Source organism: Syngnathus leptorhynchus, chromosome 3, assembly GCF_054491065.1.
Source record: "Syngnathus leptorhynchus isolate UIUO chromosome 3, UIUO_Slep, whole genome shotgun sequence".
NCBI lineage: Eukaryota > Metazoa > Chordata > Actinopteri > Syngnathiformes > Syngnathidae > Syngnathus > Syngnathus leptorhynchus.
The window spans coordinates 15,839,726-15,891,517 of record NC_141197.1 but is presented as its reverse complement, the minus strand read 5'-3'; the positions used below and the strand labels follow the sequence as shown (position 1 = coordinate 15,891,517).

The following is a 51,792-nucleotide window of genomic DNA, read 5'->3' as shown; positions in this document are numbered from 1 at the left end:
CAAAGAATGGTGAGGGAAAAATACTTTTTTAAATTTTGTTTGATTTGAATAACAAAAAAAAGGTTCTCTCCTTGCTAAGCAAAACAAACCAGCAAGTAGCCAATTTGTTAATAGTATAAGGACGTAATTATTAAACTAAATAGGTGTGATGTCATATTAAAGATTGAAAGTAAAAGTCAGTCTATTGTAACAATATCGTCAGGACTGAAACAGACCTATACTGCCATCTAGTAGTCAAATCAGAAAACAGGAAGTTGGGCCACTTGATTAGGTACATAACATCTGACCCTTACAAGCAGGCTGAAGGGCATAATATTAAAGAAATTGTTTACGATTCCTCTCAGTTGTCCAAAAATGATTTCGACTATGCTAGAAATGTTTCTTTTTTCATTCACAAAGTGCATTTTGTGTGCCTTTAATAGTGTTGAGATGATGACAAGATCCTCAGCAGTCCACATTGCAATGCACATTTTCTTTTTCTCATTTTCCATGTTTTTCATGACTAGAAAATTGGTCATTTTCCAGAAGGCTTGGGAACCCAGATTTATTTTTGTATTACAAGTACACTGACAAATAAAGTATGATGATATTATGATACAACACAATGAATGTCATAACGTGCCAACAAAAATCCTTGTGTTGTTCATTCGAGTTGAATTTAATGAGCAGGTCTGCATTCAGAGTCCCGGTCCCCCAGCAAAGATGAGTTCCAGGGCGGCCTGGATGTCTCCGTCAGTGGCCTGCAGTGCTCTGAGCATCAGTTCCTCATCCTGGATGCCCATGTCCCTGAGCTGTTGCATTTGCGACTGCCATCGGCCCTGAATGCATCGCATCGCCCGCAAGTCGCTTTACTTTCTCTTTTACGTGTCTCAGCATGCGCTTTAACTGAGATATTTGTTACCTGCAGGGCAGACATGTTGGTGGCTTGGAGGGCTTGTTGCAGTGCCTGACTGAACAGGTCGTTACTGACGGGGGTCCCTGCCGGCATAGGGGGGCCGCCGCTCGACGACGACGACTCGGCCTACAACCGAGTTTGAATAATGTGACATATGATAGAAATCTTTGGCTAAAGTCTAACTGTAGTTTGAAAGAATCATACAAAAAAGAAAGTGTGAATGCTTGGCTGTTAAGTTTTGACCTGGTTGGCTGTGGTCGGAGTCACTGCGCTGCTTTCGGGCGTGCTAGCGAGAGCTAGCGCCGTAGCTAGCTCGCTCTGCGTAATGGGTCGTGGGCCCGTGGCGCCGCTGTGGTTGAGCGAGAGCGGCCGAATGCCCGCCGAGACCCCCGCTCTGCTTGAAGGGCCTGCCGGGCTGCCCTGCTCCATCCAAAACAACACTCGTGAGAATTATGACTTGTCTGACGCTCAGAGGCAAGCAAAGACTCACAGGCTGGAAGTCTTCATCATCATCAGACATGCCCTCAAACATGAAGCCTCCTGCCCACAGAACAGTTTGGGTTAGTATGGCGAGGTGGATGATGTTTAATCTAAAAAAAAAAAAAAAAAAGATGAAATAAATGTACCCACCGGGCATATCACTGTAGGAGCTAGCTGAAGTGTTGCGGGTAGAAGATGTGGCAGCGGCACCGGTGGACTGCGTGGGTGCGCTTCCTGCCACAGAGTGCAACACCAGAATGATGGCGTTGACCAGGGCCGGGTGTGAGCTGATCAGTCTGTAAGGTACCAAAAAGAACTTTATGATCTGCACGTCTGACACGGAAAAAAAACAAGCACTCACGTGTCTAACATGTTGGGGTCTGTGAACTGCACAAAGAGATCTTTGTCTTGAAGCACGCCTGTGATGACAAATGTCAGCATTTCCATGTTGGTACCAATGAAGAAAAAGCATCGGGTCATACCTAGAGCCACAGGGTCGGACCTGAGTCCCGGTGTAGCCACAATGATCTGATCCAGGGACTCTTTGTTGGTCAACATTTTGTACACCTGGGTAAAGAAGAGAGATGCAGGATTAAGTAGTGTGTGCATTTTGCTTTTTCTTTGGATATTTTGTGTATCTCACCAGAGCTCTGTTTGGAAATTTACACATAGTGTGTTGTTATTTTTTTAGATGAATACTTGACTATATTTATACACTCAAGATTGAGATTGTGCGGTTGTACCTAATAGTCATTAAATATATGCATAGCGTCATTCTCACAGAGTCTCTGTAGGTGGAGTGTAGCGAGTGGAGGGCGGCGTGGAGCATTCGGAACTCCCTGGCCGCAGTTGCTCTGTTCACAGGTTCTGAAATAATAATATCGATAAAAAAAAAAAGACATTTAAAGTTTTGGCATGTATTTCAAATTCAAAATATATTCTTAAAATTTGTTAAAAGACACACCTGCAATGCTTTCAGGCTCTGGCCAAGTCTTTTTCAGGACATGCAAGGTGGATCCCGGTAGAATCCCGCAGGCATCAAGCGTGAAGTCATCCTTCAGCTTACGCCCACAATGGACCAGCTCTGGAACCACATAAAGCACACATGGCATCTATCAAGCTAGTGTTAAAGGTGGAGCCTAAGTATCATTGTGCATATGTGGAGAAAAATGATACAACTCAAATACATCAAATTGTACTGGTGCAGCTGAATGCACCCCGATCAATAAATCTCGACCCTCTCTAATGAACTACTAACACCTCTCCAAGTGGACTTACCTATGAGATCAGGGTCGGGTATAGAGTCGGGAAGCTGCGCGGCCACAAGCTGCTTTAGGGTGGCAACTCTGTAGCCTCCAGGAGCGACGTCCCCTGGCATCATCTCGGGGAAGTGGAAGGTGGATTTAGGCTGATCCAACAGCTTCAAGGACAAGTGCCAGTCTGAGGATCCCATCTAGAGGAGGATGAGTAGGAGGAGGGTAATCAAATAAATATACCACCCAGGGTTAAACATACAATAAAGACCTTGTGCTTAATTTGCTAGTTAACCCTAACTCTATGCAACGTTAGCAAATATGCAATCACGCTTAGCCGGCTTTCCCAAAACGCACTTACTGGATCGCAAATGTGTATTAAGCTATTCCAATGTATGACATAACATACAATATTGAATGGATAAAAGCAAGACTACAAATGGAAATGTTCAGTAAAAGCGCACGAAAGAGAAGCGCACACTCACCGTTTCAATGTTGACACTCGACTCGCTTCCTGGGTTTTAGTCACGTGGTACACGGTGCGTTTAAAGTCAGTGTCCACGTTAGGGAACTTTCACGCTCCATCCATTTTCTTAATCAAAACAAAGAAATATTTCTCTCAGACGTTGAATGCACAAGCTAAACCTTTCATGTGTTTTATTTCGTTTGTTATGATGGTTTTATCACATGCACTTAATAGATTTTTCCGCTGTCTTGTTCAGACGGGGCTGCGTCATGTCTCGGGGGAAAATGTGATTCCAGAAAGATGAATCATGATGGGGTTGTTTTCATTTCGGTTAAGAGGCGCTATCCAAACTCGACAAACTAACTAACCTTAGTCACATTATAAAACATAAATAAATATTCGGTCTAATTGATCAGTTCCACATCACTAGAGATTGTGTGAAAATCACATACTGTAGTGCTGTATTTAATGACGCTCCGTCAAAAAGAGCTTTTGCATGAATAAAATACTAATGAGGTTCTCAGAACCTGCATTTTTTTTTTACGCTGTCAAACTGGGAGTGGGTCGGGATTCGTCCCCCTCGAGATGACATCACCACCGGGCAGAGCAGCAAGGAGTGGTTTAGTGAATGCAACCAGATCCAAATCAATGGAACACACTCGCGTACTTTGATAAACCCCGATAGAGCCATTTCAAGACAGCAAAACACACCGTTATCTTCACGCTCAGCGGGACGAGAGGAATAAAACCAAAACACACGTCGTGTTCCTGAAGGCAACATCGACTGGACTGAAAAGACAACGCCGCTGTCACTTTAGTAGTTTTTTCTCGTCTTTGTCCATACCATGGTAAGAAACTATCCACCCACTACTTTGATTGCATGCATTTTGCTAAAAGTTACGACTCCAGCGTGTTATTTAAAGCATCAGGCATCTAAGTCGAAATCAGGGCTGACGTTTGTATACTTTTTCTCAGGATTAATGTCGTAATTTCTTATTTTAGCCGTCGGGAAAGTCGTGGCAAATAACGTTTGTGTGCCCCCGGTCGGCGACGTGGAGGAATTGCGTTCAATGACGCACTAGAAATGGGAATCCCCTGCATAGTACTTGAACTTTTTTTTTAATTAACAGAGGTGATGTGTCAAAAGTAATCTTCTAGAGGGTGTTTCCTGACTTAAGTTGTTCTTTATCACATGCTTGTTCAGCAGGCAGGTACAACATCCGGTGGGATGTAGAGGATGTTGTAGTCCCCATCCGGATAACTTGAGTGGGAAGTGATGTCATCCTGTTGTGACTGCGTCCATCCATTCATTTTCTCCACCATCTATCCTCATTTGGGTCGACAATTAATTTAGTCAACACAGAATATTATGTTCTGTAATCATTTTTACATCACATATACTAAATGAAATCTTTCACCAGAAAAAAAAAAATCTAAAAATGAAAACTAAATCACGCCTGACAAAATGTCTACTGTAAATAAAGTTCTCCAAATTTTCAACACCCATGACACATTTTAGTGTTAACATGATCATTTCTCGAAACTCCCTCTGTGGTGTTGTCATAATGGGGCGCTACAAATGTGATTTTTTTTCCTGTTAAAAATAACAATCTATAAATCAACGGCCCCCAAGTGTGCTCCAGATCTTTTCCCAATTGGAAAAGTGATAAAAACCTTTAACAAATGAGAGTTAAAAGGATTTTTACACTACCAGCATGGGGTAGCACAAGTCAGTTAGTCACTTCCTGGTGTCTGGACACCACCAGGCGGAGTCAGCCTGTGGTTTGGTTTAGGGAGTTGGTCCAATTTCACATTGTGCTCTCCAAAGAACAACTCAAGGGAAATCGGGGTGGATGTTTTTTATTTCCTTGTTGCTATGTCAAGTTTACTTGAACAGTCTGGAGAAAGTGGCGAGCTGCTCAGTTATGGAAACTTTGGTCATGATGAGACTGCAAGACTGACCCACATCCGTTCCGCTCAAGTCAAACATTAAGGCTGATGGAAAAACATGAAACTTCTCATGTACAGTAGTTTTTGGCTTATTTTATTCGAAATATATTGGCTCAACTTGTGAACGTCACATGACTGAACCCAGAAAACTGGTGAGCCATGATTGGTCGTTACCTGAGCCCTTAAGCACTGTGATGTCACAATGGCCGCCCCCTGGATTGGATAAAAGCAGGGGCATTTGGTCAATTTATATACTACAAACACAATATTAGTTTGAATGCCGTGTTTAGACAAGTTAAAAATATATCATTGTAAAGAAAATCTTTGACTTTGAGTGGGTAGTCCTTTGGGGTTTAAAACTACCAGGCAAGGATAAGAAAAGATGACTAGTAGATGTTCTTTAATTGCTTTGTTTTGATCCCTGCAGCGTCACGCCTGACGAAGTTTTGCCGCTGTCCAAATCCACCCTGGGATCACCACCATGACCCTGCCGCTGCTGTTATCTGCCATGCTGGCCGTCCAAGCTGTTGGTGGGTGTCAGCTGTGGTAACAATACACCCCCTTGAGGTCCATTAGTCTTCCCTCTTCAGAGCTTTGTAGGGCAACAAGAAGGATTGAAAGGATTCTCAAAGTTGCTGTAGTTTTAGACGAGGGGTCACATATGGGCCCTTGAAGGACTTTTGAAAACTGAAATGGGCCAAACTAGGAAAAGGTTTGCGAAATAACCTATAGACATACATGCATATGGAATATAAGATACGTTTTGTCGTATATTTCGAATGGAATGTTTTGGTAATGCGCTCGTAGGGAATTTTTCGACGCCCTCCATGCAAACTGCTTTTAGAGCAGATTTTTTCATCGTTCTGAAAAGGGTGGTTGGGTGATGTCGCAACGAAGGAATCATAACTTCAAAGTTTCACTTCTGTACAAGCAAAGAAGTTGGGTCATCATAAAAAAGTAACAAATAGGCTCAGGCTGGCTTGATAACGTCTGTGCGCACCGTAAATAAAAGAAAAGAGTCTAGCATGTCAAAAATTGCGATCTGCACTGTGGAAGGTTTATAACCTTTTTTTTCTTTGCTGTTGGTGTAGACTTGGACACATCATGTAAATTAAAATCTCATACCGGCTGATACAGCATGTCAAAATGCGGCCTCAACATCCTCAGGCAAACCTGTAAAATTGACTAACTTCTTTTGGGGGTGAAAAAAAAAAACACCCCATAAAATTCAACCCTTTTCTTCCACACAGCAAATTTCCCTGAGGACTATACTAACTTGATGAAATAATATGACAAATTGGGATTTGAGTGAGAATGCAAGCTTGGGAGTTTACATGACAAAATGTGGTGACCTGATTCAACTTGCGGCTCAGTGGAGCTCAGTACAACCAGTTGTTCATTAGGCATCTCTTCTCCGCCGACACAAATTGGACCACGGGCCGGCTCATTAGCGGCGGCGTGGCATCCGCACGGAGGAGGAGTAGATGTCGGTTGGCTCGTGCAATGATTCAGTTTCTCTCCACTGAGTGGAGCACTAAACGAATTAGTTGGCTGCTGCACATGGAACTCGATACAAAAACACTGCTGTTGTTGTGCCGATTATGCATAATCAAAGGGTAACGTTAGTCCTAGCACAATATGACATCCTGTCTCCGAACAACAATAACAAAATGGCTGCCAAGAGATTTTATTTTGTAGCTTGTCTTATGCAGGTTTCTTCATTTGGGCCGCATTTGATTTCTTCTTTTATAAACCTCATTTACATGTTTTAAATGTCTTAATTTACACCGCCAGTAAGGGGAAAATATTGCGTTTCAATTTGCACATTTGACATAAATTGTTTAAAATGTGTCATGTGACAACATGTGTAAATTTGTCTGCACGTTTATTTATGCAATTTAACTTGGAGAATTATTGTAATGGTTGTCAAGTTGATGTCTAATTTGCTTTCTCTGGTTGCCGGTTAGTTGCAGAGCACGTACTGCCTGGACAAAAGTACATTAGTGACTTTCCTTGAGTAGTGCCAGCCAGTGAAGGAGGCGGAGCTAATGGCAGGCCATTAGTCTAGCAATTGTATTTAATACAACATAGAAAGTTGACCAGATTTCACTCTGGGAGAGGAGCCTCGGGCTAATTAAAATTAATTAGTGTAATTGGATCGATTCCCCTGGGCGAGAAAATGGTCTGCTCTCGACTGTCTTTACAAGTGCGATAGCTGTGAATGCTCCTCCCCCGTGTCTTTCCTTCCCCCAACACTGTGATTGATTCTGCAGAGAAGGCTCACTTTAGCTTGCACATAAATTCAATTTTAGGCTATTACCCCGTATCTGTGATGCTCTTGCTAATTTGATTGCGTCCGCTGAAGGGTCCCATCGAGGAGCCGTCTTGACTGAGACCGGTTTCAGCACGGCCCATACGAGTCATCGGTTTTGTTGGCCCTCCGTCCTCCTTCCGTTCTCCCCCGTGCATTCATTGAGACAGAGTGCATTACCCAACAAGCGCCTCATGATTATTTCAACATGTCGTCAAATTGCAGGCCTGTGGGACTGTTTAAAAATTGATTCAGGTAATATGCAGCAATTCGTACTTCAGCAGGGGGTGGAGCAGGACATGGAGCCATGTGTGGTTGACTTTGAGTTGTTTGGATGGATGCGGGAGCCGTGCTTGGAAACTGTTACAGGCTCAGCTACTTTGCTGAGGAGAGTCCCAAAAAAACAAAAAAACAAAACAAATACGATGACAGGCACTTTTAAAGGAATCCCAATGTAACGAATTTTCTTAAAATTGCATGAAATCAATGGCAATTTTCTGTTCCTCTCATTTCTAAATTCTAGTTGCTGTTTGTAAAACGACCACGAGAGGGCGCTCAATATTGGTATTGGCTCTGACAGGTACCTTGAAATAAGGCTGGTGTTAGCGACGACAACAAGCAAATTAGACAGTGTTCTGTTTTGATTGGCATTTTCTGAGAGGTACTCACTATCGCGTTCTGATTTTTACTTGTTTTTTAATGAATACCTTTCAGGATGGTCCAGTTCCAAAACATGCTGTTAAATTGTAAGAAAAAGATGGACAACATCCTGTGAAGGCAAATCAAGGAAGCCTTCACTGCCATGCTGTTTCTCTTCATCTTTTAAGACTTCTGTCCTCAAGTGAGATCTGACCCTTTGACCGTACGTCTACCTTGTCAGCTAGCCACTTTCCTTTTTTTCCTTTTTTTTTTTTTTCATTTGTGAAACCGCAGCTCATCAAAAGGCACTCGGTGTCTGCGGACTTGTAAGCCAGAGGCTCAGTCTTATCTGACTGCCCGGGCCCATTAGCGGGTTATTGACAGGATATGAGATGGCTCGTATCAAGGAAGGAGGCAAGAGAAGGGTGATGTTGGGCAGCTGAGAGAGAGAGAGAGAGAGAGAGAGAGAGAGAGAGAGAGAGAGAGAGAGAGTGCGAGAAAGGAAGGCTAGTGTGTGAGAGAGAAAGAGATCGAGGGGCAGAGAGATTTACGGAAAAAAACAGCACAAAAGAACCTGATTTATGACTCTGCGGGAAATAAGCAAGTCTGAGTCCTTATCTAGCTGATCACCTGGATGTCTCCCTGGCGAAGACACTACTTTGTGATTTCCTGGAGAAATACATAAGAAAAGAGCAGATTATATTCAGAGCTTGATGTTGAAAGTGACCCTTTTCATGCGCATAGGCTGCATATGAGGATTGGATGGGAAACATCTGCAAATGAAGTCTCCCTTGATGATCATGTAAAGACCTCATTGCCGGGATCCATCTCTCCTCAGATTGGGTGCGCCGATTAGCATTCATTTAGTCACTCTTTTCACGTCCATTTTCGGTTTGCCATTTTCAGACAAAAATCAAGATTACAGTGCACGCTCCCATCAATCTAATGACACCCATTGCCCCCCCCAGTGTAAGATAATGGACATCCACATGTGCGGAAATCAAAAGCTCACTTTTCCTTTCAGAATTCCTGCAGGTCTTGGTTGTGTCGATAAAGTAATTAGTATGAAAGGGCTCACACATCCGTTGAGCTCAGTCATTTGATGTTCTGGTCCGTACAAAACGCTCAGAATGGAAATTTGTTGGGCTGCTATATCACAAGTTGACTAAGGGGGGCAGTATTATACAAGCATAGTTAGAAACAACCGCTCTACTTAACCTCGACCAAGTTTTGCCCATGTTCACCACATGTGCATGTTTGTGTGTGTATGTGTGTGTATGTGTGTGTATATATATTGACACACTGTTCTCCAATCACTCGTCTAAAACCTTCAATTGTTACCCATTTAGCTCGCTATGTCAATAATATCTCCTTTTCATTTGCCTTTGTACTGATCGTTCACAAACTCCTACTAATGCATTGGCCTCCGTGAGAATTACCCTTTAAATGTGTGCACACCATGATTAGCAGATGGCCAGACCCCAATCATTGTGTAAATATCTCTGTCCAGGTATTGAACGGTAGTTATTACCTTGACAAAAGGAAGACTGAGGCATTAATTATGTGGCAGAAAAAGTCTCTTGCAGCAGCATCACCGGAGAAAATGAATTGACAATAGGAAATAATTTATGACATAACCATAAATTGCACCATTTTTGCAGTGGTCAACTTTGTACCATTATATTATATTTACTTCCCACGCCATTTGACTTTGCACGCACAACCCGGCACTGAGAACATTTGTTATTTGCCGCGTGTGTTTGTCAACGTGACCGATGTCAGTCACGCTGACAGAAAGCTCTTTGCTCCACTGCAGCTTCCTTACAGCTTCTCCATTGTAGTGTCAGGAGTTCCTTGTGTCCAACTCCTCACACTGCATTGCTACGGACCTGCCAGTAGTCAAGCAGGTGTGGAATATCAATGTGGTCTCTGGCCTTTGGGGCCGGAGAGGAAAACGTGTTTTGTGTGTGTATGCGTGCGAGGCTAACTGCTGTTGGATTATATTGAAACAGATACTACACAACATGTGTCTCTTTCTTCATAGAGATCATGGAAACTAGACTCATAAGAGCCTTTGTGGAACATCTGACATTTTCTGCTTTTTACACCACACCCCACAAAGCGGGATAGTGGTCTGCAAGTCTCTGGGCCAACAAACCACATACCCTGCTCAGACACACTTGACCACTGCGGTCAGATTGTTTGGCAAACGTGAGCACTGTGCTCAAGCCCAGCATAGTAGGCAAAGATCACGACCATATCAGGCTTTGGTTTAAAAAGAACCAAACCCTGACCCTTCTCTGTCCAACGTTGGTCCACACTCACATGACACAGTTTCATTCGGTTGCCATCACGTTATATTACAACACTATATGACTGCATTTTTTTTTTCCTTTTACTTTGTTCCTCATTTCAAGTCAGTTGATTTATATTTTGTTGCTTACGGACGAGCATAGGCACAGAACATAGACATGATTGTTTACCCGTGGTTGTCATGAGGTACGATTATTAACTCCATTGTAAGGCTGCACGGATAAGTAAGGTTGATTGAAGTGCAGCAGGTTGTTGAAGCACAAACATTGGGGAAATATGAGGCACAAACATTGGGTAAATATACCACACGGACAAAAAGGTACAAGGATACCTGGTCGTTATGCCGGCAGAAAATGAAAACATAAGGGGTCGGTCGTATAAGCCTTTTTTCATCCGCTCTTCTAGGAAAAAAGAATCTATGAGAGTTTTGATGTGTGCCTGGAGCTCATTCATGGCCATTGATTCAGAGAAACATGATGTTGAAACTATTTTTTATTTTTATTTATTTCCTTTAACAAGTTCCATCATTACCATCAAAGTTGTTTTTCGAAGCAAACATTTGCCTACAATTTCTTGGATAAGTGATAAACATTTTATGACAACGAAGGAGTGCAACTCAAAGTTTAAAAATATGACATTTGCGAAAGGCTTAATTCAACGCTAACGAACATGCTGAATGACCACTTTGACTAACTAATCGTCTCACACAAAGTTTATGACAGCAGTCCTTGGGACAACCACACTAAAAACATCTTCCCCCTTTTTATTTTACGAGATAACTCATCAGAAACGTCTCCGGCGACAATGTGCATAAAACATCCCAGTTGGTGCACCCTCGTGCCGATGAGCACGCCGCGGTTAAACGCTCCGCTCGTATCCACGCTTGCCGCGAGCCTCCTTTCCCATCATCACGAGCCTCAATAGTAATACCGGCTTGCCAACACCTGACAAAAACTGTTATTGTTGGTAGGTGTTTGAAAATGCCACGGTGACGCTTAGGCTTGAAATTAGAGTGGAGAGCGGTGTGAAGATCATTTAAAGACTTTTTTTTCTTTTCTTCCTTTCCTAGTCAGCGCTCGCCTCTAAGCAGGTGCCAGCAGCCGCCAAAGGCTTAAATGAGTTTATTTCATGTCGGCTGTGAAAGTGCCCGTCTCTGTCACGTAGGCACTCAAACAGAGCTGAGGCCCATAAACACAAAGTGCAGCGTGTAAATCGCGGCAGCCTGACGTCTCCCAGCCTGCCCTCGATGGCTGCTCAGCATGTCTTTATAGAGAGGGCAGGAGAGGAGAATCCTTACTCCCCCCTCAGGGAAGACCCCACTGGGAAGACCGCTACATCTACCACCTACCCTCCTCTCCTCTAAACTTTGTCGACTGTAGAGGAATTCAAGAGTGTTCTTAACCTTATTGACAGATATCATCTTTAGCTTGGTCGTATTTTGTACTACAACCGTCCTGCCCCCACCTTTCTGAATGCACATGGTGGTGTGACTCATCCATGGCTGCTTTCAGAGTGATTTAATTGATCCCTGTGTCCCGTCACCTCCTTCTTCCAACATGCATATCATGGAGGACTATCACTGGCCCGTTTCTTGGAATAATGAAACACTCATCATGAGTGCAAGGAATGTGATCTAGAAACAAACCAAAGTGTGGCATTTGCTTTTTCGCTCTATCTGCGTTTTGGCGGTCAGAAAAAAGTCAACCCAATGTCACATTAGTCTCCAATTTCTCAATGGACGTCAGAATGTTTTTGTGGAAGCGGGCAACCTTGAGAAGTTGAACACGGCTGGTCCAGATTTTACAGGGCAAGATTTGAATTCAAACCCAATCACCACTGCGGAAACAAAACATGCTTTATATCATGAACTTCTTCAGTTATCAAGATGACACTCTTATCCCCCATAAAACATGATCACACTTTCCAAAACGATAAACAGAAAGGGATTATTGTGACACGGGAGCCCTTTTTCTCCCTTTATCTTGCTGTAGTTTTACCGTTAGCCGATAGATGACACTGTTCAGGCATCAGTGGCAAGAGATACCTCGTTGGGATGTGTTAAACGTACACGGCATGAAAAATAGGCCTGCCTTGACTCAGCGTTCGTACATGAAGGCGCTCAAAGTCTTGTTTGTTGTTAATTGGATAGTTGATTAAAGCACCCCTGAATTGGTCAAATCTACCCCATACCAAAGTGAGTCAACGTTAACAATACCCCGTGTTGGAGTTCAAAAGCGAGTGAAGAGACAAAAAATGCTACCTTGATTTGAACAATTACAGGGACAAAACACTTTGTTGCTCCTGGGGCCCAAGTAAATTTTTTTTCCCTCCTCTCCTGTGATGTAGATGAGTGTCTTGGTGTTGTATATAAGCAGGCAGGGATAAATGAGAAGCGCTGACTCGCAAGGATGCCACGAACGTCTGCCTGAAATGGCCGCTAATCCGGAATAATTACGCTTTCACCCTCGTCTAGACAAACAATGAAGCATGTGCCACTCAATCACCGACTTTTTCAGTCAAAGAGGCGGCGGCATTGTCTTAAAAAAAAAAAAACACACTCTAGAATTTTTGCGTTAATCCCCTTTTACATACTTCCTGCTGCCATATTTGTTTCTGAAAAAAATCTAGCGTACGATTCAAACTGCTTGACTTTGAAGGATATCAGTCAATTCCATTTAAACCTTTTGTACGATGTCACTCACAAGATGCTCCACCTCTCTTGTAGCCCAGATGGAGGTGCTCGTCCCCGACCAGCCCATGGTGGCGTTGCACGATACGGACGTCATCCTAAACTGCTCCTTCAGCCCCGCTGGCCCCTTCAACGCATCTGACGTGACAATCTTCTGGCAACTGACCGACACCAAGCGCAGCGTGTACGGATACAGCGAAGGTCGCGATCAGCTGGCTGACCAGGCCGAACGCTTCGTCAACCGCACCGGCCTGTTCCCTCACGAGCTGGGTCGGGGCAACGCCTCGCTGTTGCTGAGGAAGGTGGTGGTGGCTGACGAAGGCAGCTACACTTGCTTTGTCAGAGTGCGAGAATACGGCAGCGCTGCTTTGTTTCTACAGGTGGCCGGTGAGTTTCCCTTTGTACCACACACAACCCCATTTAGCGGTAAAAAATATTGCCTACAATCAAATAAGAGTTTAACATCCAAAGATTCTTTTTTTTTTTTTAAACACACACTAATAATACAGCATGTGTTACACTTAAGTGCATGTGGTAAGTAAACATGATAAACAGATTCCCCAGGGCTGCTCAACTGCATGTCTGGTCAATAAGCGGTGATTGTGGCCTCTGTTGTGATCAATAGCTGCTGACTTTGACTATCAGATGTTGTTTTGGTCAATCAGCCTTTCCCAACATCTTGGCATCTTACATGGCGAGACTTTTCATTTACTTACAGTGCAATGGCACATTTGTATATCTATTGAGAAGATGGCTGGTCAATTCTCAAAGGATGAATGTGCATTAGGTCGTGTTAATGAATAATGTCCCCCCCTTCTCCCCATCCTGTCCATTTCCCAACAGTGACAAATTGGTTCCATTTTATGCATGAGATTTATACATGTTTCTATTTTTGAACAGCATTCACATTGTATATTTCCTACCTGCTGTGAATGCAAAGAAGCCAACCGTCTTGATGGAAATGCGACAGTCAAATGTACAGCAGTCGGCTGTATCTTTATTGACTCGCCAAGCATACATCACGTTCATATTATAAATGCTGTGATGTGATTCACTCCAATTACTGATCTCCACTTCAATTTCGCTATGACATAATTCACTCCATTCACGATACAGTTCCTCAACATGCTCTGACACAAAAACGTTGCATTCAAAATATTGTAAGATTTCACCAAGACTCAATTAATCGTGATCCATATGTAATAAAAAATGGCTTTCGTTTATTTTAGGAATGGAAGACCCCTAGTTCGCTAAAAGCGCAGTAAATCCCATCTCCATGGTAAAAGTCCACTTTTCACCAGCAGATCAAATCATCTCAGGCTCAGCTCCGCCCCCTTGTTTGCTGTGCCATGATTGGCTTTGGGAATAGAACAGCCTCTTTCCGCTTCCACCTTTGTACCCTTACTTCAGCGCCAGGGATTGGGATTTTCAGCAAATCTGACATCAGATGCCTACACTCTTTTTCCAGACCTTGGGTTGTCTCCAAATCTCAGAGACAGCCAATTTCTGCCTATCTTCACAACATGGTTGGAACCAAATTTTTTTTTTTTTACGAGTTGTTTTGAATTTTGGCACTCTGGGGTGTGTTGAGATGCAGCATGCCTGTATGACACTGATACCTTGTGGGATTTTCAACGATTTTATGCTAAGTGGCACTAAATATAATTTATGCCTTAATGTGAATGATATAAACCATTTCCCAAGGTAGTCAAACCAAACTCTGGAAGTTTTTATGCTTGTCTAAATCATCTAGCCCATCCATAACCTGTCAGTTTTTTTTCTCAATTTAAAACAATTTCAAGGTTATTCTTTTAGCATCATATTTGTTTTTGTTAAAATACCTCAAGGATCAGGAAGCCGAGCTATTTACGTAAAACAAAAATGGATATGTTATGGGGGGGGGGGGTGCTATTATCAAAATTAGTCCCGCATGCAACGGATATGCAAAACGGCCGGCTGACAGACACACTTTTACAAAACAAGCAGATAACAAAAACATTTACTTGGTTGTTTAATTTCACACTCGATTGGTGGGCAGGTACTCGAGCGAGGGCATTATTTGTGTACAAGCAATTGAAAAGTCAATTTTCCATAGCATGTCCCTGCATTTGTTTTCATCCAGCACCTTACTCAAAGCCCGTGGTGACCTTGGAGCCGGAATCTAACCTTCGGCCGGGCGAAGAGGTGGCCCTCACTTGCGAGGCTTATGGAGGCTACCCAGAAGCCAATGTCATGTGGCAGGACGGCGGTGGCCGCAACCTGACCGACAATGTCACCACTTCGGTGGTGGCTAACGAGGAGGGTCTGTTCTCCCTGACCAGCGTGCTGACGGTCGTGCTGGAACCCAACAGCACCTACAGCTGCAGACTCATCAACCCGTTGCTGGGGGAGGAGGGGAATGCCTTCGTCACCATCACGGGTGAGTGTCCCCTTAAACCCATTTTTACATAGCGCCTCAAAATTGTTGTGCCCAAAGACCACGTTTCGTTTATCAAAGAAACTCAATAAAGCAGTGTCAGAAATGCATCGTTTTGGAATCGAAGATCCGATCGATTATTGCATTGATTAATCGGGGAATTATTTTGCACTTTGATTCATTTTGAACAGCGACTAAAACTTAGAATTGACAGTTTATTACAAATAAATCCTAAATCAGAGTGAGTTCTTTGTGTTTTGCCCCATTGCACTTGAAGCAGTGTCAAGTTTGATAAACATCTTCTCCAAGGGCAAGCAAAAGACGATGTTACTATTTTTCAATCTTCTTAAATTTATGAATTCGCAGATTCTATAAAATATGTACTGTAGGTTTCTAATATGCCGGACCGGACTTTCTGCTTCAAATGTTCCTAATCCCACTGTTGCCCTTCTTTGATAAGTGCAAAGGGAGGACTCCAAAAGGTAAGGCAAGGCCAGGTCTCTAATGGAAGCACAACTGTGTGAAATAGCTCGTAAATTATGGCAGAGGTGGACCGGACCTTTTCTTTGGGCTTGAGCTGGTGCTGAAACTTGAGGGCAGGTAAAGTGGGGGTCCAGGTAGGGGGTCACCGTGTGCTGCTCCACTGGGCTGGGAAATGAATGCGCTTTCTGGAAACAGGATGGCCAGGTGACAAAAGTGGGCTAAAGGGGTGGGTGGGCCTTCAAAATACTTTAGATGGCCTCTTTCAAACGGTACAGGTGGAGTCATGTTTTGTTGTACTCGGGCCATGAAGAAGTATAAACACACAAAGAGGGTAACATTTACTTAGATATGATGTATTTTACTTCTAGCTTGTTCCAGCTGACTTTGTGCAACAGTTATTGAACACACTAGCGTGGTTACCAACCAGTCTCAGGGGACATACAAATAATAAAAAGAGAAATAGAATGGCATGAGTTTTGTAATCTTCAAACCAAATGTCCTACCATTTGCTATTTGATTGTGTCACATTTGCTGCTGTGGAACGTCATTCAAACACTGCGGTGAATCATTGGGAGTGTCATAAAAACAGCGGCACCTTTATGTAACAAGATTAACAAGTTGATAGGCCAAAACTTTCTTACAATTTTCAATTTCCAGCAGACCATCGGAGGGCTGCAAATTAAATTCAGATAGGTCAGTATATGTGGTGCTTTGTGGGTTTTGATTTGAAGCAGTGTGATCTCTTATTTCCTCAAATCATTCTTCGGAACTAGAGAATCAGTCATAATGAGTTCAGAAGAAGCTGGTCAAGAGCAGAACAAAAAGTAAATAAATAAATAAATAGAAATAGAAATAAGACTTTGCAAGCACGGTGACAGTAAAAACATACAATTTAGTGTTGGACACTAAAACAAGCAACCTCAGAAATACCCAAGACCCTTAATTTAAACTGTAATAATTTTCAGAGAATGGGTGCAGTTAAGGAAAAAAAAAATACACAAAAAAAGAAACCCAGGAAGAGTAATTTCTTGTTGTGGACGCCAGAGCACAGAGACGACACTTGCTCGTAAACATGAGGGAGATATACAGTATTTTGCGCGGGGGCTCGTTTGAAAGGAAAATGTATGTGTTTACAACAGCTGCTGTGTGCTCAACAGCCACTATAATTAACGCTGACCCCGCGGAAGTCTTTTGTAGCCGAGTGGAGTGCGACAGGCTCTAGTTGACATGCTGCTTATTGTGTGTACACGCGTACGATGCAGCCGCTCACTGCATACTCCATTTTGTAGCGACTTTTGGCTCATACCATCAGGAATTGATTTGGTTTTGATGATCTTTCGGGGTCTACTCGACCATTATTATAAGTTTGGGACCGGCAGTGTATTAGGTCAATGGGCGGGAATTAAACATATCAAAATGGCAACTTAAATTTGTGCTTGGACCATGACAACAAAATCAAACTAAAATAGAAACTCATGTGAGGGTGGTGGGGAATCAGAGAGTAGGATATAAATTCAAACTGGGATCAGAAATATCATCATAAGGAATCTCTTTAATTAACAAACCTTTTTTGAATTGGGGCAAATGTCAAGCATTGTCTAGTCAATGATCTGCATTTGAAGTCAGGGGTGCTTAGCCAGTAAGTACAGTGTCAATGCTTCAATCGTTACCTTTGGCTTTCTTGACCGTTTTAATCCAAGGTTGATTTTAGACTAATCTGTCGAATTTCTGGTGTGTTGGAAACTTGGTAGGTTCCTGAAGTAGATTCAATAACAAGACTACATTTCCCAGTCTCCAAGTCTATTTTATTGCGTCTCATTAGCATTTTGAGTCCACAGAAGTTGTAAATGTCGTCGTCTTCTTGATTAGTTTTGAAAGTCGGCAAGAGTTTAAAACGTACACTACCGGCACCCGCAGCACTTAAGTGGAATGATATTGATCCGTGCGAGCATTTGGTCTGTAATATGTTAATACTTCAATCGTTTGCTTTGACTTTCTGTCGCGGGCGATTAACTGATTCAGTTCTAAAATCTTTAGCAGCTTTAGCTGTATCAAGCATCTCAGAGATGTTATCTTTCTAAACCCACATTCTACCTCTGGAGTATTTGAATTTGCTGGGATATTATAGATTTTGCAGCGCCGATCCATTGTGCGGGAGACCCTGAGGAATTACTGAATAAGAGAGTGTTGGAACGAAGCATATTCGAGTCTTCAAATCAGCTGCTGCTTTTCTGCTACAATATCATCATCTCACTCTTCTCTAGTCCAGTCTGACCATTTTAGTCTCCATAAGAAAAAATGATGATTGTGGCTTTTATAGCGCAAGAGTCCTTTCTCTTATCATTTACTACTGCCCCGTGTGAAGGCAGAGGTTTGGTTTTGTATCCAAACATCCGTAGTGGTGTGATTGCCGCAGCAAGTTTAGCTGATGGCTTGTTTTCAAGACCTGTCACTGAACTACTACCTCCCTCAGCAACATGACCCCTCCAATCCGCCCCACACACACACCAGCCCATCTCAGCCAGCACTCCCATTGAAGCCGGTCGTAATTTCCCCAGCATCACTAAACTAGCGCAGCGTTTCGTGGCCAAGTACGACAAGAGAGCAAGAGCGGAAATGAGGCCGACAAGGTGAAAAGTGGATGACAGAAAGCACCGTGATGGTGTCCAAAGAGTTGACAGGAAATTGACTCGTTGATGGGCGAGAGAGCTAACCCAAGGATTTCAGAGAAGTCTTCTTGCCAGATCCAACTTTTTGACCTGACAAGGGAAAACACTTTTTGAAAGGGCTCGGACCCGAATGAGGGCCAAGTAAGCGGGTCGAGCATTAGCCACCCTTCAACCTTTCCATCTCTACATATACGGTACGCTACGCATACTGAATACGCATGAAATCATCAACACAAAAACATGACCCTTATCACCTGCATGCACTGATGTGTCTATACAGTCCAGATTGCCTGGCTCCATTGTTGTACTTGAAGTTCTACAGAAGGAAAATGAAGGGCATGGTTTAGAAATTCACCCGGAGCCTATTGAAAGCATGACAGCTGAGTTGAATGTGCGTTTAACTCTTGTGTGCGAGTCCATCACAGGCATGACAGTTTTTCGAAATTACAACACCCCCTCCTTTTTTCTCTCCTCTTTTAAAGATTGACCGTGCCATTCTACCTGCCTCCCCGCCTGTCTTTGAAAAGTAACTAACCAAAGCGGTAAAAGAACAGACGGTGGGCGGGACATTTTGTTGCAATAGCGCTATGAGCAACAAAGCCAGACAACATCAGCTTCTCATACACAGAGATCTGAGCCAGAACCATTTTTTATCAAATTTGTCTTGTTCCTTACAGAAACAGGAATTTGACTGATAGTTCTGGCAGTCAATGGGAATATTAGCTTAAAAAAAACATGATGTAGCTTTCATCGAAGAGCCAATGGTTGTTTGTATGTGCCCTGTCCAAGTTGTTCTTTGCCTTTCTCGCCAAGCTTGGGCTAAGATCCAACTCCCAGATGGATGGAAGCGTGAAAGCGTAAATGTAAGTGTTAATGGTCATTTGTCTATATGTGCCAAAGTCAGCCGGGATAGGCTTCAGCTCACCCGTGACCCGAGTGAGGGCAAGCACTACAGAAAATGGATGAATGGACTTAGTCCCCCCCCACGTTCCGTGTCGGTGCCGTTTATACAGAAAGCAGGATAAAGGTTGAAAATCAGCTTTTAAGTCCAGGGTGAAAGGGTCTATCGCCATCGGACAGCTTCTTCCACTTCAGTGGAACACAATTTTGAAGAAATGAAAGATGTGATTAATGTGTGATTAATCGCACAGTTATACAGTATAGTAAAAGTTTATGCCATATACTAAAACTTTATTATATGTCTTCAAGCTGCGGTTAAAAAATAACTATCTTCTATGCTTACTTGACGAGCCCCCCCTCCGCTACTTGCCTTGCCTGGGGGATAGTGACCAAGTCCGACCATAATTTTTTTTTTTTTTTAGCATTAAATGCTTACAAACAATTTCCAACTTTATTTTATACAAAACAATTTCCACTATTTTATATTAAACAGCGCCATTAGAATGATCAGTGGTCCAATTTGAATAATGCGTCCATCAACAGCATGATCTTGTGAAATTTGTAGTCCCATTTCTTTCCAGGCTACCATTATTTTGTATCTATAATCTTTTCAATCATGTTAATCAAATTTTTTTTGCTGCAGCCTTACCCAAAGAACATTCTGGTACTTTGTTTTCCAGCATTGTTTTTCCACTAATCTAAATGTGATTAGCAAAGTCTGCGGTGGAGCCGAGGGGAAAGAAAAAAAAAATAGCGGTATTAACGAATGTGTTGTCAGTGGAGCCGCGGCAAACTTTCTCAATGTAACGTTGAATTAATCAATGTAAGGTGCACAAACATGCTCTCCCTCTCTTCCGCCGAAAGTGTGTTTTATCTTATCAGGGAGCCAGCCGGGGAAAACGACAACACAGACGTATGAGGTAATGTAGGCAATCTAGAGTAAACACAGGTAGGCGGCAGCGGCGCCATCAGGATTATTAACTCAGGCGGCTGTCACTGTTTTTGACTGTTGACTTTCAATGTCCTCCTGGAAGCTTTCAGTATAGGAAATTGCATCTTTGTATTTGCGGCCCAGAAAATGTTATTTGTCATGGCTCCAGTCTTACACGTCGGCTCGGAGGGATTGTTGGGTCGGATTTAGTTGTTGCCACTTTTTGATCTGCGCCCTGCTGTTCTTCAATGCGACAAGCGCTCAGATAAAATGAGCTACTTTCTTTGTCTCTTTATTATTGGGCCCTTGGTGCTGTCTCCACTTTTTACTGTTCAAAGCTTTTTGAGCAGATATGATGAAACCCCCCCCCCCCTTTTTTTTTTAAATTTTGTACTGATACCATTTACAGTACCGAGTTAACTCAGTTTTGCTCATCCCGACTTGCTTCGTCAGTCGGAAAAAAGATAAACGACATTAAAGGAGAACAAGGCTCTCCCGTTTACTTCTTTATTGGATTTTGGTGAGAGGAGACTAAAGGGATCATCCCATCGCTTGTGTGGGTTTTCTCGGGGCACGCCATAATCCTCCCACATTCTTCCACATTCCCAAAACGTGCATGGTAAGTTCATTAAAGATTCTAAAATGTCCATCGGTGTGAATGCGAGTTGTTGTTTGTCTCTGTGAGCCCTCTGATTGGTTGACAACCAGTCCGCCGCCTCTCACCTAAAGATCGCTGGAATAGGTTTCAGCTTTGTGCTCCTAATGAGGATAAGCAATATAAAAAATGGATGGCTAGCTGGAGAGTGGAGAAAGTGGAAAAATACAGACTATGGAGTACAAATATGCGATATAACTTTAGCTGTGGGGGTTCAGTATGTTGCTCAAGGATCAAACCCTGAACCTTAGTGTTGGGAGACAAAAGCCCACACACTCCATACTATGGAGTCTGACACAGTGGACCCCCCCAGCATCCACGTTAGCATCTCTGCAAAACGATGGAAATGATCAAACACGATCAAAGCCAGTGTGATGACACTCCTGTGCCATCTTGTCACAAACAGCACTTTTTTTATATGTCCACAGTCTGGTCGGTAAAAAGCCCGTTCTCTCGCCCCACCCTCACTCATCTTTTCAGAACGCTGTTATTTATGGCAGCCGTAAAGGCGCGAAAGCTCTCTTTTGTTATTGATTGAGCGCATTTTAGATTCGGACGCATGGGGCGGACTATCACGGGGTACAGCTGGGACCCCATATTGGACATTTTTTTTTTGTGGCTCCCCAGCTAAATCCTGTAAGAGGGATTGCTTTCAGTAAGGCTGGCGTCCGTTTCGGCGTGATACAAAATCATTTTAGTCTCGGGCCTTTCAGCCAAAAACGAATGCCCGGGCACACCTTCAAAGTTTGCTGATTTAATTATCCAGTCTGTTTATTTGATGTTTAAACTCTCCACCTGATAACACCGTGAATTATAATGCTGCAAAGGACGCCCGCAGTTTGCCTCCCTAAATGGCTCTGTTTTTTTGTAGTCGGAATTAGCGACTGGCTACATTCAAAGAGCATTGTCTGGCAACGTGAGATGTTTTCAATTAATGCGGGGGAAGAAAAAAAAAAGATTAAGTCTGTTTTCGGGATAGGTGCTTCTTTTCTCCGCTTACTCAAGAGACCAGTGATTGATGATCGAGTGTAGAATTGAAGTAAAGCGTGGCCCAAGAGGATTGGACTCCATTCTGCCTCCTGACTTAAGTAGTAGCACCAAAATTCCCCTCCTGCAGAAGGTTGGCATCTTTAAAAACTATTGTCAAAAAGCACATTTATGCTTGTGAATGATGAAATCAAAAAGTGTCTGCGCGCCTAATGATACTCGTTTAAATGGACGGGGGCTCGCCATGACTCACAGCTATCCCAGACAGTATCGATATTCCCACGCTGGTTCGGATTCAGTCGGGCTCAGTCGACCCGCCCCTCCATAATAACAGACATGAAGAAACAGACTAGCGCTGCTTCTCATTAATATTGTCAACTGTTTAATTTCATCACTTGCCATCATCGTATGCGTCTGTCGGCGAAGTAAAGTGCGGCTACATCGACGGCCGAGACAACTCGGTGACCCGGATTGAAAGAGTCCATCATATCTATATTATGCGTCTGTCCGGGCTTTTAGCCACTCTCGTTCACTCCCACGCATGACGAGTGATGGATGTGTTGGTAATTTGTTGAAGGTAATTTGTTTTCTTCATGTAAACTGTAAGAGGGCAATCTGAGCAGGGTCATTCACAGGAAGTCAATTCAACATTTTACAGTTGTTTATCGTTTACCACTATGAGGGCTTCCTTCCTTTACAATAGTACTGACGTCTTTCAACAAATCCAGATTTTAAATGTAAAGCCTGGTATTTGAACAGGGGTGTGTAGACTTAATGTTTGTCCTCCCTACAGTGTATTAGAATTGGAGTGTGTGTGCTGTTGCGACCGGGAGGGCTATTAATACATTGTCCCCGCTGACTCAGTCACGAGGCCGGGTGACAATAATGCCCTTGGATTTCAATTTGTCACCACTTCTCATTGCCACATTACACACTGTAATGGCATTGCGGGCGTGCTATGATAAAACCAGTAATAGGTTTAGAAAATGGCGTACTATGTGTGCTTCCCCAAAAATGCCATGGCCAGGAGTGTCATCGGAATGTCTCTTTCACCAGAACAATGTTGTGATTCTGACGTGACATCATCAATACAAACAACGTACCATTACAAATTTAGTCTTTAGTTACACTAACACGCATGTTTTTTTGTGTGGGACGATGAGAACATGAAAATATTAAGAAGGCCCGATTAAAAGGTAGAACTTCTCTATTGTGAGGCAAACGGGTTGAACACCACCACAGTTGGAACAACCTTGCTTTTTGAATTCAAACTAAGGACAAGAGTGAAACCCAACCAGAAAACAAATGAGCCAACAAGATTGGATGGAAAACAAGGAAGTAAATTGACTTTGAACCGGCGAGGAAATCAGACACAGGTGGAAGAACACGAGTGTTGCCGGGTAACTGACTGGCAGACACAAGATGAAGAAGGCAGAGCTTCCAAGAGTATGTGTGAAAACTGACATAAAAAGGCAAAAACGAACCTTGACTCATTGTATAGAAGTATGTACATTCACCCGACGTATTCACAATGAGTCTTACTTTTTCACGCTGTCGTTTTTTTCCCCCCATTTGTGTGACCTGACTCATTGCAAATAACCAATAAAAGTATTGTAAAATATATGTTATAACAGTTCAACCGAGCTTATTCTTTTTTTTTTGCCGCTTTTAATAAAAACATCCGCACCCAAATTGCAATTTAGCTACAGTGTGACCCATTCAGTGAGACATTCACTGACATCAAAAGTTCCGTCCGTCTGAGATCTCCGACTGTAAAACCGCTGGAGGGAGGTGAAGAATATTTAAGTAATAAGTCATGAGAAGTTGTACTTCACTGATATTTCCGAGGAGCTCGTGGGCACAACTCATTTGAGGGAGACTGCTGTGCTCGGTCTTTTGTAAAATGACGGCAACAATAAAAAAGTAAAAATCCAAATGTCCCGCGGAGTGTTATATTAATACAATTTCATCCATAAATCTCAGTGATAATTTTGGTGTTATGCGTTATTTTACATCAACTTTCACTGTTAACTAATTCCCTATAGTTGCATATTCTAATGATTTCAACTCTGTGGATGGCTCCTTCGCCACAAGGGATTATAATATTATTCCAAATTAGATCTTATAATGTAGCATTTGAGACCCTCCTCTCAAATTCATGTACAATCCTGTAATGATGGCAAATTATACAGTAACACTTGAGGCATCAAAGATTTTAATTACAATTATTTACTTATATATTATAATATATGTATAAATAGAGACAGCCAGGCCAAAAACTATCCAAAGATATGCCTTTAAAAATTTCATCACATATTCGCCCACTTCTCCAGGTTCTCCCGCAATATGCGAAGCATACTAACAGCCCGTAGTCCTTTGAAGAAGTCCACCCAGTCCTTTCATGTTTGGTTGATCACTTGCGTTGCATTGTAAAGTAGCCTTCCTTTTTTTTCTTTGAAGAACTGCTTTGTTCCTGGGTTTAACATTTAGATTTCAGTGCGGATTCCATGATTGCATTTCTAATTCAAATCGGGATCTGTGGACATAGAGACCGATGCAAAGGTCACATATGCGGTGGTTTCACTCATATATTTCCCACAACTCAAACACGAAAGACGATTCCACAAGATGACGATAGCGCCGGATGGGTTCTCGATTAAAATAAACACTTCAAGGGGGGCTGGTTCAACGGGTGTCATGTTAACGTTAATTTCCCGTGTGATATTCCTCATTGGCTTGGCTCCGCAGTGATGCAACACAGGCGCTGTTTTAGCAATACTAGGTGTGTGCTGCAGGGTGTCTGCAAGACAACTGACACTGCCGTTTGTCTTCTGCTACAGAGGAGACCGCTCGCGGTGAGCGCCATGCACTTACGACATGTTAACTTTGGCTCTGCTTTAGCGTGGAAGTAAATTGCAATTTGTAAGCGGTGGCTTCTTTGTGACATAATCTGAGATTTGCATACCTCGTCGTAAATTTGAAATAGATGGACGAATACACGACGAAAGACAGCAGAAGTCAGTCAATTTGTGGCATGTGGTCTTTGGGGTAGATGAGGATCAGACCGATCGGACAAATTGTTTGGTAGATAAGACCAGAAATGATGACAAGAAATCCTTCTAAAAACAGACACAAGGTGGATCTTATAAACTGGCTGTGTTGTTAGAGGATGTAGAAAAGAGAAATCCTTTTGACTTTCGAGAGTCCTTCAGTCTTCGGTGCGTCGGTAAACAGTCTGTGTACTGTTTGTGTCAAGGAGGTTCGTTAAAGTAGACTAGGACCGACGCAATAATTGGAAGCAACCCCCCCTTTTTTTCCTCTTCATGGTGAATCATGTCTAGAATTCTGGATCAATGCATCCTTGTCTGACTCCTCTCAGCTGCTCAGTCTTTTCGACCACACTGATGGTCTGTTTGGCCACTGATAGCTGTCACTAGTAATCTTCTCCTACACATCCTCATCCTCTCGCAGGGTAAGGGAGCGCTTGTTTTAAAGCTAATTAAAATTTTAGACAACACCACATTGTCAACTGATTATGGCACTTCCAAGTTCTGCCCGCATTGCCAAGATGGCCGTGTGAAGAAACAAAGAAGCTAAGACGGAATGAAAAACAAAGATTGAAGAAAATCAATTGTCCGGGCGCCTCTGACATCTTAATGCCACAATCGGTAAGGGCGGATGTGTGAAGGTGATGGAGTGTCCGTCAGTTGTTGGACATCACAGGAGCTCTTAATTGAGTGAGTGGAGAGGGAGGGAGGTGGCTGGCTGGGATGTATTGCTGCTAATGGCAACGTTGGTCATTTGCATTATGCAAAACTCGACTCTTGCAAAGAAAAAACTGTTTCGGTATAAAATCGGCAGGTAAAACAAAAAAAAACAGATTTATACAGTTTGAAGGATTTATTTGGGTATTCAGAATGCAGTCACCAAAAATGAAGAATTGGGAGATTCAATGAACAGGAAGTAAATTGACTATTTTTGAAATAACACTTGTCTTAGTTGTTGTTGTTGTACTAAGTTCATTCTGTTTCCTTTTTTCAATCACTTTTTGGTTCTTTTATCACAAACAGGGTATTTTAGGTTGTATTACCTGGGTAATACAACCTAAAATACCCTGTTTGTGATATAAGAACCAAAAAGTAACACTTGTCTTATTTTCACATTGTTTCTACTTGTTTGTTTCCAACAGTAAGATTGCCGATTTTTACATGTTCTCGTATTTGCATGCAAAATTCGTGCTAATCATAATGATTTATGTTATGGGAGCTTTTATACCAGCATACTTTGTAGACTTTTGCATTTGTATTTCTGGTGCATCTTAAAGACAAGTTAATCGGCACAATTCTGTGAATAAAGTGCAAGTGTGAAGGGAGGACAACTAAGCTGAAATTAATTATTTGAACTTATTCAGACATTATGCTGCTGGCAATTTGAGAGTGAATTTTCTCATCTTCACAGGTGGATGTAATCCCATGCCCAGTAGACTGGTTAATTGACTGAAAATACTGCTTGGAGCTGGGCTGTCCTGTTAGCACGCCAAAGTCTATACGGCAAGTGGAGCGCGGTTAGAATGTGTAATAGCTGAGAAAGAGACTGCATAAACAATAGCCTGGAGGTAGAGGTTGGACAGTATAACAAGGATAAACTTTACACGGGGAGAATATTCCCTCGCGTGGATACAGCTACAGCGTTTTTTTTTTCTTTTTGTAAAAAATAGATTGTAAATGTCATGTCAAAAGTGCAGCGCCGGTATGAGCTCAGTCCATGTTCACCAGTGAGCATACGCTTTCCCCTTTGCGCTAAAACAAATGCAACATTTGCATGCAAGAAAAATGCCAGGGAAGAAAATGGAATTGGACAGCTGAACAGCGACGGGACCAAAAACCATGAGCAAATATGTCACGCACTATGAAGAAGAAGTGAGCGTTTCGCAACTCTGACACCAGTAGACTTTGCACTCGTGTATGAATTAAAAGCACAAGGCGGACTGTTTCGCCGCCCTAATAATAACACAAGACAGCAAGTGGGGGGCAAGTACCAAATTCTTCAGTGACACGGGCAAACTCCATACGAGCTGAGATTTGAACTATGAGGCATATGTACTAAAACTAATTTTAATAGGCTAGCTATATGTTTTGCTAAAAAAAACTATTAAAAAATTGTCTGAAGTGGACTCACCAGGTTTCATGGGATAGCAACAATATTGAAAACTACAATATCATCACTCTAGCAACCCTTTCTCAGTGTGTGTGATAATGAGAGCCTGAGCCTGTAGGGTTTGACCAGTGGTTGACCGAAGTTTTTCACCTGTGGATCATTACTGTGTGACTCGAGGGGAGATGACCTTAACACAGCACCTCATAATTAATAATCCATTACATTGTCAGAATGAAACCATACTTCTGCAAATTGCGGCCATGGGCGTTCATTTACTCAACTGCCAAAGGGTCGTCATTACAATTGCATTATGTCATGAAAAGGATGGAAAAATACTAATACAGACTAGTTGGAATTAATAAGTTGGAGGTACTGGAACATAAAGATGGACGTGCAAAACATTGTGGAGCAACCTCACGACAGAGTCAGTTTTATTTACATAGCGCTACATATGGGTCAGGTTTTGAAAAAAAAAAAACACTGGAAATGTGGCTACTCTCATTTATTCAGTCTTTTTTGCACACTCCTTCCCTCATCTTATGCTTTTCAACGCCAGCAGATGGCTTTTAAAGATCCCCCTGCTGAGAAAAAATAGAGCGCCTTTAGAAACTTTATTCTTGCTAATGCACAGCCATTACTCCAGTTTTAATGTGGGTGTCTGCTCGTCCCTCGCTCGTTTTATTTTTGCCACAAGACCGGGGTCGTTGAGGGAAAGGCAATAATGTCAGACAAATCACGTTAGTAATTGGACGATAGGTTGTTGCTCGCGATATGAGCGTGCCGCTTCTCAGCATGCCAATGAAATGGCGAGCTAGCATCTTGCTAAAGAGGGGATGCGTTGAAATGCTGAGAAAATGACGGAAAACCGTTTCGATCAGTCTCAGTTGGCCAAGTTTTTTTTCCCCTCGTCGACAAGTCACCTTGTAGTCTTTCACTCTTCAAAGAGCGTAGGTGTTACTTGAATAATTGGAAAAAAAAGTCACTGTGCACTTACAAGCTTTTCATACTTGCTTTAATGGAAAGGGCTTTTCTGGATTTGAGGAATGGTTTTAAGGTTAATACCAAAATACAACTGAGAATCAGTCATCGTCATTTCTATTCGTACCCGTGTTTTTCATTCAGGCCACCGTCCATCACAAAAGGAGTTGTCTTTTATTTATTTTATTGTTCTGCCACTCTTTTTTGCACAAGACTTTGATGAAGATGTTTAAATCACTACGTTGGCAAGCCACTACTTTTTGAGGTGGTACGCATCAATCACAATGCCAGCGTTCGGTCATTGTGATTTAAGCGCCAGCTCTTGTGTCTCTCTCAGTTTTATATCTCATTGACTTTACTGCTCTATCTTGTTTATACTGTGTTGTTTTAATGAATGTATGCCTTCTTCTCGGCCATCCAAAAACCTGCATTTACTGTACAGCGTTTGAAATAACATTTTAATGTGGCGAATCGGCATGCAAGTATCAAACATTTCACGATTTGTCACTAATCTCGACAAAATTATTTTCTTAACGTTAAGGCTCCCTGTAAGCGCACTTCACTACCTTTAAATGGCAAGTGAGAAGAAGCTAGTTGCCAGCTAGTTAGCCAATGGCTATTGCAAGAGAGCAATAAAAAAGACTTTTCTTGGTCAACCACGATCCAAAATCCTGGTCGAAACATCTCTATCTCATCAAGCCAATGGGACGAGGAGCAAAAAAAAAAAAAAAAAAAAACAGGAAGTAGCACCCTACCAAAATAAAACCAACCGCAGCCAAAATGTGGTCTCGTGAAGCATTGTGATAATTGATGCCAACGATTGGTTTGCAAATGTTGATCCAACTTCAGATGTTACAAGCTATCAAAGTGTTTGACTTGAGGGTTTTCACTGTTCTTCAACCTATGGCTGTGATCACCTTGAGTCTTTTAGCAGGGCGCTGCACATAGCTGCTGGTCAAAACCCTTGTCCATAAGCATCCCTGACGCTTTGAGTTGAATAAAGCCGAGCATGACACCTAAGGCAAACTCCTAATTGACGTTTTCTCATCCCTCACATTGACTTCAGTGAGGCTTTAGGCTCTTCTTTCAGCCCGAAGGCATCACTCTCTCAAGGGACATTATTCCCCTTTGGTCACAGCATAAGACGAAAGGTTTCTTCCAGGCAGGTAACGCTGAACTGACACTCGGTAGGAAAACAGCTTTGATCCTCATCGTCGTCTCGTGGCACATTCGAGATGACAGGCAAGGGTGTCTTTGGACCACTTTATTCCACTAAAGGTGTGAGAGAAACCACCCAGGCTACTAAAAAATGCCAGGAAATTGTGGCACTCACGTTTGCTGAAGCCAAAACAATACCCAAACTGGGCCTTTGTGAATGCTCGCTCGTGTCTTCCAAAGAATAAGGAGGGCTTCTGTCTCACAGGTGATGTTAGAAGCTCCATAAGGAAGTCGCATTTTATCATACTGTTGCCTGGCCCTGTTAAACATCTATTTTTTAACATAGCTGTCTGCTGTGGCCTTTTAAAATACAAAACACCCAAAGGCAATGCAGTACCTGTAATCCAGCTGACAAAATAAGATAAACTGCAGTTGTGTTCACCATGACACACAGCGGCACCATTACAGGTAGGTTCGTGCATCCAAAGAGTTTATCTCGAACTCACAAGGTTTTTGATCATGAAAAACACTTCATAACACATCAAACTAAAATAGTCAAATGGCTGACTACTCTTTGATTATCTCAGTTGAAATTCAAAACGGTCCAGTCCAGATTCAAGGCGCGTTAGGGGAGTGCAGTTATTGCAACTGTACATTTTGGTCAGTAGGTGGCACCTATTAATCTCTTTATGCCCCACAAAATGTTTGGTCAAGCTTTGACCTTGCGGAGCTGAGTTATTAGAGTCATCAAATTTTACTGCCATGACAAAAAGCTAAAAGCTCAAAATCTATCTTGCGTACCCCAATCACGTTTGCTCGCAAACATACAACTGTGTCAAAAGCAGATGTAACAAGAACACTACAGGAAAAAAAAAAATCCCAAAAGATGTAATTAGGCGGTCATGAGTAATATTCAGCGATACTGCTATGATTGTCAGTGCTCCCAATTAATTACTGTTATAGCGGCTGTCATCTTAGGCAACCACTTTCACCATGAACTCAAGTAAAAAAAAGATTACCTGTGTTTCGAGTGAAAAAGAATAGTTTTAAATACAGCGACTTTAAACGTATGCTCTTGATAAATCAACCTTTACTCACGCTAGAAGGTATTATTCCCCGGAGGATTATGAACAAGAATTTCAGCAAGAAGGTTAGTATTGCATTGGGCTTAACAAATGACGGAACAACTGAACCTTCTTAAAATTAGCTCCATTGTCTATTAGATAGACCTCTTCTCTCTAATGGGATGTAGGTCTGCTAATAGTGTTTGGCAATGTGTTAAATAATAGACCAATAGAGGAGGATTGTGTTGAAAGACCGTTCGATATGCAGATGCAGTGCGCCCACCGTCACGGTAGTTGAAACACATTTGTCTGACCTCTTATTAGAATCCAATGGTGTTTAATAATGAAACACATTTTTCAGGCTATCATTATCTTGGTTCGGATAGTTGCTTTAGCTCAACTTGATCTAAAGTGAGACTTTAGGCTCTTGAAACTATTTTTTCACCGATAATGATGATGACTATACAGACAAAAAACATGGGACATGGGATCATACGACTTATGGCCATATGGCAAAATCTTTTTCACATTTCCAATTTCAGAGTTTTTATGCAGTTGTCATGAAATTATACAGATGGTGAAGATGGAATTGATGTACTCCCCCCCCCCCCCCCCACACACACAAACTATTTAGAGATATACACCTATAAAGGGAAGCTTGTTTGGTGCAAGTCCATATAAAATCTGCTGCAGCAGGTAATGTCCAAGGCACTCCATCCATTTCCTAGCACAGAAGGGAATAGAGGCTAGGTAAACAAAGCCATTAGAGACAAATCTATTTCTGAAGAAAACAAAATCACATCATCAAACACGAGAAGAAGAAAAATATGATCGTGCGGCCCTTTGGGCCCCGGCGTGGCAATGATAGCCGACTGTGGCATTTGTCTTTATCAGTCCGCCTTGAGGGAGCGGGAATGTGGCCGGGAAAGTGTGAAAATAAAAGGGAATGAGAAAGACGACGCAATCCGAAGAGCGTCAGATTTCTTCACTCTTGAAAAAAAAAAGATATCAATGCGTGTGAGAGTGTGTGCCTGCGCAGTACATGAAGATGACTGTTTTTGAGTATGGTTTTCTCTGTGGATACAATGAGGCTCTCAGGGAGGGGGGGGGCGTCTTTTAAATAGCAAAGAATAAAGATGGAAAAAAACAGGCATCAGTCCTGGCTGGTTATCATCAAAATGATACAGGTGACTTGAGCACATTTCATTCACTTTGTAGCAACGGCACTAATGCCAAATATTATTGGTAGTTTGTATTCAGATTTATTTATTTTTTTGTATTGCTCTTATGCAACTTGGATTCGGTCCTCTTTCAAAATGAAATTTTCCGGTTGAGGTCAAATGTTCATTTATTCCTTTTCCAGAGCACTTGTTTTAAAACTGGTGTAACTGGGGACCTCTCACCCAAAGCCAGCTGGGAGAAGAATAACTGTGCTCACATATTTTAACCACAGTTTTGGTGGGACTCCAAATTGTACAAGTTGTTCAAATATCCTTTTCTTTCTTGTTGAACACTGTTGCCCCTTCATTACCTCTTGCGAGGGACAAACAGGAACAATTGTTTGCCATCGTCAGATGGAGCACCTCTGACGGAGGCTCATCCCCGGGAAGGATCCCCTCTGTTTGCCCTCCATCTTGGCTTCACTGTATAAAGCCTTGACTGGCTGCCTTGAGACTCTGTGCCAAGGCTTTGCAGATGCTTCATCATTTCCTCTTTCCAAAGCCAGCATTTTTTTTTCTGTATTTTTTTTTTCCTCCCCTCTCCATTATTATCTGGCCAGAGCGGGTATTCTCTGAAGGAAGCCTGTTTGTGCTACCGCCAGGCTCATAGCCATTCACTGGCTCGCCTGTTTTCTTTTCTTCTCCCTCTGTTCAGTTTGAATACTCAGGGGAAATTTGTCTGTGTCTCTGATATAGTTTTTTTTTTCCTGCTGACCATTTCCCCCCTTTTTTTTTTTTTTTTTTTTGCTTCTACTCATCAGTTTGCCCTTTGCTGAGACACCGTAACTCACTTTTATGTGATTTTACAAGAGAGCTGTGTCGGAAAAGCATTAATTAAAAACACAATTTATGTGTTAATATGCATAATCGTGTTTGTGTCCTGATCCCTGTTGGAGATAATGCACCAAAAAACGCCCTTCATCAGAACCTCGACGGCAGAAGGCGATAGTTAGCTCCAGCTTGCTTAATGCCATGCCAATGTTGTTTGAGCGAAAAAAGCAGCCATCTGGACCCAATGGAATGACTCAAAAGGAGTTCTGAAGAGGCTCTTACCAGCCGTCCATCCAACCATTCTCACCAAAAGGTTGACTCGTGCTTCTGTTGTCTTTCATAATTCGGTTTTGGGTGTGAAGACTGGTAAATGGTCACCACTGATGATTAGTAATGTAATTTCTGTTATAATGTTTGGGACAAAATTTGGGATCAGTTTTTCACCAAGGATTAGGTCCAAAACCAAGTCTTAACTGTGAATCAAAAGGAACACCAAGATCAACGATGATTGACCTAGATTTGAATTTAATAAATCAGTCAGTATGACTCATAATGTTTTCTCCTGTCTACTGCACCGCCCCCGCTTTCAATCCCCACCCCTCTTCCCCCGCTTCAGGACAGAACCTCTCCTTCCCCCCCGTGGCGCTGTGGGTGACCGTCGGCCTGGCCGTGTGCCTGCTGGTCTTGCTCGTGGCGCTGGCCGCCGTCTGCCGCAGGAAGATCAAGGAGAGCTGTGAGGAGGCCAGGAGAGAAGGTAAGGAGGTCATTGGACACCGGTGGGCATTCTCACATCTCACTAATGATGGCTCACCACCAGACTCATGTCAACGAATAAGCCTTGCGGGTTGACCAAAATGTGAATACTTTCATTTTGGAGGTCAGTGTTTTCAAATATAAATGTGTGGTAACTAAAGAAAAAAAAAATACCCCCAAAAAATCTGCTTAAGTAAAAAGTACTGTTACTTTAGAATAATATGACTCAAGTAAAAAGTCCAACAATCCAATCATCAAATGTACAAAGAATTATACGCAATCGATGATACTGTTATCAATCCATGTGTTCATTATCAAGGATAGTGGAAAAGGCTGTGAAGATTGTAAGGAAAAAAAAGATATTGTGAATGCCACCCCCGGATTTGGAGCTTTCACTGCTGAGTACAATCGGCGCAGCTGCTTGGTTGGGTTATGATACGCACCGCGAAGGCCCACATATATTATGACAAAGAAGACAGCAAAGATAAATTGCTTACTTCCACACTTTTTTTTAACTGACCCCTTCCGCACGCCGCGTGTAGGAGCGAGCCCACTGCAATCCGGCTCGGCCCGGGAACACCATTTAAAGAGAAGACAAGCACAATTCGGCCATTGTGTTGGCTTTTATAATCCTCCGTCGTCACACCCTGTCATTTCATTAGTGCGTATTGTACGAGGCAACACTGAACCTCCACTTCAAACACCAAAGCGCTGCCAGAAGGGAAACGGCGTCTGTACGCCTTTACATTTCAATAAGATGGCTAACCAGATAATCAATCCTGCTCTCAGTGCTTCTACCTCCTTTCCACCCAACAAAAAAGGGGGCCACGCAACCCCAAGAGCCCTGGCAGGCAGTGCATTATATATTTCTCTCTTTCCATTTCATTTGATTGCACATGTTCCATAGAGCTATTTACTCTCCCCCCTCCTAAGTCTGTGTCACTTCTATTTTTAAACCTCTGGGCCCCGTTGCAGACACCGACTGACCTTTATTTAAATGTCTCCTCCACTCTGCGCGGAAATCATGACAGCAGAGCCCGTGGTTTAGCACCATCCTGTCCCTGTCCGCACCAGCAGTTTTATTTTTTTAAAGTGATCTTCAGGTATTTTGTCACGGTAATTACTGGAATAGAGTGATGTTCTCCTTGCTGTCCCAAATCACACTACATAAATCATGCAATGCAGTTTTTTTTTTAAATGAAACACTAATAACATGTTTGACTTGACTTGCTTTTGTAAAAGTACGCCAAGAATTTCTTGAAGTTAGCCTGTTGGCAAGGGAAGTTCTGTTTCATGTCAATGAGCCACTCCAGCTCCAATGCCCACTTTGACTTTTGTAAAAAAAAAAAAAAAAAGAAATCGTCTCTCTCTGGTGGTTATTATCCAAATAATATCAAATATGTCTCGCTTGCAGAGGCAATTTCCGAATTTTTTTTATTTTTTATACTAGATGGATGGCCAGGCACAGATGAAACTGAAATATTTGCGAGAAGCCCATTAAAAAATCTGTTTAAGCACAACTCAAAAGTTCCTTGCGCAAGTGCGTCACTCACCACAGTAGTGTCATTCCACAACTCTACTGATTGTTTTTTAGCCAGGAGCTAAAGCCGAATGTGTTTACTCTCCTGATGAGAAGGATGGATAGTATGTTTGGGCTTGGCTATGCCTGTGATTGCGTTCGTGTACGCGTGCGTGCAAGCGTGCGTGTCGCGACGGGGCGCAGTTGTGTTGAGCTTGATGGCTTTTGAGCTCGCCCCAGGCTGCTGATGAAGTGACTGCATTGTGCCCATCAACTTCTACTCATACCGGCTCTTTTTTTTTTTTTTTTTTTCCCCCTCACAGCTGAAGAGGCCAAGGAACTCGAAGAAGAAGAGTCAAAGACAGGTCAGCCCATCCACACCTGCTCAGTTATCGCAATCGCAGAAATATTGCCTGTATGTTTATGACAGGGAAAAATATACTTGGCAGGATTAATGTTTTTCTTTGTGTTATCAGCTTTTGGTAAGGACAAAGAAAGTAAGCAAAAAAAAAACCACACAATGTCGAACTGTAAAGGCATAGTGGTAGAAAAGAGAAGAATAGCCAATATCACAAAAAATCTCCAACATTCAATAATTGCCGGCTTCACACATGAACAATTTGGCTGAAAGGAAAAATCAACAATTAAATGAACATGCGCTTTTGTAAATTATTGCCTATGTTACTTGTCAAACACAAGCAAGAAGATGAATTAGCCAATGTGGCAGTTGGACACTCAAGCAAAGAGTCTGAGCAGGTGGGCAGGTGTTAGGGCGACCCAACAAAAGCACTTAGTGAATGTTAACTTTGTTTACTCAAGTGCCAGTGAATGCTGATGATGCATGAATACACATAAAAAATGAGACCTGCTCCAGGCACCAAGTCCAGCAGCCTGTTGGCATCATTCATAGTCAAGTGTGTGTGCACTGTGTGTGTGTCTGTGTGTGTTGAATGGAGACAGATGCACTCATTTAGAGAAGCCAACAAGCTGTTTTACATTCCACCTTCCCCAAAAAGCTTGACTGTAAAATTCATTATGTTCAAGTTGCACCAAATGGGCCCCGAGTACATCAAGCCTGTTGACGGAGCCGCACTTTTTGATAGTTGGAGTGTACATCGACACTATGCAGTACCAGGAAGGGAACATCCCCGGAGAACCTTGAAGTACTCTGTGTTTTAAAGTTTTGCCTCTTAAGTTCATACTTTTATTGGAATACCCAATGAATAAAAACAAAAATGAGACATGTTATGTAATGTCAGCAGGGAAATTAAATTAAGAGACATTTTTTAGGAGTTGATAGCAAGGCCAACGCTTCTAGCTGAGTCTCTGCAGTTGGCAGGTAAATCCAAAGTCAATTCTGTTTTTTACAAAATAACATCCATCCATCTATCAAAAGGCGGCCTACAGCGTTGATTGGCCATGTCCACGAGTTCATCCATTCATTTTTTTTTATACATTCACTCAGGCCAAGGTCTTTCCAAATGGCTTGAGGCAAAAGACGGACTACAGCCTAGACTGATCAGGGGATTCTGTTAATATTGGTCAAATGTGGAGCCTCTCAGACTTAATAAATACATTTATTTAAAAAAAAAAAAAAAAAAAGACTTGATGGCACAACCACTATTAAATCCACAAACAACTTTAAAGAAGCCAAGTAAACTTCAGTAAATGCTCATCACCATCCTGAGCAGTTCTCCCTCAAGCGTTAATCTCATTTGCGTCATTCATTTGACTCCTCCTTTAGTCTGATTGAATTATTTAGCCTTTTCCCGCCAACAGTAAAGTTAATACCATGTGATTTTAATAAGCCGCGAGGTGATGGCGGTAGGGCCGATGACTTTTTCTATTCTTTATTGCCTCCTAGTCCCTCATGAATGTTTCAGAACGATCCGTGCAGCCAGGAGTGGGGTCAGCTGTCCCACAACTAGCCGGCCTGAATATTTTAGCAAAAAGGGTAGAGGAGGTTGGCACAGCGCGGGCGAAAAGAGCAAGCCGATCACAGCGACGACTCGCGACCAACGGACTTATCGGTCCTTGCCCTCGATCCCTCCCGTCATCATGTGGATCTTGTTTCGATCCAGGTGGACGTCGCGGGGCGGCGGCGCTGGAGAAAGCGAGCTAATGGCCGTTGTCTTCTGAGATGGGCTCGTGTAAGCACTCAAGACAGGCGGCTTTTGTGTTGCCATCTGGCTCCAATTGTGCTGACAAAGGCACAGGTTCATGCCCGAGACAAAGCAGCCCAAAACAAGCTCCACTTTAATGGCGACGATGGGGAGCTCATGTGCGTTATCTTAATGAGCTGTCCAAAGGAGAGCACGCCTTTCCTTTTCAAAAGCAGCCTGATTGGAACAATAAGCGCTGATAACTAGGAACCGGGACTCTTTCAGTCACGCTGGGCTGAGGTATTCCTTTGTTGCCTTTATGGCTACGGCAAATAATGTTCAACAACAGCGCTACGATTGCGGGATTCATAGTGCACACGTATGCACCTTTGCCACTTGGCTCTTTACTTTCCATGCGGAGTGTGTATTACTGCTGCTACAATGGGTTTGCAAATAGCTGTTTTGAAAAAAAAATAAAAAATGGTTGGATTCAGATTTTAATATAATATTTTTTTTTCTGCCTTGTCACTCACAGTAAGGCACTTGCACGAGCGGCATCACATGCAACAACATGCTCACCTCCCCCTCGACATGCAAAGCGACACTTGTATAGACAGCCAAGTACATGTGTTCCTCCTCTCAGATGTGTTTGGACACACAGGCTTCCCGCCTCCCTCTCTGCAGCATGTGCACTAATCTGAGCATCATGCACAGTTTAGAAGGCGCCACAGTCACGCGAGTGCAGCTAGCATTAGAGGCGGCCTTTACTATTTTGGCGCAAGAAATATAAAGTGTTGGCGGCTTGTGTGATATAAGCACGAAGAAAAAAAAGAGATGAAAGATGATATGTGAAGGCTACTTTGATGTATGACGATGGTTTTAAAGCACAGGTGTCAAACTCAAGGCCCAGGGTTCAGATATGGCCCACCACATCATTTTATGTGGCCCGCGAAGACAACTTGTGCATCAAATTTGTCATTACTAGAATTGCAAATTGTCTTCACTTTTAATAATATCTTTTTTTATTTGTCAGTTATTTGTCAGTTTGTTTTGTACTTTTCACTGTATATAATATGAGGTGCTCATACATTTATTTGGGTTGACAGTCATAATGACCCTCCGAAAGAAGCTATGACTACAATGCGGCCCGCGAAAAAAAAGAGTTTGACACCCCTGTTTTAGAGGTTTATTATATTGTAGTTGAGAGTCAAACTCCAAATGCTCGTGCCTCACTAAACTCTCGAAAATCGTTCCGCCTCACTTTGAAGCAATTAACAGCAAATGCTCAAATCCCTCCAAATCTCCAAGTAAGCCAAGTATTGACTTGATTTAACGCAGCGAGATAACACAAGGCTCATTTATGCCCACTGTCAGATATGCACAGAACATCCATAGACTTCTTTTCTTTTTTTTTTTTTAAATCTCTGTTGTCAATACTTGTTGAGAGTTGGGGGGAAATCCTGATTTAGAACTGGCAGATTATAAATACACAAGCGTGAAAGTATGAGGACATATAATACTATTTTAAACGCCACGCATCTATTTTTGTCCAAGCATAAATGAGCCTAAAGGCTGCTTGTTACAGACGGACAGAAACAAGGACGGCCGTATCAGTCAAAGTCACCTCTGTTCTTTTTATATCCCCCCTCTGTCCCGTCTATCGAGTTATTCCCCGGCACGTACGGCAATAAAGATAGAACACCTTAATGCGCGAGGAACGGAGTGTTCACCTTATGCTTCTCTGGGGGATCGCAGTGTTACGCTCGCAGCGAATTACTGCCAGCGTTTCAATATTCTATAGGGAGCGTTAGCTGTATGTTCCTGGGCGTCTTTAATTGCCTCTGGGACTTTGATACACAATGCATGCATCTTTTTCAATACAGACAGACAATTGTTTTTTTGTGTATAATTGTTCTGAACTGTATGATATTATTATATTGAAAAGAGGCCATCTTGGTAAGGAAAGCAACACTCAAGAAATCAATAACAGCGACTCCTTTTTCTATCTCTATCCTCCGGGTACAACATTAGGTACACTTGCGGAAAATAATGGATTCCAATCCAGGCGATGTATTGGACGGGGAGGGGAAATGCCTTTTGAAGAGATAATGTTGAGCTTGAAAGGCAACTCTCAGTTTAATGCATTGCAACACCAAACCACAATAACACTGGTTGAGTTCCATCTGTCCATTTTAGATCAATTGACTTCCAGCCACTAATTCCAAGGGATTGTATTGTTACCGCTCTGCCAATCAAAAATCAGCAATCTGACTAAACTAGAATTCATTCAATTCAAAAGTTAATCTGCATAGTGATACCGTAACTTGATTAATTCAAAAAGTATCCTTTCTTACCATGATATAAATACACTTTGCTACATTGCTGCTTACAACATTATGATATCATAACCTTGTTTGACAGACCTTTGGGTCCCCTCGCATACATCGCTAGTCATAATTGAGAGGAAGAGGGCCCGCGGAAAGCAGCTCAACTTGACATGCCCTTCTTTTCACTGGCAACGCATACTCAGCCACGAGGCTCTCCCAGCGGCCGGGCATTACTAACTAAAGATATGTAAATAGGACGGCGGTGATGCCTTCGTTATTAGATGCAGGCTGCCGGATAACTTCAAGAGTGCTAATTAAGAGCCTTCCCCGTGCTGAGTTGTTTAGCGGTTTACACGCATGTTACGGAACCACCGCGCTCGTGGCTTTGACGGCAAAAGCCTGCATGGCACGCGAGCGTATTTCTCCCAGGGATGCACCCGAGAGACTGGAAACACTGCTCGGGTAATAACTGGAATTATAAAGCTCTTAATATTGCATTGATTTGGAATTAGACGCAATCCAGCTGTACAGGAGCGCTACTACTTCACGATGTTCCAGAGAATGGCCGTTATTTATCTGCTCCAGAGGTCACCGACCTTTCCAAAATGAAATCATCGCTGCCTATGTACAGTTTAGCTGTATTTAACTTTTAGGTCATCAGTATTATTTAAATCTAAGGAACTGTTGAACCGATCATTGTTTTTTATAGTAGATCGTGGAGGAAAATCAGCTCATTATGGCTCAGGCTAATCATACAATCAAATTTGCTTGTCCTGACTTCGATCGCAAAGAAGGCAACATTCTTCAATTCTGCCCAGTATATGTGTATCCCTCTTTACAAAACACTTAGAGCCAGACTCACTACCGCGAGTCGTGACGCTCATCGTGCGCACTTTCCTATCGCGTCATCTCCACTCGTCTGACAGCATAGTAGAAGCTTGCTAGGAGAGCCGGCGTATCCATCTCACTCATCCGATCTCCCTCCTCCGCACCGGTGTGACTAATTAAATAAAAGTGTGACGCCTTCTGCTTCCTGATGATGCAACAAGCGGGGGGACGGACATCATGTGGTGCTCTACTATGCGTATCTCACACTGATCTCATCTTTTCTTCCTCAGCTATGACATTACTGACGAGCTAAGGCCAAAGACAACGAAGGGTGAGTGTGTTGTGAATGTGGATCACCTGTGTCTTTGTTTTTTGACTCTCTTCAAAACACGCTCGCACATTACGGGGTAAGTGACGTCGTAATGAGTCTCAGCGGTATTTATTCAGTATGAAAGAAATATGAGATGTTTGGCATTTTGATTTTACAAAATCACAGGAGTGATGTGACACTTGTGTTTTATTGGACTTGATATGCAAACAAACCTTTTTTTCTCCCCCTTTGGCTGTTGGCATCAAACCGCTGATTAATTGTAAACACTCCAAAGCTTGAGTCACACACTCTTTGTTTTTGTCCAGAAACTATTTAGTTTGTTTTACATTCATTTGTCGCTCTTGTTTGCTGATGTTATTGTTTGGAGCGCCAGCGGCCAATTTGTGACATTTCAGTGGGGGGGGGGGGGGGGACAATTACTCTGAAAACATTCTGTATTAGAGAGCAGTATCCTCCTGAAGAGATCTTACAAAGTAGAGAAACAAATGCAAGAAAGCCCTAATGGATTCTTTTAAAGCATCTTACACACATACAAGTATGAAACAAACCAAAAAGGCCTCAAGGTCCTCTTCTTTTTTTTACAATTTATTTGATCTAATAAAATTCAGTAGGTTGCTTTTCCTCTCCAACGTTCCTAAGCCATGCATGTAATGTTGATTAAAGACTCTGGTGCTTCTAACAGATGCTTCTACGGACAGCTGCAAGCAGCTTGAAACACATCAATGCTTATATTGCTGGAGCTGTATTGCTCCCCTTAGCTGACCGAAACCATATTATTTATTTTGCACTCTTCAATAAAAGTACAACACAAGCCAAGGACTTTAAAACAGATGGAGGGATGCCAAACCTGATTCAACAAGGCCCCATCACGTAGAATTGTCATCAAAAACAATTCAGTGAATGTGGCACAAACGCAAGAGGGTGGGGTTGCGGGGGGGGGGTCGCATTAGGGGGTGGAAGCAGCCTGTTTTGGCTTGGCGCAGACTGACTCACGGACGGCCTCTGGCAAGGGTACACTCGGAGAAGGACTCTTTGGCCTCACTCCACTTCGCCCACTCCGCCGCGGCCCAAACTCCATCAAACGTCAGCGCCGTAGATCCGAGGCGGCGTCGATGTTCCACCCGGAGAAGATGCGAGATGTCACATTCCTGATAGCGTAACCTCTCTTCGTGATTGCCTCTGCGTGAGACTGACTAAGCGGGTTTTGCCATGACAGACCCTTAGTGTTTTGCAGCCGTTCAATCTTTTGCTTTAATAAGAAAAAAATAAATAAATAAAACTCGAACGATGATATTGAACGCCATGCAATTGCAACATTATGGCCAAAACAATAGCTTCTCACTTACATTGATTCCTCTACTAACCAGCATAATTATTAAAAAAAAAAAACTTTATCAATTATACCCGTAATAGGATCATACGATTGAAGTTTTACTGTTTGAAGTATTCACTATTATTTCCTGTTAATTATTTGGCCGATGCCCTAACTACGGCTCCATTCCTGGCCGCCATAGTATTGCAAAGGCAAAAGGCGGGAAATAATAGAGCAGATGACATTAACATAAAGTACAGAAGCGCACTGTATTAGTGCTCCGATGCGCCTCTAACTCTTACTTTAATAACCGTCAGTTTGGTGTCAGTTGCATGAATCCTTTTCATTACAGGCTTGGCCAGTTACAACTTGTTTTTATTGCACCCTGATTGGTCATCGCTATAAAGCCAACGCGTGCGAGCCCGGCGCGAGAAGAAGATGATGGAAAATAGCAAAAGTAATTTCCTGTAACTAGCCAAAATAAAGTCTGGCCCGTTGGAGTCAAGGAAAGGGCGTTAGTCATTACCGTAGTATCCACTGACCTTCACCGCTGCTCTTGTCGCTCGCTAATATCCTGCCGGCCTTTTCGACCTCTCGGCTGCTGAATCATCCCTGATCAATTATTCTAATATTTGTGTGGCACTTTTTGCCATCGATTTGCGCGTTTACGCGGGCTGCGGTATACCTTATTTAATCAAGCCAGCCTCTGCATTTAATTAACTTGTTGGGGAGTTCAGGGGCACTTTGTTTTCATAAACCTCCTCCTTATCGATACATGTTCATCCATGACTTATGTTTATTCGCTCTAGGCTTTTATGGCGTCATTACCGGCGACCGAGATCAGATCACATAATAAATAACTATCTGCAGCACACCCGGCCTGGACTCTCTCTAGGTTCGTTTTGACATAAAAAGTAGAACTTACAAAGTTGAACACAGTCAAGCAAGGTGTTCTAACTTTTTAATTGATTCAAATAAAAATCTCACAAAAAATATTTAAAGTAATTATTTAAGGTACAAAAAGATATATGAACTGTATTATCACTTACTGGCATATATACAACCTTTAAAATTTTGGGGGTCACATTCATTTTTTCTATGAAAACATCTTTACTATGATACTATCATATACTTAACCTCCTTTGTCATATGTTGTGAGTTGGAGAAATATGTCAGCAAATTTGGGGCTTTTTGTAGATTTTCTTTTCCCAAACTCGTCAACATTACCATGAAATGACCATTAGTGCAGGATGTGACTGGCCTCTTGGTCAGATGGGGGCACAAGAGTACGAGACACAATCTCATTTACAATGCCAACCTGGAGCCGATTTAGGGTTCAATGTCTCCCCCAAGGACACTTAGACAAGGAACAAGTGGAGTCAGGAATCAAACTATTGACCCTTCAGTCATTGGACAACCCACTCCAAGAACTGAGCCACAGCCATACAATAAGAAAAAAAGATGTTACATTTCAGTATGGCACAATGGTTAGAAAATCTGCTCAGGATTTCCGAGTTGTAATCTGTTGAAACCTTCCTCAGGTTCAACGAAGGCTATCAGTTATCCGTAGGTGTGATTGTGAATTTGAATGAATGTGTCTGTGCCCAGTGATTGACTAGCGAGCCACTGAGTCATTTTCGGCTCCAGTTGAACTGCAATCCTCATAACAAGCACTGCAAAACACAAATGAATGGATTGACTGCGGTCTCCGACATCAAGACATCAGTTTCATTGTTTCTCATCTCGCTCTCTGGCACACAAATGATCTGAAGAAAAAAATAATAATAATAACAGTCTGGGGGTGAAAAGTACTGTAGCTCCGGGTTAGGTACCCGAAGACCCCGGACGAAAGAGTGGATTGCATTTTTCAACACAAAGGTGCAATTAGTGCCACATAATGGCCGTTTCCTCCCTGCTTTAGCACAGCTGACAAATATTGATTTAATCCACCCCAATGTATTCGCATATACTCCGCTAAGATTAGGAGTCCTTGCCGTTAGTGTTTGCTGCACAGTCGGCGTTATCTGAAGAGCTCTCCCCAAAAGGGGAAAGAGATTAAAACTCTTTGCCGATGCTGTCGGCAGGAAGGGGAAGTGAGGACAAGGCGGGGGGGAAAAGAGGGAATACCTTGAGTCCTTCACTGTCTTATTTGTCAGGTGAGGCTCAGCAGAAACTAACAGAAGGATGCTGGAATCTCTCCAAGGGAGCTTGTGTGATGCCTTCAAGTTGGCTTTGACTGGCTGTAGTATTTAAATTATGCATGCGGCCGTCTCAGCCACTTATCTACGCTTTTATCCCCCTCAGCCTCGTCCTGACGTACGTGTACTGTGATGGAGTACGATGATAACCACTGAGATGGCAAGAAACGAGTACTACAAGTTGTTGATGGAGAAAAAAGTTTTGTCATCTTGTCACATTTAATTTAGCCATTCTTTTGTGTACCAGTAGGGGGAGCTCGTGTAGAATACGGTTTCACCGCAATATACAAAGACGAGTTCCTCGAAAGGATAATAAATGGCGTTTCGAAGTAGGCCTTTGCCTTCGCTTGGTCCTCGGCTAATGCAAGGAAACTACTCTGCTATATTTATTGTCTTCACATTGATAATTATGTGCAATATGTGACCAGCGTTAGCACGTCAGCTGTGCTACTCGACTGACTCAATGACAGCTAATGAAACAGGCGAGAGTGCCGCTCTGTTTACCACTCCGCTCCCCGAGAGGGCTCTTTCTCTTGTTTTTGCCGGGAAAAAAAAAAAAAAAAACCTTAGGAGCCTCCATTGAAACCCTCTGCCTCTGGGCTCAATTAACTGCCAAAGATTAGGCATAAAGCAGATGAGAGCGTGTGCATGAGCGCCGCGCCGTTGCCGTGTTGATGCGGATGTGCATGGGCGGATTGGAGACTGCTGGGATATTGCGATGGCAAGATATGCTGTGCATTTGTAGATGACAGACAAATGTGCCAAAAAAGGAGTCGTGGAAACTGACGAGCCAAATAATGAATGAATTCTTTAATGGAATTATAATCCTAAAAAAACTGCTGTATTTGTTCTCTGAAAAAGGTTTTCTTTATTGGGTCTGTAAGAACTTGTGGACCGGAAAGTCCAAGGTCCAGTGATGTGCTTTGGGCAAATATGGAAAATAATAAGCCGCTTCACTTGTCAGTGTTTCAGAGTCAGGGTCTAGCCTACCCAAGATGAGTTTGAGTGAGAGGTCACATGGTCACAATTAATCATAGAGCATTTTAAGAGTTATTACATATGTAATTCGAAAAAGATGCCCGTTTTATGCTAACACACAATGCAAAACGCCACAGATGGGCTGAATAAGTAGCATCAATAGTTGCGATATTATAAACATTGTAGCAGCAATGTGAACACAAACGGTGCATAAACACACGTAGACAAACAATATAAACATTGAAAAAGTACTATTTGTGCAGTTTATAAAACTTCATGTCAAACTTAAATGGTCAAGTCACTCACACCAGATTGAGTCGCAGTTAATGAATCGTTCATTGAATGAATTGTACATTATTTCATAACGTTATGAATATATGTTTGATGAATTACATGATAAAAACGGGAAAAACCAGAGTCAGGGGTCGACTGTAGATCATTTTGTCATGAGCGCCCGTCATTATTTTAAGCAAATAAAGCTTGAATCTGGCAGACTAAATTGGCTCTGCGCTTACCCTAAGTGGTCCTGATAAAACGCTGGCGAAAATAAGCATGTCGTGGCCCTTCAGCAGCCTCCAAATGGACGGTCACCTTCACGCCACGTCGGGAAACAAACAAATCACAACGCAGGTGGAAGGAGGAGGTCGCCGGGAATGTCATACTGTGTCACTTTAAATATTCAATCCGATTAACATAGTGAGGATGTAAAGCGGCGGGGGCAAAAAAAATGACTCACTCGTCTATCAAGGCGGTCGGCGTCCCGCTGCGAGCGGCGAATAAAGTGCCGCTTTTATTTTTCTGCTTTCTTTCAACCTTCCTCCTGCTCCTCCAGTCACCTTGCCTTTGGGGCTTACCACAGGAGTCTCTTCAAACCATCCTTTTAGTGTGAAGAGAAGAGTAAAGATTAATGCACATCCGTGTTCGAATCAGCCTCAAGGGTTGTGGCTAGGAGTCTCATAATTAACGCCACCAGCGCCACGGGCCTTTTTTGGCGGGATACCTTGACCAGTAAGGAGAGAAAAGTCTCTTGCAAGGTAAAGGATGTGTTCAATTGGACTGGGATGACTGGGAAGGGCAAAATAATGCTGGTTGTTAACTACTGGAGCTAATTGGAGAGGCTGCAGGCGTTGATGTTATTGGCAGTCCAACCTTGATAGTGTTCCAAAGAAGCATCATAGAAAATGGATACTAGGGACACGAAGCTCCATTTTTTTTGGTTTGAAGTTTCTCCTCCAGTGGAGTTCACTCTTTGCTTTATTGATGGTGGCCGATCCATATTTTGGATTTATCCGAGTCCCTGTAAATCTTATCTTTAATTTCACGTTATCCTCATAGCAAAGATTTGGAAACATATTCTCTGATTGAAAAACATATTGTTGTTTAATCCTAATGAATTGTCTCCTTCCATTATTTGCTAAAATTAGTTAGTTTTACATTTACTGGCACCCGTCAATTTTTTCCATCAGGGTGCTAAGCAACCAGAGGAGACTCAAGGACACGATTACATCAATGTTGCCAACCAAGGAATATCCCTAGCCTGCAAGCCTCTCTCCATAACATTATGCATGGTCATTTCTGATAAAAAATGATTACGTCTCACACACTTTGCAATCTTTTTGCAAAGCCAAGCAGCTTTTGGCGGCCACAGTAATATTGTTTTTTTTGTTTTTTTTCTGTGGGCATTAGAAATGCATTGATCTCAACTGAACTGTCAGCAAATAAACATACAATTGGTAGTCCGAGCTTCTATACAGTGGAACAGCAAAAGTTGAATGCTACTGTGTTTGTTTAGAAACAATAATGCCAATGGAATTCATTGATTCTATGCTCAGCCTTTAGAAACTGTGTTGGGAAATGGTGTCAAACTCATACCGTGTTTAATAAGGTATACATGGTTTTACATTTACTTTAATATTTTCTATGTGTCATATTTATGTTTTTATGCATTGTAATATTTCAACAAATTGCGAGTGTTTTTGGGAGGCTAGAACGAATTACTTGCATTTCCATTCATTTCAATGGGAATGATAATTTGAAGTATGGTTGTTCTGCGATACAAGCTCACAAGTAATCTAAATAACTCTCAATGCACTGTTTTTATTGTGACAACGCCTATATTTATTAGAAAAAAATGTTTTCCGCCTCTGGTGTGTGTACTATTATGAGCTAGCACACCATCCGTTACGCTGGCATTTAACAGCTTATTAATTTCAAAAATCAATATTAGTGCATTTTACTCTGGGGTTTTAAAGATTGTCTTTCTGCAAGTAGATATTTGTTGAGTTTGTGGGTGGTTACTGCTAACCTCTATTTGCATAACGAATACATTTTAAGAAGAGACATTATTACGTGAGGTCAAGGCTGTCTGATATATTTTTGTAGGATGTAAACATGCATTGAACTATTCCAGAAGTTCCCCGGAGATCTTATTTCCGTTGCAGGCCTCCCATCTACCAAACACGGTATAGGTTACAGGTAATGGGAGTTATGCAAATGAATGTTAATGTACATTGTCTCTGAGCAGCTATCGACAATACTTCATAATTACCAGTCCCCGCACGGAGAAATGGTTTCTCGGGCGTTTGATCCTCCTCGTAATGATCTTTACCGAGCTTTTAAGCGTCTTTGCTCATTATGCGCCAACTCTCCTCAATTTTTTTTTGGGGGGGGGGGGGGGGTTCGTTTCATGGTCTCATCGCCGGTGTTTGTCTTTGATGGCTTCCTCTGATTGTGCTCTGGCTCCTCGGTGTCATAAAGCGGCAGCCCCGCTGTTCTTTGCGTGTAATGTTCCTCAAATATACAAATTAGAAGGAAGGCTACAAACTCTGGAGGATGAACTGTGGTCCCCCCCCCCCCAGTTTCGGATGATAAGAAGGGAAAGAAATGGTCGATGAGATTGAATCCGCCTTATTTTGCACATGAACAAGCTCTGATAGGCCATTCAAAGCAGCCTGCAATTTGGAGTACCTGCTGCAAATGAATCCGTCCATCAGCGTCGCCGCTCGTGCGCTGGAAGCAGAGAATTGCTTCTGCCTGTTTAACACGCTGGCGGTTAATTTGGCCTCCTCCTTGTTAAAAGATCCAGAATACAATCCAATTTTGGTGATGGTCTATGTTGAAATTTGCTGAGGGCAGGTGTGAATGTGAGCACGAAGGCTTGTATGTTCCTTGCAATCGATCGGCGACCAGTCCAGGGTGCAGCTCACCTCTTGACAGACTGATGAGATGTGGACGTGACAAGCCTCTGTTTGTTTCTGCTAAACTTGCCAGTCAGCATTTTTGCACATCTTTGTCGCTCCCTCAATCGAGGCAAGTGGGCTCGTGGTTGTTTCAGAAGTTTCACCTTTAACACTTTTGTTCTAAATCTTTGGTGTATATTTTCCCCACTTATGTCTGGTGGGTTTGTCTCCTGGGGGTTATCACAGTCGTTTATCGGCCACACCTGGCAGCAACAACAACAACAACAACAACGATCCTTATGTGACAACCCCCAAGGGACACTCCCACCAGAGACATAAATAAGGAAACTCTCTAAGATTTTGAAGTAAAGAAAAGAATCCAGGTGCCTTGATTCAACTTTTCCAGATTGCCATAATGAGGGTGACATCATATTACTGACGAGATGTGTTTTGTTGTCCATTGCGTTGACAGTGCTGAATGTCTCCACTCAATTTCACATTTGGCACAATTGCAATGAGTTAAAATTCAGTTTGCATAATCAGGAATAAATCAGAAAATCTTATATCTTCTATTGTGTCTTGCCAGCAGCACCTCTAACAGTGCTAGAAACCGGTTTGAGGCCTTCATTAAGCCCTTTGCGTTCACTAACGCCGTCTTTGCCGATACATTATTCAAGTCATTCGGCGGGACGTGTATGCATGGCTTCCTAAATGAAAACACTCAGTCGCCAACGAGCAGAGCAACAGTTTCATTCCGCTTCCTTTTCGGGATGGTAAATGCTAAGTGCAGCAAGGGAGCCTAATAATCTCTGCCACATTGCACAGGAGATGGTGTTCTGCATTAAGACCTCGGTTGTGCTTGTCTAAACCCGTCACCGATCCCTTTTGATTTAGATATACGAGAACTTTGAACGTCTTAAGCCCGCTCGAGGGAAGCAAGAGACATCTTTGCCCGTTTGAAGCCAGATTTTCAATGACTACAGAAACACTTACAGTATATTCGCCAGCCATGCCCGCTTTCTAATTGAGACGACTATTACGTGTCGGGCAGGCTGACGTGATTCCAAAGCCTGAGGGTACTGCTTGGAGCTCTAAAATGTCAAACCTTCAAACGCATTCGCATAGAAGCTGATAAATGTTAGAAATACTTGCAAATTGTGCACACCCTGTTCTAATTGGGAGCTGGGTTTTTTTTTCTCTCAATTTAAATTCATTGGAAGGCTTTTGTCGCTGCTATCCACTGCCTCATTCTTGTAAGAATGCACATTTACTCGATCTGATGGGATCCCTCACCACAAGAAGGAGCTGCTACGGAGTGATTTGATGATCCATGATGCCTTCTTAACAAGCTATCAATGCGTTTTCTGTATGGGCAAAGGCAGAGTGGCCCTTGACTGGGTGCCAGAGAATCAAAAGTATTGAAAAATATTGTATTCTCGGGTTTCATTTGGCCAAAAGTGACCACAAAAGTTGAACTCTATGTAAACCATATATTTTTAAAACTGCCTATGTTATCATGACCAGCATCTTTCAAAGCTAGTCTTCTAAATTTCACCATCTTTTTTTTTCCTTTCAGGGGTTTCAGCCGGGCAGCCGGCATGAGAAGAGTCAAGCGGGTAATTCCACCCCAGCTATCAGAATCCATCTACCTGATGACTGTTTTCGGCATCCTTTGTGAACTGTAACGGCGTCCTCGTCACAGCCCGGGCGAAAGACAAGTGCAACATTGTCAACGTCTTCGCGTGTGAATCTCCCTCGAGTGGCCATCACACACATCACTCGTAACTATATGCTCAAGCCCTTCCTGGCCCCTTTTTTTTTTTTAAATCAATGGAGGTCCACCAGCAACCACTGTGAATGCAATACGGTTGGTCATTTTCAATACAAAAGACGATTTAAAAAAAAAGCAAAAAAACATGTTAGATCTTTTTTAAGTTGCCTCTCCCATCAGAGAAGAGCATTATTCCCGCGCTCACTAATTAGCGTCTGTTTCCCTGGTAACCACTATCTGTCAGCGTCTGCTCCCAGTCCCCCTTCTGCTTTCTCTTGGAAGTGGAAGTGATTGTAATTGAATGCCGGCTAAGCTCCGGCAAACTGCAAATGGTGCATGGGACACAGCCCAACAGCCTTGTGTAACGCATTGTTTTCAATGAACGCGAGACTACAGCCGTTTGAGTTTTGAATTGTCAGTGAGCTGTGTGGGGTTTCAACTTCTAGGTTTACAAGAGTTTTCTCTGTGCCAAAGGTTTAAGTAGGAATGCCAAAATTGTGCCTATTTGTATTAAAGATACAGCCTTACTATACATGTTCTGTTTTTCATAAAAAAGCCTGACTGATCTTTTTCTTCATTAAAAAATAAAGTCTTACAATACATGCTCTGTTTTTCTTTGTTAAAAAGCCTTACTATACATGGTATTTTTTCCCATTAAAAAAGCATCACTTTTTTTTTTTGTCATTAAAAAGTCCTAGATATGGTCATTTTTTTCATTAAAAAAAAAACCCTACTCAACATGGACATTATTTTCTTAAAAATAAAAAAAGGCTTTACTAGCTGGTCTTTCATCAGGGACGTGCCGTCAGAGGAGGCAAGGTTAACCAATGTCGGGTCGAAATAGCTGACTGGTTAGAGACGCTGGCCTCTGCTCAGTGAGACCTTGGTTCAATCCCAGGTCCAGGCGCACCCCTAATAAGCTTTTACAATTGGAACCTCGCTTTGTATGCGTGTCCAAACAAGCACATATTCATGTGTAAATACACAAGGTGCATGTTTTACGCCACTTCATTAGGGAAAAAGCTTAAATGAAAGTGAAAAGTGCCACACCCGCCCTCACCCCCACTTTCTGATTGGCTGTTTGATCTGTGACGTCTTTCGGACACTCCATTAGGTACACCACCATTTTAAGGTGTTCTGAATAACAGGCCAATTCATTAGGGAAAAATCATGGTCAAAGCTTAAATGAAAGTGAAAAGTGCCACACCCGCCCTCACCCCTACTTTATGATTGGCTGTTTGATCTGTGACGTCAGTTGGACACTCCATTAGGTACACCGCCATTTTCAGGTGTTCCTAATAACAGGCCAATTTATTAGGGAAAAATCATGGTCAAAGCTTAAATGAAAGTGAAAAGTGCCACATCCGCCCTCACCCCCACTTTCTGATTGGCTGTTTGATCTGTGACGTCACTCGGACAATCCATTAGGTACACCACCATTTTAAGGTGTTCTGAATAACAGGCCAATTCATTAGGGAAAAATCATGGTCAAAGCTTCAATGAAAGTGAAAAGTGTCACACCCGCCCTCACCCCCACTTTCTGATTGGCTGTTTGATCTGTGACGTCACTCGGACAATCTATTAGGTACACCGCCATTTTAAAGTGTACCTAATAACAGGCCAATTCATTAGGGAAAAATCATGGTCAAAGCTTAAATGAAAGTGAAAAGGGCCACACCCGCCCTCACCCCCACTTTCTGATTGGCTGTTTGATCTGTGACGTCACACGGACACTCCATTAGGTACACCGCCATTTTCAGGTGTACCTAATCACAGGCCACTTCATTAGGGAAAAATCATGGTCAAAACTTAAATGAAAGTGAAAAGTGCCACACCCGAACAACCCCCCACTTTCTGATTGGCTGTTTGATCTGTGACGTCACTCGGACACTCCATTAGGTACACCGCCATTTTCAGGTGTACCTAATCACAGGCCACTTCATTAGGGAAAAATCATGGTCAAAACTTAAATGAAAGTGAAAAGTGCCACACCCAAACAACCCCCCACTTTCTGATTGGCTGTTTGATCTGTGACGTCACACGGACACTCCATTAGGTACACCGCCATTTTCAGGTGTACCTAATCACAGGCCACTTCATTAGGGAAAA

General features: G+C 42.5%; 2 protein-coding genes across 3 annotated transcripts; one reads left to right on the top strand and one right to left on the bottom strand.

Annotated features, from left to right (window-relative positions):
- Positions 1 to 404: 404 nt before the first annotated feature.
- LOC147059497 (ubiquitin-like protein 7) lies at positions 405 to 3,349 on the bottom strand. Of its 2 annotated transcripts, none has more exons than XM_085907582.1 (11): positions 3,114 to 3,349; positions 2,654 to 2,828; positions 2,340 to 2,459; positions 2,157 to 2,242; positions 1,858 to 1,942; positions 1,737 to 1,794; positions 1,526 to 1,671; positions 1,386 to 1,435; positions 1,139 to 1,315; positions 902 to 1,021; positions 405 to 818 (listed from the first exon to the last, which is right to left on the bottom strand). In XM_085907582.1, the coding sequence occupies exons 2-11, from the start codon at positions 2,826 to 2,828 to the stop codon at positions 678 to 680; spliced, it is 1,158 nt and encodes a 385-aa protein (XP_085763708.1). In that variant the 5' UTR covers positions 3,114 to 3,349; the 3' UTR covers positions 405 to 677. The 2 variants fall into 2 exon arrangements, with proteins under 2 accessions (XP_085763708.1, XP_085763709.1); XM_085907583.1 differs by lacking the exon at positions 3,114 to 3,349 and adding an exon at positions 2,990 to 3,087.
- Positions 3,350 to 3,662: 313 nt separating this feature from the next.
- cd276 (CD276 molecule) lies at positions 3,663 to 50,274 on the top strand. Its single transcript, XM_085908052.1, has 8 exons — positions 3,663 to 3,942; positions 5,472 to 5,574; positions 13,033 to 13,383; positions 15,119 to 15,415; positions 33,002 to 33,139; positions 34,981 to 35,022; positions 40,205 to 40,245; positions 49,489 to 50,274. The coding sequence occupies exons 2-7, from the start codon at positions 5,526 to 5,528 to the stop codon at positions 40,225 to 40,227; spliced, it is 900 nt and encodes a 299-aa protein (XP_085764178.1). The 5' UTR covers positions 3,663 to 3,942; positions 5,472 to 5,525; the 3' UTR covers positions 40,228 to 40,245; positions 49,489 to 50,274.
- The last annotated feature ends 1,518 nt before the right edge of the window (positions 50,275 to 51,792 follow it).

What these genes read in the sequence shown, in the direction of transcription:
- LOC147059497 (XM_085907582.1), bottom strand. Translation starts at nt 2,828, where the DNA reads ATGGGATCCTCAGACTGGCACTTGTCCTTGAAGCTGTTGGATCAGCCT. An exon ending in ACCCGACCCTGATCTCATAG is followed by an intron (nt 2,460 to 2,653) that starts GTAAGTCCACTT and finishes ATGTGGTTCCAG; the next exon opens with AGCTGGTCCATTGTGGGCGT. An exon ending in ATGATGAAGACTTCCAGCCT is followed by an intron (nt 1,316 to 1,385) that starts GTGAGTCTTTGC and finishes TGGATGGAGCAG; the next exon opens with GGCAGCCCGGCAGGCCCTTC.
- cd276 (XM_085908052.1), top strand. Translation starts at nt 5,526, where the DNA reads ATGACCCTGCCGCTGCTGTTATCTGCCATGCTGGCCGTCCAAGCTGTT. An exon ending in TGCCTTCGTCACCATCACGG is followed by an intron (nt 15,416 to 33,001) that starts GTGAGTGTCCCC and finishes CCCCCGCTTCAG; the next exon opens with GACAGAACCTCTCCTTCCCC. An exon ending in TGAGGAGGCCAGGAGAGAAG is followed by an intron (nt 33,140 to 34,980) that starts GTAAGGAGGTCA and finishes TCCCCCTCACAG; the next exon opens with CTGAAGAGGCCAAGGAACTC.